General features: G+C 44.8%; 1 protein-coding gene across 1 annotated transcript; it reads right to left on the minus strand.

The window, feature by feature from the left end:
- Nucleotides 1-34,235: 34,235 nt before the first annotated feature.
- On the minus strand, nt 34,236-55,545 carry LOC138820458 (melanocortin-2 receptor accessory protein 2-like). The gene is made up of 4 exons (XM_070012104.1): nt 55,408-55,545; nt 47,599-47,732; nt 42,566-42,665; nt 34,236-35,295 (listed from the first exon to the last, which is right to left on the minus strand). The coding sequence occupies exons 2-4, from the start codon at nt 47,723-47,725 to the stop codon at nt 34,902-34,904; spliced, it is 621 nt and encodes a 206-aa protein (XP_069868205.1). The 5' UTR covers nt 47,726-47,732; nt 55,408-55,545; the 3' UTR covers nt 34,236-34,901.
- Between the last annotated feature and the right edge of the window lie 16,544 nt (nt 55,546-72,089).

Here is a 72,089-nt window from a genome sequence, read left to right on the forward strand (position 1 = left end):
GTTATTGAAACTACAAAGCAGCCATGCTGATGGCTTTGGCTGAAAATAAGTATGTGAAGAGTAATCGAGTGGCTGTGATAACCCAATGAGACAAAAATAAAAGACATCCCTTAGACCAGGTGACTTTCTCTTCCTTCCTTAGGTGATGTCATTGGAGATGTCCCCCTCCTCCCTTAAACACAGAGACATCTCCCTCCTCCCTTAGACCTGGTGACATCATTGGAGACTTCCCCCTCCTCCCTTAGACCTGGTGACATGGTTAGAGACTTCCCCCTCCTCCCCCAGGCCCTGGCTGAGGGAGTGCAGAACACTGCTTACCTTCAGTTACACTGCGGTGGATGTGTTCTTAAGAGTCATTTCACAGCTGGTGATGTTACTCATGTCCTAAAATAAGAGGGAAAAAAACTCCAATTCTGGCTGAAGCCATTGCCTCTATTCAACAGATGATCACCAAGTGAATTCCAATCTCTCCCTCTCACAGGGCCTTTTGGTTCATGGCTGTTGCTCTACCTCCTGAGCCATGCCTCTGGTTCAGCTTTTTGCTAGTTAATTAGAGGTAGAGGGGTATGAACTTTTCACAGTACTCTTAATCTCAGTTTTTGGCAGCTGGAGTTGTTAGAGGCGCCAGCAGGCTGGTCACCGGTGCCACTTCCGCTCCCCCACTTCCTAGAATTTCACATAATAGGGTTACAGCTTTGAGAGCTGCCACATTCCACCCCAAATAAGACACCTATGACTATTAACTGAAAAAATGGTACAGGTACATAAAGTATGACCATTTCCAAATCAAATAATTATGTTATCACTGTACATCAGAGAAATATAAATTATGAAGAAGTACAGTGAGTTTGGATATTCTGTTATTCTCTTCAAAAGATGCCAGGATTTAGGATCTTGATTGTTATACTTTCCTTCTTTTTAAAATTAGCATATATTAATTGCACAAGGTGAGTTACATTTTGACATGGAGGAGAGGGAGGAGGAGAAAGTGGTAGAAGAGGAGAGGAGGAGGAGGAGGCAGAAGAGGAATAGGAGGAGGATGAGAAAAGGTGGAAGGAGGAAATTGTAAATGGAAAACAAAACTATCCTATTTAACAGAAGCTTTAGATATTTATTTCCCATATACTAACTGTATTCTAGAAAAACTGTCAAATGCCATATCAAAGATCAAAAAGAGGTCAACTGGAAAAGTAAAAGTTTTCTACCAGTAACAAAGCATGAAGGATTAAAAACTTTAATAGTTTATGAGTGATGGGAAGCTGCTAGCCCAGGTGAATCATGAAGTAGACCAAAATAAAAATAGTAATTTTGTCTTGTAAAAGTTAATTTCTTAAGCCAGGCATTTAAGGATTACAGTGTGATACCTGTAATCCTAGCTACTCAGGAATCTAAGTAGCTAACCTGGCAAGAAAAATCTAAGACACTCTTATCTCCAATTAATTGCCAAAAAGCTGCATGTGGAGGTATGGATGGTAGAACAACAGCCTGGAGCCAAAACAAAAACAAAAAACTAAGGGATTACACCCAGGCCCTGAATAATATGGGCACATTAAAAAAAAATAATTTCTTGGTGATGGTGATGGTGAAATTCTTGGAACTTTTAAAAATGTCAACTTGCTGTGATTTTTTTCAGACGTAAAATTTGCTTTTCTTTTAAAGAAATACAACATTAGCCTAGAATTCAGTAAAATGGAGTCCAAAAGGGGAATGTAATCAACATACTGACTGTGAGGAGGAATGCTATGCACTTCTTGTAAAGAACTCTAACCAATACAAAACTCTTTTCCTTCCATCAGATATCACAGTACCATTATTAAAAACTACTCTTCATATAAGATTTCTTTGCTTATATTTCTCATTTTTTAATTATGGAAGATGTATCTACCTTTATATTCCATGAAGATTCTTTATTTTTTAATCGAAGACGCTTAATGAAACTTGCCTGCAAGTTGGAGGGACCAAGCTGGGGTCCAGCAGGAACTAACCCTATCCATCATCTCCTTCGTCTGAACTTCCCCTGGCTGGGGGATTGATGCGCCTGATGATTTTGCTCGCCCCTCCGTTTGTACGTGGATGGCAGCCCTGAGGGTGGGGGTGGCGTGGAGAGGCCTTTGCACCCCTCCATGCAGCACAGGCCTTGGGCCTCACTGCCCAGCGCATCTTCTGCTTCTTCGCCTCTCCAGGTCTTCACCAACACTGCACTTCAGCGGGTCACTGGGAAAGAACAGGGACCGGCCATGAGTAGCAGAAACTGACTGCCGAGCAAGAAAGGGACAGCTAGTCTTGGTATAATAGGCACTTACAGACCCCAATAAAAGAAGGAGCAGTGGAGCTGTGTGGAAGGCATGATTGTGTGGGCAGGAAAACAATGTACAATAGAACTAAACACTTTCCAAACAACGAAGTACAAACAGCCAAAAGATGTGGGAACAAGTGTTCAGCACCCTTTGCCATTAAGACAGTGTAAATCAGAAAAACACTGAGATTCCCATCCCTCTGCTCAGACAGGCTGTCACCAGGAAAACAGCTAACACCAAATGCTGGAGAGTGTGCAGGGAAACGAGTCTCCTTCACCACTGGCAGGGAAGCAAATCCATCCTGTCTCAATGGAATCAGTGTAGAGGCTCCGCCAAAAGTTACAAAAGGAATCTCCTATGACCCAGCCATCCCACATCTGGATGTACATACTCAAAGAATCACAGTCCGCTTGCCACAGAAATACCAACTATTCAGATTCTGCACTGAGCGACTTACAGTAACCACCTGGGGACTCCAGCTAGCCAGCCAACAGTGGATGGATAAAGAAAACGATGTTCTCCTCTGCCATGGAGAAGGAAATGGTTTTGTCTGCTGGAAAATAGATAGAACCAGAGCTCAGAGTATTAAGTGTCCACACATGGACAAGCTAGAGATTTTCTTTCGCATATGGAAAAACAAACAAAACAAGATCATGATAGTGAAACAGGAGGTTCTGAGAAGACAGATGAGGGAGAGAATGTGGTGGTGGGAGGTGGTGAAGAGTTTCATGTCTTACACCTATGGAAAAGTCCAGATACAACCCTCTGACGGTACACATGAGCACACACACCCGTTTTTAGTATTGATATGCATGCATGATGATAGTCTCCTTTCTCATATGTATATATTTATATGTATTATGTACATATATGTATATACAATATATACTATATGCCTCTATTTAGAAATTGGACAAGAGAAAAGCCAATATACACTTCAAGAAAATCATTTCATATTGTTTGATTTTCTTGGCATGTGATGTTCAAAATAGATTGTTCTGAAATGATCTGGGATTTGAAACATATACTGGTAAACAATTTAATTGAGACACTGCATATGTACCCAAAAGTGAATACATCATCATTTTACAGCTCAATCAACTGAACTCTTCTACTTCCTTTCAGATTGCTTAAAACTTAAAAGGGAGCTGTTTCTGTGTTTGCAAAGACAGAGCACAGATGGTGCGTGACTCTGTGGGCCTGGCGGAGGTCTACAAGCGTCGCAGTGGGATGGACAGCCCGAAAGAGCCACATGGCACTGCAAAGCCCAGGGCTCAGACCAGCCCCTTCTCAACTCCCTGGGCGGGTGGGCGGTGTCTGTGCACAAGACCCCAGGGAGGGTGTGGCAAAGGCAGAACCTGTGCTCAGTGAGGAAACCGGAAACTGAGGCTCTGAGTCATTCCAAGCCAAGCTTTCCTACCCTGGTATAAGGACCAGCAACCTCTCTCCTACCCAAACCATGTCAAGACGTGCGGACACCGGGCCTTCTGTGCTGAGGCAGAGAAGGAAGGGTTTGCAGAGAACTCTACCCAGCGGCCCCCACACTGGCCGGGCCTGTCGAGGCTGCACCCCAAGAACCCTGCATCTCCGCTCTCCAGCACTATCACCTAGCGAGGGACTGGCAAGCACCCATGCAGTCCTCTACAGGGCTGGGGAAGCGGCAGAGACCGCCCGGACCGCAGGTCCAACGAGGCTCCACCGCACTGTACTGGTCCCGGGCGGAGGCCCTGCGGCTGCTGCCTCTGAGGGCCTCCATTCAGCCAAGCAGCCTCAACCCAGCCGCCCCGCGGCCTGCCCGACCCCATCTCAGGGGCAGGACGCGAAGCGTGGGCGCAGGGAGGAACGGTGTGCGTCCTGACTTTTCCACACAAAATACGGCCTAACAAGCGCGAGGCCTGCAGTTCCAGACCCCGTGTCTCCAAAACGTGACACGATGGGGAGCCGCTAACGCGTGGGGATGTGGACTGCTCCTCGTGAGGGCTTTTTCCATCAATGTCCTCTCTAGCGTCCCCATCCCCCGCCCATCTGACCATAGACTGGCCCTGCCCTACCTAGACACTAGACATACACACAGGGATTAGATGGTGTCTTCTTCCAATCAGGTCCCTTTGTTCAAGCTGACCTGGTGACATCTCTTCTGAGTTTTCTTTTACCAGAGTTATTTGTTATTGGAATGAAGAGTACAGACATGCAAGAGAGGAAGAGAATTTCAATTCATGGAAAATTTTCAAGGTTAGCATAAAAAATGTATGGTTCCTCCATACTGCTTTCCAGAGTGGTTGAACTAGTTTACACTCACACCCACAGAGTAGAAGCGTTCCCTTTTGGCACATCCCCACCAGCATCTGTTTTTGTCAACTTTCCTGATAATGGCCATTCTAACTGGGGAGAGGTAGAATCTCAATGTTGTTTTGATTTGCATTTCTTTTATGGCCAGAGATGTTGAACACTTTTTCATGTGTCTATTGGCCATCCTTAATTATTCTTCTGAGAAGTCTCTCTGTAAATCTTTAGCCCATTCATTGATTGGGTGGTTGAGTTTTTGAGGGTTTATTTTGGGGAGGTTGAATTTTTTGAGCTCTAAGTGTATGTATAGCTAGTGAAGATTTTCTCTGCATTTCTATAGAATTTTGTTGTTCTTGTCACTTGTTTTCTTAGTGTGTTTATTACAATAGAAACATGGTTTGGCCTTTCTAGTTTCAGAGTCTCTCAGAATTGCTGAAATTATCCTTTGTGTCTTAGAGATTATGTGTAGATTCATCTAAATTTACTACTACAAGGCAATCAAATAGGAGTACTTTTAAGATAATACATAAAATATTTAGCAGACATTATATTTTTACTCTTATTGTTGTCTTGGGTTTGCATAGTGAACGTTAGAGCTCTATTTGTATTTCTTCACCATCATTCATCAGGTTGAGATGTATCATTGTATTTTTTGCTTTGAAAATATTTCTATAATAGATAATGATTCAATGCTATAAAATGTTCATTCTCTCATTTTAAGACAAACATTACTTTTTTTCAGTTTCACACTATTTCTCTATTCAGAGTCAAATGTTATTGTTCATGGAGGTGTTGATATTTTACATGTCTCACTATGAATTTTATAGCTTTTCTTCAAGTTTCTATGTTGAGTGCAGAAATGAGTTTGAGTATTTTCAAAGCATTCATCAGTCTTTATGTACTATCAATGATACACCTTAACCTTCACCTTTGTCATTCAAACAGGAACCCTGCCATGCATTCCTGTGGATACACGCTGAATACATAAGCTATCAAACAATGGACAATGAGCTCTCTGGTTCACCCACAGCAACTTGAGCATTCAGAGGTCTTTCCTTATGTTGCTATATAAAAAGTCTCCCTTTTCTTTTACAGACTAGATGCATTTTTTTCATGCTTTTGCTTTTTATTCTAACACTTTTGTAAGTTTGTATGTAGGTCTAAAGAATAATACCAGGATATCTCATTTATCATTAGGGACCAAGTTACTCAAAGTAGTATTATTCTACACAATAGTGTAGCAAATGGAACACTGACAATGGCCATCAGCTGAACAGATTTGTCATTAACCAGTTGGGCAGGTTGTGATTTGTGCAAACAATGTGCCCTGTGCTCAGCCATACTTCCTGTGTTTATTTACATGTGTTTGTACCAATTTCTGGGCAGCCTGTATCTGATGTAACAGGGACACTTTGAGTTTAACATGTACACAGTAAAATTTTCCCCTTATATTTTATATTTTAGTTTTAATTTTCCTGCTCATAATCCTGCCCCTAGTAATGTCCTGCTCAACAGCAGACTCCATAGATGACAGCAATGGAACTGGGAATGCCACATCACCCAGTGACAGTGTGAACCTGGCAAGGTCAGCGTGATGCACAATGCACATGCCTGAGCACTCTGTTGTGAAAACTTACTGCGCCACTGTCAAAAACCACAGAGCACACAATTATGCACAGTGTGTCATACTCAACTATGTAATAACTAGCAATGCTACTGCTTGAAATGGTTTCGATATTATCTGTTTTAATATTATTTTAGAGTGTAATCCTCTTCTTATTTAAAAAGTTGCCATAAACCAGTTGCTATCTGCAATAGCCCTGTCCACCTGTTCACTGAGCTTACATTTTTCTTGCATTTGATTTTTACCTCTCTTTTTATTTTTTCTCCTTGTGAGTCTTAAATGCATAAAAGTGCACCACCAACATTGCCAGCAAGATGACAGAGCTGAGGGGCGAAGGAGCTTCTGCCATCCAGCTCAGAGGCTGGACACAGCAATGTGCACGCAATGAAATCACCTATCTCATTTATCAAGATATATTCTTTTGTTGTGAAGGGATAGATGAGCTGCTTCAAAACAAAAATGAAGTAAAATCATATAGCTGTATCAGGTTTTGAAGTCCATTTTCCTTAGAATTGTTTTTCATGATCTCTAGACCAGTCGGATTTATTACAATTTGCCTGAAGTTACAATTTTTTCCTTTTTCTCCCTTATGACTCCAATTAATAGTTCCCCTTTCTGTCCTTTTTCTGTTATTTAAGCATTCTTTTTCAATTCCACTTTGATTTATTCCACCTCATTGATGTATTTCAGCACTAAATTCAGGCAGAGGTGATGCTCTGAGAAGGTAAATCATAAAAACAGCTTTTAAACTGTTAACTTGACCCATTAATGATAGCTCCCAGGAGTGCTTGCTTTGGGGGAAATCTGTTATTGGTAGAGATAAAAATGGACACAATCTTTTAAGATAAAGAAATGTTTTTCATGTAACCAGAAAACTCAAGACTCATCCAAGATGAAAGCACAGATTCACACATACAATAAGTGTCAATGTTCATAGTGACATTACTTTTAACAAGCAGCAAATGAAGACAAATACACTTCACTCAAGATTGGACAAGCACTTTGAATGTGGACATGCTCACTGGGAAAAGCTTCAATATTTGATACAGGCAGCACATAGACAAATCTCTAAAACACTCTAATTAAAGTGTCCAGGGATAACAGAGAAGATAACAGAGAACCAACTGAGCTCTCTCAGAAGAAGCACTCCAGACATAGTGGAGCTCAGCTTGCAGCCAGCCAAGCACCTTGGAATTTCAAAACAGATGTCTCTAAAATTTCACTGAAAATTCAGGCTGGGCTAGGAGGACAGTCTCAGAAGCTAGCCTCTTGGGGAAGGCCACTGATTCCAAATACAACACAGTACTGCCCACAGCCAAGCTGGCTTCAAGAGATGCTAGCCTGGTCTCTTAATTCGTGAATTACTCTTTGATTAGTTTCCTCCCTTCTGTGGGATTCCTGCAGTTCTCTTTGAGTGTTCTCTGCCTGCTCACGCCATTCCTCCCTTTCTCTTTGAGTATTCTCAAGTTGTTCATGCAAATCCTGTATCAGTTTTTGAGAAGCTTCCTCACGCTTATGATATTCCTGTATAAACTTCTGGGATGCCTCCTCTCTCTCCCTATCACGCTCATACAGAGTCCTTTGTACATTGTCAAACTTCTCATTTATCATGTTTGCTAGTAGTGTTTGTAGAGCTATTTGGGAACTCTCCTCTGGATTATTCTTTATCTGTTCTAATCCCTGATTATCAAGGTTGGGAATTGAGATACCCGAATTTGCCATTTTTCTTGTGTTTTTCCGGCTTACTCGGCCCATTTGAGATAAAGATTGCACCAGTTTTGTGCTAGAACACTATCTTAAGGCAACCATCAACCAAAGTTTGCATTTGTACAGTCAATAGTCTACAGATACAATCTAGTTCAACAGATACATCTATTCAACATCAAACGACTATATGTTAAAGGACTTCGAACCGCAGAAAAGAATTTGGAAAACCAGAAATTATTAGGATTAGGGAGAGATGTGGGTAAAAAATAGGAGTAGATTGGTGTGGGGAGGCACAGGGAGAGTTAACTAAGTCCTAATCACAGTGCAGGAAATGAGTTGGGTAGGATGCAAGTAGAGAGAGAGAGAAAAAGAAGAGACGGAAAGGGGAATAAAGAGAGACCAGAAAAAGAATAGAAACGTAAAAATTAATGTTATTATAGAGGTTAAAAGACCGTCTATTTAGAGTGGAATGTGAATATGTTCAGAGAAGGGGAGGGACATAGAGGAGATGTGAAAAGCTTTAAGGATGGGAACGGGAGAAGAAAAGATCAGGAGTTCAGTAGAGCTAGATAAAAAACAAAAAGATAATTAAGAAAGAAAGAAAAAGAGAAAGAAGACAAGAAAAGAAAGGAAGACTCTTATTCACGTATTCCTAAAATAAAAATTATAAGATGAGAAAAAAAAAAGGTTACTGGAAAACAATTATTTTTTCAGAAGAGGCAAAAATTAAAGATTAATAAAAGTTTTAGAAGGGAAAAAAATTTATATATATATATATATATATATATATATATATATATATATATATATATAAGGTAAAAGTGTGGCTGAAATTAGGAAAGCAACTCCATTTGTAATAGCCCCACAAAAAATAAAATACCTAGGAATTAACTTAACCAAAGAAGTGAAGGACCTCTATGATGAAAACTTTAAAATCTTGAAAAAGGAAATCAACACAGAACTTAAAAAATGGCAAAACCTCCCATGCTCCTGGATTGGCAAGATTAACATCGTGAAAATGGCAATACTTCCCAAGGCTATCTACAAATTCAACGCGATACCTATCAAAATTCCACCCTCATTCTTTAAGGAAATAGAGGAGGCAATCCAAAAATTCATATGGAACAATAAAAGACCCCGAATAGCAAAAACGGTCCTCAACGGAAAGAACACTGCTGGAGGAATATCAATACCAAATTTCAAACTCTACTATAAAGCCATAGTAATCAAAACAGCTTGGTATTGGCATAAGAACAGACCTCAGGACCAATGGAATAGAATTGAAAACCCAGAAATGAACCTACAGACCTATAGCCATCTAATCTTCGATAAGGAAGCTAAAACAATAGAATGGAAGAAAGACAGCCTCTTCAGTAAATGGTGCTGGCAAAATTGGTTAACTACTTGTAGAAAACTAAAGCTAGATCCTTATATATCACCCTGTACCAGAATCAACTCCAAATGGATCAAAGACCTTGAACTCAAAGCAGACACTCTGAAAACATTACAGGATGGAATAGGAGAAACCCTAGGTCTCCTTGGCTCAGGTCGAAATTTTCTGAATAGAGACCCGGAAGCACAACAAATCAAAGAAAGGTTGGACAAATGGGATTGCATAAGATTGCAGAGCTTCTGCAGGGCAAATGACATAGCTGGCAAGATCAATAGAAAGCCCACCGATTGGGAGAAGATCTTTACTAGCCATACAACGGACAAGGGTCTCATATCTAAAATATACTTGGAACTCAAAAAATTAAACCACCCAACAACAAATCCTCAAAGAATCAACTGCCCAATAAATAAGTGGGCGAAAGACTTAAAGAGAAGCTTCTCTGAAGAAGAAACAAGGATGGCCAATAGACACATAAAGAAATGTTCAACATCCCTAGCCATAAAAGAAATGCAAATCAAAACAACATTGAGATATCACCTCACTCCAGTTAGAACAGCAAAAATCAAGAACTCTAACAACAACAGATGCTGGAGGGGATGTGGACAGAAAGGAACCTTACTTAATTGTTGGTGGGAATGTAAACTTGTTCAACCACTTTGGAAAGCAGTATGGAGGTTCCTCAGAAGACTTCACATAGATCTCCCCTATGATCCAGCAATCCCACTTTTGGGCATTTACCCAAATGTTTACAAACAAGACCACACTAAAGCTACCAGCACAACTATGTTTATTGCAGCATTATTTACCATAGCTAAGATATGGAACCAACCCAGATGCCCCTCAGTAGATGAATGGATCAAGAAAATGTGGTATATATACACAATGGGATTCTATGCCTCCATCAGAAAGAATGACATTTCCCCATTTGTTAGGAAATGGAAAGGTTTGGAAAAAATTATATTAAGTGAAATAAGCCAGGCCCAAAGAAGCATAGGTCCCATGGTTTCCCTTATTTGCAATATCTAGTATAGGTATGAGTCAAGCGGAAAAGGTCAGATAATATGATGTTAGGAAAACGAACCCTTAAATATGTATTTTAATGTTTTCGTTTCTTTCATGCATGTGTTTCTAACGCATTTATAAGATTATTTCTTTGTTGCTTTGTATGTCCCTCCCCCACAGTGTAACCCCCGCTTTCACTATATTTGATGTCAGTATAACATGTGGAGGAGATGGGGACAAACAAGTCGTTTAAGGATTCAGGTGGACCTGTTGCAACAATGAGAAGTACAAAATGTCATGTCAAAACCAGCTTTACAATGTCGGTGTGGGGGGGGGAGGGGGGTATAATTGGGTGGGGGGAGGGGGGTAAAATTGGGTGGGGGGAGGGGGGAGGCGGGGAAGGGAAGTGAAGGGTAAACAAAGGAGGAGGCTGCAATGCTTGGTAAGAAATGTATGCATTATCCTGCCCATGTAATTGTAGCCCCCCTGTACAGTATGTTCTCAAATAAAATAAAATACAATTAAAAAAAAAAAAAAAAGAGATGCTAGCCGCAGGTAACAGCCAAGTCTTACTTATTCTAGCATGCAATGCAACTCCCTCCTCCAACTGCAGCCTGAGACTCCATGATTGTAGGCCAAGACTTTAATCTGGCCACTCAACCAAACTAACTAAAGAATTCATCTGAGTGGGAGAATCTAGATAACAGTCACATCCCCATATTAATAAGTTTCTGAATCCACCATGCCTCAAACCCATACACATTAAACAATGAGTATCCCAACGTACAAACACTACAGATTTGTGAAATAAGGAACTCCAATCTCCTCCTACACATAGCCTTCCCCGGCCCCTCCACCCCCGCCTCCCAGAATTTGGCCACAGCCAAAGACAGCTGACCACAGCAAGAGAATCAGAGATTCCGCTGACAAACTGCATAGCAAACATCCAGAGATACAGGGTCCCTCCAATTTTTTTCATTGGTCATAGGGCTGGAACTATGAGCCTAGGCATTGTCCCTGAGCTCTTCAGCTCAAGACAAGTGCTCTACTACTCGAGCCACAGTGCCACATCCAGTTTTCTGGCTGTTAATTAGAGATAAGTCTCACAGACTTTACTGCCCAGGCTGGTTTGAACTTTGATCCTCAGATCTCAGCCTCCTGAGTAGCTAGGATTATAGGCGGGGGCCACCAGTGCCTGGCCCTCCAAAATTTTTTTGTTCCATTTACTTTTAGATATACAGTCTATGGTGATTACTAGGCCTCTTTCTTAGTTGTTTGCATACTAAATTTTGGCTACATTTCTGATTGCTCAATTTTCTATTTCTTTAGTTTCTATGTTATTCTATTATATATATATATATATATATATACATATATATATATAATTTTTTTTTTAATTTTAGGTCTTAGTTTTCTTCCTTCTGTTCCTTTCCTTTTCTTTATTCTTCTATTCTTTTTTTTTTTTTGGTCCGGTCGTGGGGCCTGAACTCTGGGCCTGGACGCTGTCCCTCAGCTCTTCAGCTCAAGGCTAGCGTTCTACCATTAGAGCCACAGCACCACTTCCAGCTTTTTTCCTTTTGCTTATGTGGTGTTGAGGAATCGAACCCAGGGCCTCATGCATGCAAGGCAAGCGCTCTACCACTGAGCCACCTTCCTAGCCCCATATTCTCCTATTCTTATTGGCTCCTCCCTTTTAGTTTTCATTTTCGTTTGTTGGTCAATGTCCTGAACTCTGGGCCTGAGCGTTGTCCCTCAGCTCTTCAGCTCAAGGCTAGTGACCTATCACTTGAGCCACAGCACCATTTACAGCTTTTTTTTCTGCTTATGTGGTGCTGAGGAATTGAACCCAGGGCCTCATGCATGTGAGGTGAGCACTCTACCACTGAGCCAACTTCCCAGCCCTTATCTCTTTCTTTTAATTTCACTTTAATGTGTTTTCCTTCTTATTCCTTTTCTTTAGTTCAGTTATCTATAATTTCAGGACTGAATGGAAAGACCTAAGTGAACCCCAATAGGTAGTAAGGTAGGTCAAGAGAAGGAAGCTAAAGGTTTAGGAAACATTTTAACAGAATTCTAGCAGGGAACTTCCTGAATGTCCAAAAGGATAGGTTCATTAGGACACAGGATCCTTCAGAACCCCAAACAGACCAGACCAAAAAAGAACATCCCACTGACACAGTTAGCCTCACAGGATCAATAGAGACCAAGTAAAGCATCCTTAAAGCCATGGGGGATAAAAGTTAATTATCTATAAAGGAAACCAATCAGAATAACTACAGGATTCTCAGCCAAGACCATGAAAGCAAGGAAAGCCTAGATTGAGGCATGCCACTCCTTAAAAGCAAACAACTACTAAGCAAAAATACTATACCCTACAAAGCACATCTTCATAACCAAGGGACACATAGAAACTGTCCACAACAAATTTGAAACAACTTAACTCCACCAAACCAGCATTACAGAAGACGCTTTAAAATGTACTACATTTAGAAAACCAACAAGATCATAGTACTGGCAGAGAAAGGGCCCCTTACCAGAGAACCAGATAAATACAGGGTCACAGCCCCTAAGAAGGTGGATAAAATGGGAGAGACTACCAAACACTTCCTTACTTGCAATAATTAATGGACTTCACTCTCCATTTAAATGAAATAGATTGATCAAAAAGCAAGATCTGGGTTGGGAAGGTGGCTCAGTGGTAGAGTGCTTGCCTTGAGCTGAAGAGCTGAGGGACAGTGACCAGGCCCCATGACCAAAAACAACAACAACAACAAAAAGCCAAGATCTATTCATTTGTTGTCAAGAGAGACAGCTTGCCCACAAAAACAAACATATTCTGAAACTGAAAGACTTCAATAAAATCTGTCAGGCAAATGGCCCCATAAACAGGCCAGAGTTGCTAATATCAGATAAAACAGACAACAAATTGAAATTAGTAGGAAGACACAAGGAAGGACAATACATACTAATAAGAGGATCTCTGCTATAGGAGGAGCTCTAGTTGGACTTGTTTTTTTTGTTGTTGTTGTTGATTGTGGGGCTTGAACTCTGGCCTTGGGAGCGGTCCCTTAGCTCTTCAGCTCGAGCCACAGTGCCACTTCTGCTATAGGAAGATACTACAAATCTAAATATCGATACACCAGATGCCAGAGTACCCAACTTCATCAAACAAATACTACAAATCTAAAAACACATTGATTGTTGGTGACTTTAACACATCACTATTGCCTCTGCATAGACCAACCAGGCAAAAACTCAACAGAGAAACCTCAGAAGTAAATAAGTGCATTAACCAAATAGACTTAGACATCTACAGAATATTTCACCCAGCAGCATCAGAATATACATTCTTCTCATCAGCACATAGAACATTCTTCCAAAATAGATCCTATTTTTGGCCACAAAGCAAATCTGTGCAAATTCAAAATTGAAATTATGCTTTGCATTCTGTCAGACCATGACTGAATAAAATTACAGCTCAACACAAAAAGCCATCATAGAAAATCCTCTTACTCATGGAGTCTGAACAACTCATTGTTGAATGACTAATGGATCATTGAAGAGATAAGGATGGAAATTCAAACATTTATGGAACTTAACAACAACAAGCACCAAATACTAGCTTCTCTGGGACACAGGAAAGGCAACTCATAGCAACATGTAGGCTCTGAATGCCTACATCAACAAACTGAAGAAATCTCGACAATTTAATGTTACACTTTAAGCAACTTGAAAAAGAGCAACAAGCCAAACCTCAAGCCCTTGACAGAAACAAATAATCAAAATTAAATAAAAATAATTGAATTAGAAACCAAAAAAGAAGTACAGAAAGAATCAACAAAGAGTTGATTCTTTGGAAAAATTAACAAAACTGACAGACCCTTAGTAAAGCTGAACCCCCCCCACCCAATAAGAGAGCACATTGAAATATCTTTCATAATTACATAATTGCAGTATGTACATTTGCTCATGTGATGAATCACATGACTCTCCCACTGCATATGAAATAATGAAGATCGACTTGGTCTATATTCTTGGGGGGAGGGGAAGGCTTTTTAAGTCCTTGGTATGGAGGAGCATCCTAGGGTCCAGCAGCACCTTGAAATCTTGCAGCTTCCAAGCCAAGCATCTCCATCCTTGCTCCTGCCATCATCAACCAGCTCCATCCGTGACTCCCTCCCCACTCTCCTAACCCATCCATCCTCAATCACACACCCCTTCACCCCTTACCCATCTTGGACCCTCCACCGACCCCTCCCCTGCTCCCCGTTCCCCACCTGCAGGCCAGTTAGACGTGGTGGGTCCACGCAGCAGAGAGCGAGGAGCGGATGAGTGCAGCCCCGGGATGGCTGTGCAGGGGCCGACAGACCAAGCTGCCCCACAGTCACTGCCAGTCACTTTCGTGGCTGTAGCGCCACTGCTGCGGCCCGGGCTCCACGCGGGCGGCGGGAGGGGGCGGGGCGGCGGCGACCGGAAGTTCCCCCCAGCCCAGCAGACGTCCTCCGGCCATCTTGTCCACCTCCCAGGAGGGCGACCCCATAGACGAAGCTGACTTCGGAGCGCGAGCTCGCCCGGAAGCCGGGGGTCTGAGGGAGGGGCCGGGTGAGAGCCACTCGGATGAAGGGCACAGTCACTCAAAGGGCAGAGGCGGGCGGCAGAGCTCAGGGCCGGCACCGGGACGCACCGCTTCGGCGCTCTTCCAACTCGTGGAGGAGCAAGACGGTGCTTCCCTGTGTGCCTTCGGGAAGCCTGCCCGCGGAAGCCAGCAAGCCGGCTGACTTCGCCGAGGCGAACCGCACGAGGCAACACACGGCCCGAGGAGCCGGTGAAGAGGGAGAAAACCAGACACTGCCACTACTGCGCCCTCGTCTCTGCAGCTAACCTTCCCGCGTGCTGCCCCGAGGTCGTGAGGCCAGTACGCAAGCGCCGCCGCTCTTCCCCCCCCCCCTGCCAAATCCCGTAGCCAAATCTCGCGAGACATGCCCCCTCCCTATGGAGGTTTCCATGCTGTTGATGCACTCTTCTCCCCCACTGCCAAATCCCGTAGTAAAATCTCGCGAGACATGCCCCCTTCCTATGGAGGTTTCCGTCGATGCACTAGGGTGAAACGCAGAGGGCAGGGAAGACAGAAAAGGAAATGTAGCAAGTTCTCTGAGGTTCGTGAACGTGGTTAGTCCTGGAAAGGGGGGTGTCTGTCGGCAGCAGTCTCGCAGGATTCTTCCCCCTCTGGATTTCCAGGCGATGTTGACAGTGACACAGTGTCCTTTGGAAGGGACGTAGGTTTGGGATGGATTTAACCCTTTTTGGGTGTTGGTCGTGGGGCTTGAACTCGGGGCCTGGGCGCTGTCTATGAACTCTTTTGCTCAAAGCCAGCGCTCCAACACTTGAGCCACAGCTTCACTTCCGGTTTGGGCGGTTTATTGGAGATAAAAGTCTCTTGGATTTTCCTGCTCAGGCTGCCTTCCAACCATGGTCCTCAGATCTCAGCCTCTTGAGTAGCTAGGATTACAGACGTGAGCCACCAGCACCTGGCTTGCTAGCTTTGATTTGTTTTGTGGTTGGTTTGTTTTTTTTTTTTTTAAATAAAAAACCTTGCCTTTCCTGCAATAGAACAGACAACAGGGAACAAACACATCTTGTTTTGCTGTTACTACCTGCACCTAACACCTGCAGCTATTCGAGATTTTTGCTCAAATAAATGAATGAATGAATGAAAGAACACATTTTCAAATGTTCCAGCCTAGTTAAATACACTTTCTTGGAGCCTACATTATAAGCTTAGTGTTTTTTTTTAATGAGATTGATTTCAGCCTGCCAAGGCTGAATTGATTTCAGTCCCCTTTCAAAATCCAGGAGTTGGCCGAGAGCCGGTGGCTCATGCCTGTAATCCTAGCTACTCAGGAGGCTGAGATCTGAAGTTCACGGTTCAAAGCCAGCCCAGGCAGGAAAACCCATGAGACTCTTATCTCCAATAAACCACTAGAAAACCAGAAGTGGTTTGTGGTTCAAGTGGTAGAATGCTCACCTTGAGCTGAAGAGCTGAGGGACAGTGCCCAGGCTCAGAGTTCAAGCCCTATGACCGACCAAAAAGAAAAAAATTAGGAGTTGAAATTTCCCACCCTTGTGATGGCATTAAATGGTAAAGCTTTTTTCTTCTTCTTTTTTTGATACCAGTTGAGGCTTGAACTCAAGGAATGGCCAGGCCCTGAGCATTTTTGCTCACTGCTAGTGTTCTCCCCCTTAAGCCATAGTTCCACTTCCAGCTTTTTTGGTGCTTAGTTGAAGATGAGTCTCATGGACTTTGCTGCCCAGGCTGACTTTGAACTGTGATCCTCAAATCGCAGCCTTCTGAGTAGTAGGATAATAGGCCTGCACCACAAGCCCAAGAGAAGAGGTAATTATGACATATGGTCATTGGGGTCAAAAGACACAGAGAACAGACAAACAGATGGCTCAGCATCAGCACCGGTTTATCTGAGAGAAAACCTGAGGAGCACCACCAGCCACGGCTTAGAGACCCATCATTGCATGCAGGCTAACAGTGGGTTGGAGGGAATGCTGGCCTTGTCTATGGGGGACTGCTATAAAAGCAGCTAATGGGGGGTGGGGGGGACAAATAATAATGTGTGAAATGAGTCACAGGCAGGGGCAGGGAGGGAACCAGGTTGGGGTGTCTGTTCAAGTCCCAAATCTGTTAAAGCCTCAGCAAATTCTGATCCAGCACCAGCCACATGAGTTACTGCAGGTCAGAGAGGAGAGGGGCTGGAGTGGTCATAAATCAAGGGTCTGGCCTGGGGTCACAAGACAAGGACGCCTAGCTATTCAGAACTAACATTTCTTCCTTCTTAAAACTATTATTTTTTCTTTTCTTTTTTTGGTACTGGGGATCGAATTCAGGACTTTGCACTTGCTAGGCAAGCATTTTGCCACTGAGCTATATTCCAGCCCCTTCCTGTATTTTTGTAAAATACTATTGTTTATTGAGAGTAGTAGATTAGAAGCTAGGGTAGAAAAGGCTGTTCTAAGACTTCCTGCAGAGAGGTGTCTTCTTCAGTGAGGTATTGAGATTAAAGGAAGAAATCCCTTAGGTCCCTGTCTGGGAACTGAGCAATCTGCTGGAACTGAAGCCAGTGTGAGGGAAAACATTGTCTACAGGTTTTTGAGTAACTGCCTGTAAATAAATATATATACATATATATACATATATGTATATATACATATATATATATTTATATTATGTAAAATAAAAAAGATTTCAAACTATTGGGACAAGGAAGGGGGTTTTATTATGAGATTAATAATGCATGAGCCAAACGAGTATTTTTTTCTTTTTGTTTTCTTTCCTTTCTGTTTTCTCCCTCTCAGGGGGTGGGTGGGGGAGAGGGGCACAGAAATGGAGGGACAGAGATTCAACAAATGCCACTGTAGTATTCACTAGACACTATGTTGAAAAGGAACTATACAGCTTATGGTTGAAGATGGGAGGGGAAAACTGGGAGAGCAAGGGAAGAGGTGACGTTGTCCAAAAAGAAATACACTCTTTTTCTGACTTACATAATTAACTCCTTTGTACATCACCTTTATAAGAACAGTATTTTTAAATGTTCTCATTACCTGACTTATATACACTAAATCCTCTGTACAGCACCTTCATAATAAAAATAAAAAATAAAACATAATGTGTGGGCCAAACATCATTATTAATAGTGTAAGTAGGGGCCAGCGGTCCCAGGAACTGATTTTTGTTTTCTCAGTCAGGAGGCTTTGTCTCTGAGCCTCTTTGCTGCCTCTAGAACTATCCTCAATAAGAGAAAAAAAAGTCCATGGTACTCATCTCCAATTCACACCAAGAATCCAGCCATGGAGATGTGGCTCAAGCCGAAAAGGGAAAAGCTAACTGGGATCAGTGAAGTTTCAGTATTGCAACAAAAGACAAAAAAAACAAATAATACCATCAACAACAAAATGGTGCCCACAGCTCAGCCTATATTCCTCCCTACTCAGAAGTTTAAGATGGAAAATTGCAGTTCAAAGCCGACAAAACAAAGAAATCCAAAAGAACCATTTCCAATTAACCAGCATAAACACAGGCTGAAGGTGTGGCTCAAGTGGTAGAGTGCCAGTTGTGTGAACCAGCTGAACAAGAGTGAGGTCCAGAGTTCAAATTTCAGTACTGCCCAAAATACTAAAAGTTAAAAATAACAAAACGTAATCAGGGGCTGGATGGAATTTCATTTGTTTCCAAGGTCACTCTCCCTGGTGCTAATTTACATCATTAATGTTTCAAATTTTCAATTGCATCTGTTCACTGCTTACTTAGAGCAACAGAGGTTATATTTGTGCACACAACTTTGTACACTGTGATCCTTTAATAGCTTTTAGTTCTAAAAACTATCTGTGACAAAAACCAGGATTTTCAAAATAAACAAGGTCATCATTTATTCAATTTACTTCCTACCTTCAGTTCTAACATTCGGTATTTGTATGAGTCTTCTCTTTCTTCATCCTTCTCCTCTCCTCCTCTTCCCCCTCCTCCTCCTTTCTGGCATACTAGAGATTCGCCATTTTCTTTATCTTTTGAAGACAACAGTGGTTGGATACAGAGATTTCCTTAGAGATTTCTCATTTAAAATATTATTTAACAGTCTCAACAATCTTCTATAACTGAATGGATTATGCTGCTGGAGTTTCTGAAGGATTATTTTAAGTTGTCAATGTCAGATGTTTCTTTCCATGCCATCAATATCCTTATAATCACTGCATTCCTGGCATTCTATAGGCTTTAATTTAAGTTATCACTTGAATTTAGCACAAAATATTTCATGTGGCTATTGAGACTCATTCTTGACAAGCAGTCCATTTAGAATTTTAACATCCAATAATAAGGAATTTTCTTTTTATATGTATTATTATTATAAAAATACTAGGCTGGGAAAGTGGGTCAGTGAGAAGAGTGTTTGCCTTGCATGCATGAGGCCCTGGATTGATTCCTCAGCACCACGTAAGCGAAAAAAGCCTGAAGTGCTGCTGTGGCTCAAGTGGTAGAGCACTAATCTTCAGCTGAAGAGCTGAGGGGTAGTGCCCAGGCCCAGAGTTTAGGCCCCACAACCGGTTAAAAAAAAAAAAAAAGGAAAGAGGGGTTAGAGTTACATGAGTAAGGTAATGAGTACATTTCCTATTGAGCATTGTTACCTCCTCCTTTGTTTTCCCCTACTATCCCTTCCCGCCCCCCCACCCCACCTCCCACTGAAGTTGTAAAGTTTGTTATCAACATAGTGTCTTGAACATCTCATTGTTACAATGGGTCAACCTGTATCCTTATTTCAGCATTTTATTATTTCCCTTTTCCTCCCCAAATTAAAAACAAATGTATAGGAGCTGGGAAGGTGTCTCAGTGGTAGAGCGCTTGCCTTGCATGCCTGAGGCCCTGGGTTTGATGCCTCAGCACCACATAAGCAAAAAGAAAAAAGCCAGAAGTGGTGCTGTAGCTCAAGTGGTAGAGCGCTAGCCTTGAGCTGAAGAGCTGAGGGACAGCATCCAGGCCCAGAGTTCAGGCCCCACAACCGGACCAAAAAAACACAAAAAACAAATGTATATACAAGGTTGTAGGGCACTGACATTACATACAATGAAAACTGGAGACGGGTTATACCATGGGGGAAGAACATACAAAAGAAACAAAAAATATACATAGTACATTATAAATACATTAAAAAAAACAGCAAGAAAGATAAAACCACTGTGTCCCTATCTTGGGGTTCATTTCAATTAGCATCATCTTATATGGTCATATGTATCTAGCTTTTGACCTTTTCTGCTTGTCCTAGACATATACTAGTTATTGCAAATAAGGGAAACCATGGGACCTATGTTTCTTTGGGCCTGGCTTACTTCACTTAATATAATTTTCTCCAAGTCTTTCCATTTCCTAACAAATGGGGTGATGTCATTCTTTCTAATGGAGATGTAGATTTTCTCAATCCATTCATCTACTGAGGGGCATCTGGGTTAGCTCCATATCTTAGCTATGGTGAATAATGCTGTGATAAACATAGTTGTGCTGGTAGCTTTGTATGGCCTTGTTTGTGATCATTTGGGTAAATGCCCAAAAGTGGAATTGCTGGGTCATAGGGGAGCTCTATGTGAAGTCTTTTGAGGAACCTCCATACTGCTTTCCAAAGTGGTTGAGCAAGTTTACACTCCGACCAACAATGCCGTAGGGTTCCCTTTTGGCCACATCCCCTCCAGCATCTGTTGTTATTAGACTTCTTGATTATAGCCATTCTAACTGGGGTGACATGGAATCTCAATGCTATTTTGATTTGCATTTCTTTTATGGCTAGAGAAATTGAGCATTTCTTCATGTGCCTATTTTCCATTCTTATTTCCTCTTCAGAGAAGTCTCTTTAAGTCTTTAGCCCACTTATTTATTGGGCAGTTGTTTCTTTGAGGATCTGTTGTTGGGGGATTTAGTTTTTTGAGTTCTAAGTATATTTTAGATATGAGACCCTTGTCTGCTAGTGAAGATCTTCTCCCAATCCGTGGGCTTTCTATTGATCTTGCCATGTCCTTTGCCATGCAGAAGCACTGCAGTTTCATGCAATCCCATTTGTCCAACATTTCTTTGATTTGTTGTGTTTCTGGGTCTCTTTTAAGAAAATTTCTGCCTGTTCTTGTAATGTTTTCAGGGTATCTGCTTTTATTTCGAGGTCTTTGATTCCTTTGGAGTTTATTCTGGTACAGGCTGATAGATAAGGATCTAGCTTTAGTTTTCTACAGGTGTTTAACCAATTTTGCCAGCACCATTTACTGAAAAGGCTGTCTTTCTTCCATTCTATTTTTTTCAACTCCCTTATCAAAGATTAGGTGGTTATAGGTCTGTGGGTTCATTTCTGGGTCTTCAGTTCTATTCCATTGTCCTCAGTTCTGTTCTTGAGCCAGTACTAAGCTGTTTTGATTACTATGGATTTGTAGTAGAGTTCAAAGTTTGATATTGATATTCTTCCTGCACTGTTCTTTCTGCTAAGGATTGTTTTTGCTAGTCATGGTCTTGTTCCATATGAACTTTTCATCTATTTCCTTGAAGAATGAGGTTGGAATATTGATAGGTATCGCATTGAATTTGTAGATAGCCTTTGCAGTGCTGCCATTTTCATGATGTTAATCCTCACAATCCAGGAACATGGGAGGTTTTTCCATTTCCGTAGTTCTGCTTTAATTTTCTTTTTCAGGTTTTTAAAGTTTTCATTGTAGAGGTCCTTCACTTCTTCAGTTAAGTTAACTACTAGGTATTTTATTTTTGCTGGGGCTATTACAAAAGGGTTTGCTTTCCTAATTTCATCTGCACTCTTCTATAATGAGAACAGAAATGGCAAAAAGAAAATGGCAAACAGAAAAGCCATTGATTTTTTGAGGGTTAATTTTATACCCTGCTACTTTGCCAAAGTTTTGAATCAGCTCCAGTAACTTGGGAGTGGAGTCCATGGGGTTCTTGAAATACAAGATCATGTCATCTACAAAGATGGAGAATTTTACTTTATCTTTCCCTATTTAGATACCCTTTATGTTTGCATCTTGTCCTATTGCTCTAGCTAAGCACTCTAATACTAAGTTGAAAAGAAGTGGAGAGAGTGGACATCCTTGTCTTGTTCCTGAGTTTAGAGGAAATGGCTTTAGGTTTTTGCCGTTAAGTATAAAACTACCTGTAGGTTTGTCATACACAGCCTTTATTATATTGAGGAATGTTCCATAGATTCCTAATTTTTCAAGAGCTTTCATAAAGGGGTGTTAGATCTTGTCAAATGCTCTTTCTGCATCTATTGCGATAATCATGTGCTTCTTATCTTTCCTCTTGTTGATGTGATAAATTATATTAATTGATTTACTTATATTAAACCAGCTTTGCATCCCTGAAATGAATCCTGTTTGATCATGGTGTATGATTTCTTTGATGAGTTGTTGAAGTCGATTGGCCAAAATTTTGTTGAGAAGTTTTGCATCAATGTTCATCAATGGGTCTATAGTTCTCTTTCTCTGATGAATCCCTGCCTGGTTTTGGGATAGGGGTTATGATGGTTTCATAGAAAGAGTTTAGTAATGAACTTTCACTTTCAATTTCATTGAAGAGTTGGAGGAGTATTGGTGTGAGTTCTGCTTTGAAGGCCTGGTAGAATTCAGCTGTAAATCCATCCGGTCCTGGGCTTTTCTTGGATGGGAGGTCTCTTATTGCTGTTTCTATTGCGATGCTTGATATGGATCTGTTAAGTTGGTTTACGTCATCTTGCTTTTCTTTGGGCATGTCAATATTTGCTAGATATGCATCCATTTCTTCCAGATTCTCAAACTTATTAGCATAAAAGTTTGAGAAGTATTCCTTTACATTGTTCTGAACCTTGGTTGCTTCTATGCTGATGTTTCCATTCTCATCTCTGAGCTTGTTTACTTGTTGTGTTCTCTTCTTTTTCTGATTTGCTAAGGGTCTAACAATTTTGTGAATTTTTTTGAAGAACCAACTCTTTGTTTTCTTGACCCTTTCTATGTTATTTTTGGACTCTAATTCATTTAATTCTGATTTAATTTTAAATATTTCTTTCTGTCTACAGGATTGAGGTTTAGCTTCTTGCTCTTTTTCAAGGAGCTTCAGGTGTCTCATTAAATTGTTGGTTTCAGATCTCTCCAATTTGTTGATGTAGGAACTCAAAGCTATAAAACTTGCCTCTAAGTACTGCCTTTGCTGTGTCCCAGAGGAGCTGGTAATTTGTGTGTTCATATTTGTTAAATATCATGAACACTTGAATTTCCTTTCTAATTTCTTCCATGACCCACTGGTGGTTCAACAGTGTGTTGTTCAGCCTCCATGTGTTACAGGATTTTTTTTTTGGTGGCTTTTGTTGTTGAATTTTAATTTTATTCCTTTGTGTTCTGGGAGAATGCAGGGCATAATTTCAATGTTTCTGATTTTGGACAAATTTGCATTGTGACCTCAAATGTGGTCAGTTTTGGAGAATGTTCCATGTGCTGCTGACAAGAATGTGTATTCTGATCCTACTGGGTGAAATATTCAATAGTTGTCTGTTAAGTCTAGTTGATCTATGCAGTTGTTAGATCTGTGGTTTCTCTGTTGAGTTTTTGCTTGATTGATCTATCCAGTGATGATAGTGGTGTGTTTAAGTTCGCAACAATTAATGTCTTTGGATCTATGTGAGATTTGAGGGAAAATAGTGTTTCTTGGATAAATTTGAATGCTCTTTATTTGGTGAATAGATATTTAGAATTATAATATCCTCCTGAAGGAGAGATCCCTTAATTAGTATGTAGTGACCTTCTTTATCTCTTCTTGCTAATTTTAATTTGAAGTCTATTTTATCTGACATTGAGATTGCAACTCCGCCTGTTTATTGGGGCTATTTGCTTGGTAGATTTTATTCCAGCCTTTCACTTTCAGAATGTTTGTTTTTGTAGGCAAGGTGTGACTCCTGAAGGCAACAGATAGAAGGATCGTGCTTTTTGATCCAACTAGACAGTCTATGTCACTTAATTGGAGAGTTAAGTCTGTTCATGTTGAGAGATAGGACTGAGAGGTATTTGGGAGTTCCTGCCATTTTATCCACCTTCTTGGGGGTTGCAGCAACTGACTCCTTCCTATGGTTCTTGGATTCTCTGTTTGGGGGGCTGTTTCTTGGCCTTTATCATGCTCTTGTTGGGGTTTTTTTTTGGGGGGGGTCCAGTCGTGGGCCTGAACTCTGGGCCTGGGCACTGTCCCTCAGCTCTTCAGTTCAAGGCTAGAGCTCTACCACTTGAACCACAGTGCCACTTCCGGCTTTTTTTATTTCTGCTTATGTGGTGCTGAGGAATTGAACCCAGGGCCTCATGCATGCAAGGCAAGCGCTCTACCACTGAGCCACCTTCCCAGCCCTTCTTGTTGGTTTTTTATGTGTAAGACATCTTTAGTTATCTTTTGTAGGTGGAGATATATTGTTTCAATTTTTCTTTGCTGTGTTTTTATTTGTCCTTCTGTTATGAAGGAGATTTTAGCAAGGTACAGTGTTCTTGGTTGATAGTTGTTTGTACTTAGGGCATGGCATACATTATTCCTGGCTCTTCTTGCTTTAATTGTCTCGGCTGAGAAATTTGAATTTATTCTGATTGTTTTCCTTTCATAGGTGATAATCCTTTCTCTTTGATAGCCTGAAGGATCCTTTTGTTGGTCTCAATTGATCTTGTGCAGATTACAATGTAACAGTGGGATGTCCTGTTCTGGGCTGGTTTATTTGAGGTTCTAAAAGTTTCTTGTATCTGAATGGGCCTATCTTTTTGTATGTTTGGGAAGTTCTCTGCTAGGATCCTGTTAAATAAATTTCCTAGACCTTTAACTTCTGTCTCCAGGCCCTCCTCTACACTCATTAGCCTTCAATTAAGCCTTCTGATGATGTCCTCTAAAAATGTTGAATATATCTATATTTCATATTTCTTGGATTTGTCTTGAATACTTGTCTGTTCTTTCTCTATAATGTGTAGGCTGTCTTCAATCCCAGAGATTCGATCTTCTGTATGGTCTAACCTACTGTCAAGACTCTACTTTGTTTTTTATTTCCTTTCCTTCTAATTGGTCAGATTTGATGGCTTCAAATTCTTTGTTGGAGCTTTGTTTTACATCTTGTATGAACTTCTTTACTTCCTTAATTTGGTTTTCAGTGATCACTCTCAAATCCCTTAATTGGCTGGTTATAGTTTCATTGGACTCCTTTTCCTTCTATTGGGTTTCATTCAGCATTTCCTTTGTGGACCCATGGATTCCTCCAGCTTTCTGTTTGTGGATTCCATGAATGCCTCTATTAATATTTGGTTATTCTCATCATACTCACTCTATTCCCCCATTAATCTGTGATTAGCTTTGTCACATTCACAATTTTCTTGTATTAATCTTTGTTTAGTCTCATCAACTCACGCATTTCTCTATCCCACTCATGCATTTCCCTTTTATGCTCACACAGAGCCCTCTGCAGGCTTTCAACCTTTTCATTCAGCATGTTTACCAGTACTGTTTGTAGAGCATTTTGGGAGCTCTCCTATGAATTATTCATTAACTGCTCTGTTGCCTGATTATCAAGGGTAGGAGTTGAGATACTGGACTTACCATTTTTCTTGCATTTGTATGGATTGTTCTGCCCATTTAGGTATGAAGGCAAAACTAATTCCATACTAAAACACTATTTTAAGGCAGGCTTCAAACCAAGCCCTGTAGTTGCACAGATTGATGCAGTAAAAATGAGTACACATACAATCTAGTTCAACATCAAATAACTAGGGATCATTGGACTAAGAAAATCAAAGAAGGAGTCAGCAGATGAGAAATTAATATGTTTAGGGAGAACTGTGAGGAGAAAGTAAGATTAGAAGAATGTAGGGAGGGAAACAGAGAGAGGGAATATATATAACCAAGACCTGAATTCAGAAAGAGGATGGGGATAGAAGGAAAGGAGAAGATAAAGATGAAGAAAAAGGAAAAAGGAAAATAAAAAACTTTAAATGATACAAGTTGACCCATTGCAACAATGAAATGTACAAGATGCTATGGTTGAAAAATGAACTTTACAATTTGGGGAGGAGTGTAGTTGGGGAGGTGGGAGGACAGGGATGGTAGGGGAAAAACAAAGGAGGAGCCAACAATGCTGGATAAGAAGTGTACTTACGGGGCTGGGAAGGTGGCTCAGTGGTAGAGCGCTTGCCTTGCATGCTCGAGGCCCTGGGTTCGATTCCTCAGCACCACATAAGCAAAAAGAAAAAAGCCAGGAGTGGCACTGTGGCTCAAGTGGTAGAGCGCTAGCCTTGAGCTGAAGAGCTGAGAGACAGCGCCCAGGCCCAGAGTTCAGGCCCCACGACCGGACCCAAAAAAAAAAAAAAAAAGAAGTGTACTTATTACCTTGCTCACATAACTGTAACCCCTCTGTACAATATTTTCACAATAAAAAACTTATTTTAAAAAATTTTAAATGCAACACTTAAAAATTATATAAGCATAAAGAAATAATGCTACAATTAAATGAGTTAAAGCTGATAGTTTGTGAATTGAGTAATCTATATCTGAATTAAGTATGCACACAATGAAGGTTAAGATCTAATCATCGAAGACGGGTATATATATCTGGGGATGAACAGAACAGCAATTAAGTAAAGCAAAAAAAAAAAAAAAAAATAAAGGACCAAAAGGGGAAAGAATATAAAGAGAATACAAACAAGAAAGACTAAACATGGTCTTGACTTTGTATCAAGCCATTACCATCATAGGCATCAATGGTGACCAAAAGGCTGTGATCTAAATTCTAGATTAACCAATAAAATTAATTCAATCACTCAGGCTCCTCTACTAAAAGTGGGGGGGGATGAGTTGCACCAGTCCTGGGACTTGAATTCAGAGCCTGGGCACTATCCTTTAGCTTTTTTGTTCAAGGCTAGTGCTTTACCACCATGAGCCACAGCTCTAGTTCTGACCTTTTTAGTGGTTTATTGGAGATAAGAGTCTCAGATTTTCCTGCCCCACTGGCTTTGATCCAGAACCCTTAGATCTTAGCCTCTTCAGTAGCTAGGATTATAGGCTAAACCACTTCTTTCCTCATCTCTCCGCCTTCTGTCAGCAGCAGTCCTGAACTGTGACTTGCCACTAGGGCATAGCTCAGAGAGGCCCACTGAGCCCTGAAACACACTCTAAAGGACCAAGGGACATTGGTGCTCAACTTTTGCAGAGAGCAGATTGAGAGGAACCACCATACCCCAAGTAGAAATGTTCAGAGCCTTTCCCGCTAGGCCCATAGTCTAAGAAGGAAAGACCAGTTGCTCTCTTTCATTAGTTGTCTCAGCGTGTGGCAAGGATCTTTTCATTCTGTAATGCTTTCCCAAGTGGCAGCAAGGCTCTAATTGACTCATTTCCAATTCCCACGGACTGTAACTAAACACTTTTAAAGGTGACAAGAGGAACTGTGGGAATGGTGTGATCGTATGGATAATGGATAATGCCTTAAACACTAGAAATACATGGGAGAAAGTGGACAACAAATTAAAAGTGCTACCACGTCTTTTTTTTTTTTTATGGACTGGTGTAAGGAATCTAACTGGTTGGATTTTCATGTAAGAGTTTTCTTTATCATCAACTATTTAGAAATGCACTCATTTTCTTTAGGATCTTCCTTCTGTTTCTCTGGGTTCTTTTGCTGATAAACAAGAACTAATGTCATTCAGAGCTAGGAAACCCACATGAACGGTGGTGCTAGCATGTTGGCTATATTTATTTTTAGAGGGAGTTGACAGCACTTCCTAAAAATGATGGCTTCATCATGCAAGGCACCGGGCAAGCGTGTGTGTCATGTCTGTTGCATTCATCCTCAAGACCAAGGCCTCTGCCCATCCCCGCCCCTCCGACACCACAATACTCCAGCACAGAAACTTCCCACCGATCTTCGGCTGCTGCTGTCAGTGGCCATCCTGGTTTAGGCCCCGGTCTTCCATCCATGTTGCTAGACAGCAGTGGGGAATAAGAAAATCTCGCTCAAGTTCCCAGGCAGCCAGAAGCACCATGTTTCCACATTGTGGCTACTCGTACTGGGGCTTGAACCCAAGGCCTTGAGCTCTCATTTTGCGTTTTCACTGAAGGCTGGTCCTCTGCCACTTGAGCCACAGCTCACCATTAGGTGGGCATCAAAGTCTCACAGATTTTCTTGCCCTGGATCCGAACCTTGATCCTCAGATCTCAGTCTCCTGAGTAATTGCCACCAGTGCCTGGCTGTCCTCATTTGTCGCTTCAACGTTTTTCTGCCTGTAAATTTGGACTTTCTAAGTTGTACCACTTCCTCTGTTTTTCTGGTTTCCCGTTTTGTTTGGGTTTTGTGTGCATCTGAAGATGGATCCTTTCCAGCCACAATCGTGGTGTCATTTGCACCTGTGCGGGAGCAGGCTCGGGTGACAGCCACATGGCGGGTGAGTGGGGGTGGGAGGGTCACCATGCTGAGTGATCCTGATGCTTCCCAGGGACATCAGCCCACCGACGCGCCCCCGGCGCCCACCACTGGGACCAGCCCGGCTTGGAGATATTGGAGCCATCGGTCACCTCCATCCTCCTTTTCCTCCTCTTCCTCTCATCCCCATTTTAACACAAGTTGTACAAGAAGGAAAGAGAGGGGGAAGGGAGGGAAAAAAGGAGGGAGGATTCTCTCAGTATCAGTCTCTAACAGAGCTGCAGCCTCATCATAAAGTAACTGGTTGTGCGCCATGAATTTATTTAAAAGAATTTCACAAACAATGGTGTCATGGGGCTGGGAAGGTGGCTCAGTGGTAGAGCGCTTGCTTTGCATGCCTGAGGCCCTGGGTTTGATTCCTCAGCACCACATAAGCAAAAAGAAAAAAGCCGGAAGTGGCACTGTGGCTCAAGTGGTAGAGCGCTAGCCTTGAGCTGAAGAGCTGAGGGACAGCACCCAGGCCCAGAGTTCAGGCCCCACGACCGGACTCCCCCCCCAAAAAAATTGGTGACATTTTACCCACCAAACAGCAGATTTGGTGCTAAAAAAAAAAAAAGTGAAACAAGTTATTGCTCACATGTATCATTTGTGATTTACTGCCTGTATTAACATCTTAAAAATATTTTCCTATTGGGGCTTGGGTGGCTCATGCCTGTAATCCTAGCTACTCAGGAGGCTGAGATCTGAGGATCCTGGTTTGAAGCCTGCCAGGCAGGAAAGCCTGTGAGATTCTTATCTCCAATTAACCACCAGAAAACTGGAAGTGGAGCTGTCACTCAAATGCCAACCCTAAGCAAAAACTGCCAAAAGATAGCTTGAGTAATGGTATGCACACACACACACACACACACACACACACACACACACACACACACACACACACACACACACGACTTGAGGATTAAACAAAGTTTTGACTTATCACAAGACTAAATATGAAAATCATCACATTTCACATTTTAGCACCTACATAACCTGACTCAATTTTGAAGAGAAGAGCAAATATATATATATATATATTTTTTTTTTTTTACAACAATGACTTGAGAAATTATATGTCAAGTCAATCTCTCTTCCCTCAACTCTACAATAGCAGAAGCTTTGAGTACGAGGGTGAGAGCAATACTGGTTTGAACTCAGGAGCTTCCTGCTTTTCCTGTTCACTTACTTGTTAGACTAGGCTCTACCATGGCAGCCAGGCCTCCAGCCCTGCTTTTTGCTGGCTATTTTAGAGATGAAGACTCTTCAGCTTTTCTGCCCCATTTGGCTTTGAACCATAGTCCTCCAGATTCAGCCTTGTAAGTAGCTAGGATTATATATGTGAGACCTTAGTACCTGGCTAGAAGTTCTGTTTTTAATTATATGCTAAACCTATGAACATTTGAAATAAAACAGTCTATACATGTCACCATTTGTCTAGTCATGTAGAAGGCTTACGGTTCAATCAGGATTGTAATTAATGACTTCTTAATTTTCCTTTATTACTAGCTTGACAGTGGCCCATCTTAGTGTTGTTTCAATGACTTAAGTAGGATATGCTACTTCTGTGTTTTTTCTAATAACATCTTAGAAATGTAACCCATAATTTCAATGACCTTTATTATACAGAAAAGGGTGATTCAAAAATCTAGGAGTATTTTCTAGTTTTAACATTAGCTTACTCTTTGCTTCTACCTAGTGGACAACTGCTAGTATAAGAAGTTTTTAAATCACCTGAGTAAAAATGTGGGCTCTTTGGTTTCCACAGCATATGGGTTTTGTTTCTTTTGTCTGGGTATTTCAAAATCATTGTGGGTTTTGTTCCCAATGTAAGGAATTAAGTGAAGACTTTAAAACCTATACTAATGTGAATATACTGGCCTGTAATAAGAAGCATGCTTGGCCACATTACCAAGTCTTCGTTTGTATATTTATAAACTGGCAGTCATTTCATTGACACTTCTACTGCACCAATGAGTGTAGCTGTTTAGCTAAACTGGAAGTCACCCAGCTCCCAACAGTGGCTCCTATCCATGGAACATGATTTATTCTAGTTAGCCTCAAAAAGAATAACAATAAAAACATAGATTCTCAAAGTGCACTGGTGGCTCATGCCTATTCAAGAAGCTCAGATCTAAGGATCATGGTTCAAAAGCCAACCCAAGCAGGAAAGTTCTTGAGACTCTTATCTCCAGTGAACCACCAAAAGTAGAGCTATGGCTCAAGTGGTAGAGTGCTAACCTTTAAAAAAAAAAATTGCTGAGGGGCAGCACTCAGGCTGTTAGTTCAAGATCTAGTACTAGCACATACACACAAAATCACTTAAATTCTCCAAATCACACAAACTCACCAAATTTAATATTCTTTCCATAATATGCACAATGAACATGTCTTATAAAAGAACAGTTATGGTATAATATCCCCGATTCAAAAGGGACTCCAAGACACCAGTTAAGGCAGCTAGAAACTTTATTACTGCCACGTGGGGTCCCCTTCCTACTACTGGGAAAGTAGGACAGCCCCAAGCTCAGGGTAGAATGGGTTTTTGTTTTTATGCTTTTTGTGTTTTGTTGGGGTTTTGTTTGTTTGTGGTTTTTTGTTTTTTGGCGTTTTTTTTGTTGATTGTGAGGCTTGAACTCTGGGCCTGGGTGCTGTCCCTCAGTTCTTCAGCTCAAGGCTAGCGCTCTACCACTTGAGCCACAGCGCCACTTCTGGCTTTTTTCTTTTTGCTTATGTGGTGCTAGGGAATCGAACCCAGGGCCTCATGCATGCAAGGCAAGCGCTCTACCACTGAGCCACCTTCCCAGCCCCTTAAGAGTTTTGTAATTGCTAATATTCTCCAATATTAACAACTCATAATAAGTCAAGGGAATTAGGCAAGTTGCATTGCTGTAACAAAATACCACAGTTAAACAACAATAAGATTGTCAATGTAGGGTTTAGAGAACATTTTCCACCTTCTCACCACATCCTAGCCTTGAACTGTGTGTGTGTGTGTATATGTGTAGGTGTGTGAGAGAGAGAAAGAGGGGGGAGATCTGATTTTGGCATTCATTCATTTTGGCATTAATTGATTTATTTTTTGTGCCAATACTGGGGCTTGAACTCAAGATGTGGGCACTATCCTTAAGCTTTTTTTGCTCAAGGCTGGTGCTCTACCACTGAAGCCACAGCTCCACTTCTGGCTTTTTGCTGATTAGTTGGAGATAAGAATCACATTCCCACCTGGGATGGCTTCAAACTGAGATCCTCAGATCTCAGCCTCCTGAGTAGCTAGCTGACTCCAGGGCCTAGGCTTAAAGGAAATTTTGATTTGCATGACATCTTGAAGTGTTTTCTTTTTATCTGTAGGGATGTATCCTTCTTTCTCACACTGGCAAACTCTTCCCTGGCGAGGGAAGAGGAGAAAACTCTGCCTTAACCACTCTTTATAAAGAGGAAACTAGGCTGGGAAGGTGGTTTAGTGGTAGGGTGCTTGCCTTGCATGCATGAGGCCCTGGGTATGATTCCTCAGCACCACTTAAGCAGAAAAAGCCGGAAGTGGTGCTGTAGCTCAAGTGGTACAGCACTAGCCTTGAACTGAAGAGGTGAGGGACAGCACCCAGGCCCCAGAGTACAGGCCCCACAACTGACAAATAAATAAATAAATAAATGAATAAATAAATGAATAGATAGATAAATAAATAAGGGAACTATTTTCTAATTCTCTAGGAGTGTGTGCAAATTACATTACTGAAATCTCTAGGACAGCATGTACTTGGAGGCTGCTGATGCAGAGGTGCAGAAGACCCAAAGATTCGCCCATGATGATTTTGTTGTCTTGTCAGTGATCAAATGGGAATTTTCCCACAGATAGAATGAGTCCCATGCCTGCACCCTCAGCCCTGCCTTCCTCCAGGCTGTGTTCTGCTGGACAATCAAACAGCAGGGTAAGCACATTAGTTTCAAAATAGGCCACTGAGCCACTGAGCAGAACACATGACAAGATAAATCATTTAGTCTTGGTCTTTAGAATCACCTGACTAAGAAAACAAGCAGACATTATTCTCGAACTGCCACAGGCAACAGAAAGTCTATGAGGAGGAAAGACATGGAAAGTAAATTCCTGACAAAGAGGCGGTGCCTCATGATCTCACCTGCAGCCCTCATGGCTGTCTTCCACCTAGGGGAAATATTAACAAGGTATGCAATGTCTGAATTATATTCTCCATTGTTACCCCCCAAATATATTACTAGAATGGTCGCTATGGACATAAGTGGAAACAGAGGCACAATGGTGTAGACACAGTTTCTGATGAAACAAAACTAGCTGGGTTTTCGTGCTTTGGTATTAACAAAAGGGAATGCACAGCCAGGCTGGTGCAAGTGGCTCACACCTACAATCCTAGCTACTCAGGAGGCTGAGAGCTGAGGATTGAGGCTCAAATCCAGCCAGGACAGGAAAGTCCATGAGACTCTTATCTCTAGTTAAGCACCAAAACAGCTGGAAGAAGAGCTGTAACTCAAGCGGTAAACTGCTAGCCTTGGGTAAAAAAGCTCAAGGACAGCACTCAGGCCATGAGTTCAAGCCCCAGGACCAGCACAAAAGAGAATGCCCCCAATATTATTCTGTGCCTTTTTAAAAATGGAGTTGTAGTAAGTAGGCTTACTGATTTTCTCTATGCTTTTCTCTATATGTAAAAGTGTATTCAGCTCAGACAGGCAAGTCTGTGAGACTCTTATTGCCAACAAACCAGAAATAAAAAACTGGAGGTGTGGCTCAAATGGTAGAGGGCCAGCCTTAACAGAAGATGCCAAGCAAGGGCGTGAAACAAAAACAGCACAAAACAGTAATACTTTCCCGTGAAGAATTATGTCTCACTTAGCCACACTCTGTGTGGTGATTAAAGACGTAAAACCAGGGAAGAAAGCGAGCCCAGGACTCACTTAAGTAGCCAGGCTACTTAAGACCATGACAGCTGCAGAAGGTGACCTCGTGTCAACATGGCGCTTCCCAGAGGTGCAATTCCAGTGCGTGTCATTTCCTGTCACGTCTGCTCATGATCGAAGTCTCGTGACAGAACCACTCTCCTGGGACCCAGCTACTCAGGAGGCTGAGCTCTGAGGATCGCAGTTCAAAGTCAACCGTGGCAAAAAAAAAAAAAAAAAAAAAAAAAGTCCACTAGATTCATCTCCAATGAACTACCAGAAAGCCGGAAGTGGTGCTGTGGCGCAGGTGGTAGAGCGCCAGCCTGGAGCCAAAGAGCACAGGGACAGCGCCAAAGCCCTGAGTTCAAATCCCAGGACCAGCACAGCAAAGAAAAAGAACGTGAATCTGTTCAAGTGGTTTTGATTACCGAATGTGCCTCAGGCTCTTTTCTGCGGCTGGTGTTGGACCGGCAGATCGCTACCTTGAGGGGCTGCAGGGCCGCGAATCCTGGCGGGAGAATTCCTAAGTGGAGCACCAGGAGTGCTCTGATCACTGCGACCCCAGAGGGGACACATTTAGGTGCCGTTCACCCCCAGGATGTGAGGAGGCACCAGAGACCTTCGATCACTTTTTAAATAAATAAACAGGACACAGAAGCATGTGAAGATAGACCAGAGAAGAGCCCCGGTGCGATTCAATAGCTTTATTCAGCGGCTAGCCTGGCGGGCGCAGAGCGCATGCGCACAGCAAGCCCTGGCGAGGGCGGCCCTCGAAGGCAGCAGCGCACAGGCCGTCCTGCGCGGGGCGTGAGGCCTGCCTGGAGTGGGCCCCGCGGTGCCCACGCGTGACCCAGGCCACCGTGAGCCCCGCCAGGTGCACGTGCAGCCACTGACCCTCCCGGCTAGCGCCGCTGCGGAGCCAGCAGACGCCGTACATCTGCAGGGAATGTTACAGCAGTGTGCGCACAGGCGCGCATGCACACACGCGCGCATATGCTGGGGACAACGCCAGGGGCCTGGCCGCGCTTCCTGGAGACGCGCGCGCGCGCGCCCGGGCCTGTGCGAGGACCAGGGCGGGGGCACGCACGGCTGCGGCTGCGTAGCCGGTGTGAGCATGGCGGGGCTCCAGGCCAGAGGACGTCCTGGCATAGGTGTAGCCCGCCTCCGGGCGGGAGGGAAGGGGACGAGGCCGCCACCGCGCCCACAAAGTCGGTCCCCCTGGCCCGAGCGCAAAGCTGGTCATGAATACCAGCACCTGGCACGTGATCTCCTCCCGACGCCGGACCGGGCTGCGCAAAAATGAGGGGGGGAGGGGGGGGGAGGGAGGGAGGGAGAGACACACGGAGAGACGGAGACGGAGAGAGAGGCTTGCTAAAGGCAGAACACATGGTGGCGGCGGCGGCTGGAGGCCGCCAGGAATACATGGCTAGATTGTCCTTTAACAGCAGGAAAAAATAGTATAAATACCGCGATCCCCCAAAGACCCGGAAACAAACAGCAAGACTTCTTCATCCCGATCCTGTCTATCTGCCTGTCTGTCTCTCTGTCGGCTTGTCTGTCTCTCTGTCTCACTGTCTGTCTCTGTCTGTCGGTCTGTCTGTCTCTCTCTTTCACACACTCACACAGCTTGGTGGATAGAGATCTCACACTACACGGAGACAGAGCCCACATTTTCAAGCAGACGCCGCGCGTGCGTCTCAGTCCAGGCCCCTGCGGGAGGCCTCGGACACGGGCTTGTTTTCCAGAACGATCGGTGGCTCGGAGATCAGGAGGTCGTCCTCGGCGAAGGAAGAGCTGTGGTCCGTGTTCACGAAGTTGGGGAGGTCGAACTCCACGAGGTGGGGCGGCGCGCGGGCGGGCGGCCCGTCTCCCCGGGCGGCCTCGGGCGGCCGGCGGGTGTTGTCCGGGGCCGGGGTCCCCGGGCCGGCCGCGGCCCCGCCCGCCCCGTCCAGCTCGCTGATGTAGCAGTGGAACACGGAGCGGGACTCCTCCGGGCCCGGGCGCGCAAACACTTTCTCCGGCTCCAGAGGCTTCCCGAAGTCGGACACGAAGCTGTTCATTCTGAACCTCTTCTCCGAAGACTCCGCGTTGCTGCACCGAACACGGAGATAAAAGATGCTTTAGATGCTGGCCCTCCTTCCGCTGGGCCCCGCCCCTCCGCCCCGGGGCCCCGCCCCTCCGCCCTTGGGGCCTGCCCTTCCATCCCTGGGGCCCAGGCAAAGCACTTCCCAAAGGGTACAAGGAAACCCAAGGCCAAGATGGGGGTGTTGGGATCATCGCAAAGATAGAACCTGCCACTCTTCTTCAGCACAATGAATGAGCAAGTAACTCTCAGGCCCAGAAGTGTGGCACTCCCTCCTCCACTGTCAACCTTTCAGACTCAGAGAGAGTGGTTCCTGGATCTAAGACGCAGTGGCTCACATCTGTCATCCCAGCCACTCAGGAGGCTGAGATCTGAGGATCACGATTTGAAGCCAGCCAGACAGGAAAGTTCATGAGACTCTCGTCTCCAATAAACTACTCCGAAGAAGCTGGATGTGGTGTTGTGTGTGGCTCAAGTGATTGAGCACCAGCCTTAAACAAAAAAGCTAAGAGACAGCACCCATGCTCCGAGTTCATGTCCCAGGACTGGAACAACAACAACAACAAAAAAGCATCCAGACTGGAGCTTAGCTGAAGAAGTAGGCTGCCAAGCACGCCAGCTTGCCGCCCTTTGCAAAAGAAAAGCACCTCATGGAAAGAAAAGGAGCAAAAAAAATTGTTCCCGAAGTACAAGAAGCACAGTGCACGCTTTCACAGGCAGAGCAGACCTCCCAAAAGCAGGCTTTGGAATCTGTGTGCAATGAATGCATAATCTCAATGATTGTATTCTTAAATCTTTTCTTAAATCTTAAATCTTTTCTTTCCTACCTGAACACTTGCTACAAATTTCACGCTTTTTTTTTTTTTTTTTGCCAGTCCTGGAGCTTGAACTCAGGGCCTGGGCACTGTCTCTGAGCCTCTCTGTGCTCAAGGCTAGCACTCTACCATGAGCCACAGCACCACTTCTGGCTTTTTCTGTTTATGAGGTATTGAGAAATTGAACCCAGGGTTTCATACATTCTGGGCAAGCATACTACCACTAAACCACATTCCTAGACTTGGTACAAATTTCTAATGATCACCTTCTTATGGATGAGGGGCCTTGGAGGTCATGCAAGTCTGATTCATTTCACCAACATCACCATTATCAAGAATTGGACCAGGTGTGATGAAGCACATCTGTAATCCCAGGACTCAGGAAGGAGCTTAAGGAAGGAAGGCCGGGAGTTCAAGGCCACCCTGGGATATGTGGTAAGATCCGGACTCAGGAACATCACATACACACACACACACACACACACACACACACACACACACACACACACACACACACACACCACATTTGCTGACTTCTGAAATCCAGTGAATTTGTTTGTGAATTGGGCTTGCTAGCAGCAAGTAGAAGAGAAGAAAGGAAGTGTGAGGCTGCACCTGACCAAGACACAGGGTGTGCATATAAAGGACAAGGAAGGCAAACTAATTGATGCTGATGAAAGATGCGGGCCTGGGGGTGGGGGGAGCTTCAGGCTTCCAAGAGGAAGCACTTTTCTGCGGTTACCAAGGTAATGACCCTAAGCAACGCATCTGCTACCAAAGGACCTCAGCTAGCTGGATTGGGAAAAAAAATAAGTATGTTATTTGATATTTAGTAAAACCTATGTGCTGCTCTTCTTTCCTAAAGTATCTGGGTAAATCTTTTCCTCAATGTAAACACTGCAATGTTATTGCTGACTCATAGAAATTTGGATATATTTAGTGTACAAGGTATTGTGAAGGTGTTCTGTGTGTGTGTGTGTGCACACGCACCCATGCTGGGGCTTGAACTCAGGGCCTGGGTGCTGTCCCTGAGTTGTTTTGCTCAAGGCTAGCATTCTATCACTTGATCCACAGCTCTACTTCTAGCTTTTGGTGATTAATCAGGGATAAGAGTCTCACACACTTTTTTCTCCAGAGATGGCAGTAAACTGCAATCCTCAAATCTCAGCCTCCTTAGTAGCTGGGATTACAGATGTGAGCCACAGCACTAGCTGGACATGTTCTCTTGATCTGAGTTAGTGTTTTCCTTTTTGTAAAGATCTCTTTATATGAGCTACAGGAGCTCAGGTGCCGTGGGGGAGATTTCTTGTCATTTGTTGGTGAGAGAGGCCTCGAGGAAGACAGAAAGATGAAGGTATCCCGTCTGTTTGTTTGTTTGGCTTGAAGTCAGGGCCTCATGCTCTCACTTGGCTTTTTTCACTCAAGGCTGACACTCTACCACTTGAGCCACAGCTCTACTTCAGGCTTGTTTTTTCTTGGTTAGTTGTTGCTAAGAGTCTTGGGGACTTTTCTACGTGGGCTGGCTTTACACCGCAATCCTCAGATCTCAGGCTTCTAGGTCGGTAGGATTACAAAGCATGAGCCACTGGTGCCCAGCTCTGACCCTGTGCTCTTGTCACCTGGTCCTTCCAGGGTGCTCCCTTGCCAGTGCTCCTGCCATCCCTACAGGCCAGATACCTAGAAGCTCTGTGCCCACTTCCAAGCCTCTGTGTGGCTATCTTTCCACCCATCTGTCAAAGTCAAGCTTTTCTGTTCTGTGACGCCCCATGCGACCCTCCCAGAGGAAGGAGTCTGTCTGTCCTCTTGCCCCTCGCCCAGGCGCCCCCTTTCCTGTCTGGATCTGGATTAGTCACTCAAGTCCTTTTCCTCTCTCTAACCGAGGGGTGCAGTCTTCACCAAAAGGCCTTGCCAGACGCAGACTGCCCGCGTTCTCTGCAAACCACCACACACTAAGCATCTATCTGCAACCTGCCCAGCACCATGAGCACCAGGTGGCACCAACCATCCCCACATTTGTTTTTCTGGGGCAGACAGGCTGCCAGTGTCCAGGGACCTGGATCCCCCAGCTCCCTCTGCAGAGGGACAGCATAGCAATGTTCTGGTCATTTCCCAGGAACTTTCTAGATTGAGAGGATGGAGACAATGTGTGCAGGTGGCATCTCCAGCAGCCATTGCCCCAAGGCGTTTAAAGATGTGCAAGCTAAGCAGAGACCTATGAGTGACTATTTCTGTACAAAAACAGCCACTACAAATAGATAGAGCCCTAGCCTGTGTGGAGAGACGCGTGCCATGGAGAAAGATGTCTTCAGCAAGCCTGGCTGAGCCAGGGCTGTGGGAATCCTGACTGACTAGGAAAGAGGTGAGCTAAGATGGACAGAGAAGATTCTGTCTCCTTCCAATGATCTATGGCACAGCCCTAGAAAAGGCAGAGCTGGGCACTCAATAAACATCTTCTAACTGATAGAGAATGAAAGACAACAGCCAGGTACCCATGGCTCACATCTCTCATCCTAGCTACTCATGAGTCTGAGATCAGAGGATTATGGTTCAAAGCCATCCCAGGCAGGAAAGGCCATAAGACTCTTATCTCCAATTAACCACCGGTGGCTCAGAGTTGTAGAGTGCTAGCCTTGAGCAAAAAAGCTCAGGGGCAGCACCCAGGCCCTGTGTTCAAGCCCCATGACCTACCAGAGAGAGACAGAGAGAGAGAGAAAGTGGAGAAGAAGAAGACGAGGAGGAGGAGGAAGAGGAGGAGGAGGAAGAGGAGGAGGAGGAGGAGGAATAATCATGAGTGGCCAGATGTCCTGCCACATCTGGCCTTGGCCAGCTGGCCCTGGCCATGGTCATCAGAGACTTTGAGCCATGACATTTTCCTGCTCAGAGATCTGGCGGCTCATGCCCATCCTTCCCTGAGCACCATAGTCAGGAACCTTACAACTCAAGGCACAAAGTGATTCTCCTCCTCCACGGTCACGAGCATTCTGCCCTTGCCCCTCCATGAAAGAAGGTTAAAATATTCAGCATAAGGAAACATCCCGAGCCTCTCCCATGGCTCTCCCTGTGAGGCAGCAGCATGATGATGGAGCCCTAGTGCGGGTAAGATGGCTCTTCACCCTCACTGCCCACAAAGCATCCACAGGGTGGCAGGTGCTTCATGGCCTTGACCACTTTGGGGAAAGGTGCTACTGGCTTTGTAACAAGTCTCTCCTGCCCTGCCATCTGCCTTCCTTGTGATGGCTGACACTGCACACAGATCTACTCTCCTCCTGCACATGAACCTATTCTCTCTCCTGGCACAGGGTGACTGGGTGAATGTGGCTAGCTGTGGGAAGCCACTTCCTGCTGAAGAAGCCGAGGCAAAGGCAGGCTGAGGTCCCATGCATCCTTGGGTCCTTTGGCCATGTCTCAGGCAGCCTAGGGGCTGAGGAGCGGAGGCTGCATCGGTCTAGCTGTCTCTTGCCAACTCTGCCAACATAGAGATGAGCGAGAGCCAGATGGTGCTATGCAGAGACTTGGGGAGCTTCTGATTTATAACCTGCCAGCCCAGCTCGGACACCTTCTTCCCAACATGGAATCTCACACTGGGCACAGAGGCGTTTCAAGCATGGTCCTTGGGGATGAGCCAATATTTTATTTAAAATGTTCTGACTTCATCTTGTTAGAGGAGCTCTGGGTTACCTGGCCCCTGTTCTATGGCTGAGCACTGTTTGGAATTGCCACGGAAGAGAGAAATCCCCTTGGGATAAAAGTGAATGGACAAATGCAAGTCCAAAACTGCAAGTCTCAAGGTCTCCATGACACCTGAGAGGAGTGGACAGTCACGGTCTCCCCTCTCACCCCTGGCCCCGAGCTCACTGGATGATAGTGCCTGTGTGTGTGTGTGTGTGTGTGTGTGTGTGTGTGTGTGTGTGTGTGTGTGTGTGTGTATACATATGTGTATGTGCATGTGTAATGAGAGATTTATTTTAAGGAACTACATATGTCATTGTGCAGGCTAGCAAGTCCAAAATCTACAGAGGAGGCTGATAGGCTAGAGACACAGAGAAGAGATGTATTTCCTGTCAGTTCTGGTCTTCTGGAAGATTCTGTTTGAGGAGATAGGTCTTAAGTCTATTGAGGCCTTCAATGGAAGAGATAAGACACCCACATTATAGAACGTAATACACTTCATTTAAAGTACACTAGTTTATGCTAATTTAAGATCTTTGAAGAATGATCTTAAAAAAAATTACCTTCACCGGACTGGAGGACAACTCAAGTAGTAGAGCACCTGCTTAGCAAGCTGGAAGCCCTAGGGCTGGGAAGGTGGCTCAGTGGTAGAGCGCTTGCCTTGCATGCATGAGGCCCTGGGTTCGATTCCTCAGCACCACATAAGCAAAAAGAAAAAAGCCGGAAGTGGCACTGTGGCTCAAGTGGTAGAGCGCTAGCCTTGAGCTGAAGAGCTGAGGGACAGCGGCCAGGCCCAGAGTTCAGGCCCCACAACTGGACCAAAAAAAACCAAAAAACAAAAAAGCAAAAGCAAGCTGGAAGCCCTGACACTGACATTAAAAAAGATAAAGAAGAAGAAGAACCTTCACAGAAGCATCCAGAATTTTTGACCAAATATCTAAATGCCACAGCCTAGACACGTTTCGACTCAGAAAGCCATGCTCTATTAGTGCAAAGGTGTTTTGATTCATGAAATCATGCGCCTCAATGGTCCTGCAAAAAAAAAATAATCCAAGGAAGAGGGAGATCATCGAGTGTTACTATTCTCTGACCATTCCACTCTCTTCATTGCTCTTGCAAATCACTTCAAATTCCCCAATTCCTTAAACCCACACAGTGAGAAGCAAAGGTGTATATGGCTGTTTGGAGGACATGGGGTGGGGGGAAGGAAGGGTATTTCTTTTTTTTGGTCAGTCATGGGGCTTAAACTCTGGGCCTGGCTGCTGACCCTCAGCTCTTCAACTCAAGGCTAGCACTCTACCACTGGAGCCACAGCGCCACTTCAGTTTTCTGGTGGTTTTTTGGAGATAAGAGTCTCACAGCCTTTCCTGCCCAGGCTGGCTTTGAACTGAGATCCTCAGATCTCAGCCTTCTGAGTAGTTAGGATGATAGGCATGAGCCACCGGCGCCCTGCTGAGGAAGGGTATTTCTATGGCTTCTGAAGTGCTTCTCAGCCACCGTCCCCCTGTGCCTTGGGAAGTGGTTCTTTTCCTACAGGTGGGAAAGGCCCCTGTGTAATGAGCCTTGGAAACTGCCTTTACCAAAAGCACTTCTAGTTACCAACTCGAGTAGTTATCAGTTGCTCAGTAGAACCAACTAATAAGTTCTTTGACACATTATTTTCCTGTTTGCATTTAATGAAGTATATTTTTTAAACCATCCCTCTGAAGTGTTTTCTGCAGGCATGGCAGCTCAAGCCTGTAATCCTAGCTACTTGGGAAGCAGAGATTGGAGAATCAGTTTCAGGCCAGCATGAAGTTCAGGCCAGCCAAAGGATGCTTAGGAAACTCCATCTCAACCCGTGGCTTGGAGTGTTGGCGTGTGCCTGTCATCCTAGAGGAGGCCCATGTAGAAGATTACAGTCCAAGCTGGCCCACATATAATAATAAACCCCAATAACAAACAATGGAAAAGGGGACTGAAGGTGTGGCTTAAGTGTCAGAGAGCCTGCTTAGCAAGCACAAGGCCCGAGTTCAACGCCCCCTCCCCCAGTACAGACTGGAGAGAAGAGGGTATTTTCTGATATTTTTGATCTGATGTTAGCTCACTTCACAAATCCATGAAAAAAAATCTCCTTCCTAAGTCCAAAGCCTAATGTTGATGCTTTTCATCTTGTTAGGAGCATTAAATAAGAGATTTCCTTTTATCCTGTTATCAAGGAAATTCAAGCTCAACTCAGCAATGCATCTGGGTAAGTAGTTTAGCTGAGTGCTTACTGACAGCTATTCCTCAGCTCATTTTGCATTGTCTTTTTTCCTCTACTTTGAATCTGGCAAGCTGTGTACATCCTTTTCAAAATAAAGAGAAAATGCATCCTGATTAATCACCATTTCAATATAGAAATCAGCCCAGGTCAACATGAACATTGTAGAAAAGGACCAGGAAGCTCAATTTCACCAGGGAAGCAAGAGGCAAAAAGCCAGGAGGAGCCAGGCACCATACGTGCACCTGTCAGACCAGCTATAGAGCAAGCATAAATCGAGGGACTGCGGTCCAGCAGGCTGGCCTAAGTAAAACACATGAGACTATCCCAGACATAGCCTCAAAGCTTCAAGGGTTATGACCGTGGATCTAGTGTAGAGCGCCTGCCTAGCAAGAGCCATAACATTATCCCCACTCCTGGCACCTGGGTCCCAGCCACAAACCACACACTGCCAAGTCTCTCCATGCATAGGCAACAACCAGCCCTGGTACCAGGTGCTGTTTCTTTAGGTCACTATGGAGCATGAGACATTTAGGTGCAGCCCAGACTTACTCTTGGTGTGGGGCGCCCGTCTTGGTCAGCAAAGTGAGCACAAAAAACATGAAAATCACAAAGACTGCAAGGCCAACCCAGAACCCGATCACGATGGAATCTGCAAAGCAAACAATAGTGGTATCAGTGTATCACCAGTGGCACACACAAGGTCCTGGGGGCTTGAACTCAGGGCCTGAGCACTGTCTCTGAGCTTCTTTTGCTCAAGGATAGCTCTCTACAATTTGAACCACAACACTCCTTCAAGTTTTTTTCTGAGTGGTTTAATGGCAATAAAAGTCTCATGGACTTTCCTGGCCCATCTGGCTCAGGTCTCAGTCTCCTGAGTAGCTAGGATTACAAATATGAGCCACCTGTGCCCTGCTCCAATGAAATATTTTTATTCCACTATTAAAGTATGACTGATGGATAATTTATTTTCCAGTAAGATTTTTAGGTCCTATCTACTCTAACACCATTAATCAACACTACAAGCATCCTTGATTCTATCATTTTAATATAACTCATTACAATTGAGCAGAAATTACTTCAAAGACTCTTTGAATTTACTTGTCCAATTATTTGATAAATTAAGATCTGTGTAGGTAAGGTTGAAATCATTAGTGGATCAAATGGTACAGTCTGATAGACATTTTTATTGTTATTGCAGAGTTGATATGCAGAAGGGCTACAGTTTCATGAATCAGGTAGTGAGTAATGAGTACATTTCTTTTTGAACCATGTCTCCTCTTCCCTTACTCTCTCCCAGTTTTTCCCTTCTATCCCCACCCACAAGATATCCAGTTCATTTTCCACAGTGTCTCGTGAGCACCACTGTTGTATTTATTCATCCTGTCATACCTTTTCTGATAAAGATTAAGAAGTTTATGTAAGGTCAAGCACCAGTGGCTCACTCCTGTAATCCTACCTACTCAGGAGGCTGAGATCAGATGATCACAGTTTGAAGCCACCCCAGGAAGAAAAGTCCCTGTGAGATCTTATCTCCAATTAACCACTCAAAAACTGGAAGTGGCACTGTGGCTCAAAGTGGTAGGCACTAGCCTTGAGCAAAAGAGCTCATAGACAGCACCCAGGCCCTGAGTTCAAGCACCAGTTATGGCCCTAAATAAATAAATAAAGCTTGTATATTAATTGGGCTTACATGTAAAACATGATTTTAATTAAATTATGTCTATGTTATACAATTTGCTTTTTTAAAAAAGGAGAATTAGCCATTTGCTCTGCATAATTCTTATTTTTATGCTGCACATCCTGCTGCAGTTAACATTGTCAAACGCTCTGGATGCAAACTTTAATGTACTGTTCCAACATCTAACTATAAGTGCTAAAGGAATAGCAACTTCTTCAGATGTTGCTTTGTAAAATAATGGCAATGAGACATAAAGGAAGACATAAGGACAAGTACCAAAAACACATGTCCTCAAGTGTAACTAACGTGGAATGATGGACTCTCCCAGGTCTGCCTGACTGTGAAGAAATGTTGACGAGTTAGTAACTGTCGAGACACTGTGCCTGATCAGCTGCTTCAGAGGAAAGCAAATCCGAGAGGAGACAGAGGAGGGCTGCCAGTGATGCAGCCCAGGGCCTTCCTTCTCTGGTCTTGTGCCTTGGGGAGCTGACACAAAGCAGCAGAAGTGGGGGGCCTGGGAGGCCCACAGCCTTCCCAGAAATAATGTGGCAGAATGGGAGACAGAGTTGTAAGACCGGAGATCCCCAACCCAATGCCATTTCCGAGTGTTGCCCTGCTGATGTGACAACCGTGTTTCCCATGACAGCCGGCCTTACCTAGCTCTTATTCATCATCCCTTTCAAATAGAATTCTGCTTCCTCTGATTATTTGCAGGAGCTTCCCCTTACCCTAGTCCTGAGCACGTGACAGACCCCAGGTTACTTTCCCACCCGGAACTTCTCCCAGGAACACTAGAGCACTCTCTCCACCCAAGAACATCTAACTTCCTCTCCAGGTTTGCTCTTTGCCATTCCTCCAAAGAATCCAGAAAAGAGTATGACCGATGACCTCTCCCACAGGGTCAGGACAGCAGAGCCGGCAGGGTCCTCACCCAGCAACCACAGTGATGGATGGGTATCCCTCAGCCGGGCCTCTTGGCCCTGATCTCTCACTGTGGGCCAACTGACCTCTCCCCCCCGACCTCTCCCTCCGTGGCTGCACCTGCCCTGTGGACAGCTTCTGGCTGACCACCCATGAGGGACATCCTCAGGTTAGCGTATGAGTGAAGTGTGAGGTTTGCCTGCCACTGGTAGCTCAGAATAAGCCGGCTTCCTGTTTTACCCCCACTAAACTGTGAGTGTCTGGTCAGCCACTCTGGGCTTTTGTTCTTTGAGAACAAACCCACTGTCTCCCCCAAGCCAAGCCCTTCCTTGAGGCTTACGGCTTTCCTTCCCTTTGTAGGAAGTCCTTCAGAGATCTCTCCATGTCTACTAGTTCCAGCCTCATGCACTTTCCTGCCCAGACTGGCTTTAAACCCATAATCTTCATATCTCAGCCTCTTGAGTAGCTAGGATTACAGGTGTGAGCCCCTGGCACCCCACCCACAACAATAGTTGACTTAATCTTTTTACTTTCCTGAATATGGTGGGATTTTGCTTCCATTACACAGCTCTAGCTCATGCAAGTGAGTCCAGGATGTGAAGTGTCTTTCACAGATCTCTTACAGCAGAACACACAGTAGCTTCTCACTTGAACAGTTTTCTGTCTTTGTGATGTGCATACTAAAACAAATTTCCACTACTGGTATATTCAGTGAAATAAGTATCTAATGTGTCACAGCTCTAAGTTTCATAGAGATTTATTTCAAGTTGCAGTCATGTTTACAATATACTAAGGGCAAAAAAGATCTTCTACAGTTGTTTCTAGAAATGCATCAACAAAATTACAGCAGTAGGACTATCTTCAGGCCTCCTCAAAACTAAGGAAAAGAGACAGAGGCAAGCTGGCATGAAGCTGGGGCGAACAGAAGCACACTGGCATGGAGCTGGGGCACAGATCCTGTCAGAGGGCACAATGCAATGGTTCACCCAGGCATTTTGATTTCTGCCATAATTTATAACAAACGAGTGTCCTTATTGAAGGTCATCCCTGAAAAAAAACACAGACTGCCAATCTATGTGAATTTAGGACAGTGATTTCGCTCCCAGCACAATGATTTCACTCCCACACTTCCATCAAATAATTAATGACAGCCTGTCCTAACAAGTTCATCTCCTTTTTCCTCCATAAATACGGAGAAAATGTTACCCAAAGACTGAGAAAAATCATTTAATTATTACTTGAGGCACAAAAGATATATGAAAGGCAATGACTTTTTTTCTCAAGGGGGAAAAAAATCCTAGCTAGCCTTCCTTGCAGCGCATGGGTATAATGGGTCATTGATGCACACAGGTCATAAGTGAGGGAGGGAAAGCTTTTCCTTTGCTCCATTGTGCCTCTCTTTGTAATCTCCCTTGGGCTTCCTGATGTGTCACATTCGTTTGGATCATTTAAGCTACCCACAGCCTGTAATTCTAGCTACCCACAGCCTGTACTTCTAGCTACCCACAGCCTGTAATTCTAGCTACCCACAGCCTGTACTTCTAGCTGTTTGGAAGGCAGAGGGTTGAAGGATCGTGCTTAGTGGCCAGCCGGAGTACAGAAGTTCTCAAGACTCCATCTCAGCCAACGACTGGGCACAGTGGCGCCTCCTGCTGTCTCAGCAATGAGAGAGTGACTGCTGGGTTGTGTGTGCCCCTGCAGGCCCCAGTGACATGAGAAACACAGATAGGAGGATCACCTCTCAGGCTGGCCCTGGGCATTAAAAAAAAAAAAAGGGAGAGACTGGACATCAGAAACAACCAATGGGAAAAGGGACTGCAGGCAGGCTTGGCTCAGGTTGAGAGAGCATGCACCCAGCAAGCACGAAGCTCAGAGTTCAGTCTCCAGCACGGACAAAAACCAACAAACCTAACAAGTGGCCATGATGACACAGATCTATAATTCCAGTGTGTGGGAGGCTGAGGTAGGAGGGAGGCAAGTTGGAGGCCAGCCTGGGTCACTATCAGAAAAAATAGAATAAAGGAAAGGAACTTAAACTCTTTGATATATATATATATATATATATATATATATATATATATACATATATATATATATATATATATACACACACACATATATATATATGCATTTCTTAAGCAGACAGGACCTGGGAGAGGGCAGCAGACCCAGCCCATCACCCCAGCTCTGCTCTATACAATGCTCTATACACTTCTGCTGGCAGCCAGCACTACGTTTTATTTTTTATCTTATTTTTAACTTTTTCATAATTATAAAGGTGATGGACAGAGAGGTTACAGTCACATAAGTCAGATGAAAAGCGTATTTCTTTTTGAACAGTGTTACGCCTTCCTTCACTCCCTCCCAGATTTTAGCTCCCATTCCCACCCACAAGTTGTATAGTTCATTTTCCACATGGTATCTAGTGAGTATCACTGCTGCATGTGTTCACCCTTTGTCCCTCCAGTTTTGATGAGAGTCCCTTCCATGGCTGTGCACTTCTTGTCTTTGTGTCAGATCGTTAACCATCTGCATAATACAAAACACACTGGAGTTCAGAACAGAGGCTGGCTGATCCCAGTGAAGACACACACTGCGTTTCACAGGTCTAGAAAACCAAGTGTGTGTGAACAATACCATTGCTGTCGCAATGGTATTGGGCTGTCGCAAAAGAAAAGTCCCCACATAATAACCTCCAGAGTCCATTTTGCATATATTTCTGATAGTCCAAACAGTTAGACTTTGGGGTACCTGGAATCATTCATGCCAAAAAAAAAGAGGCTTGATCTGAGTTTTACATCTCTGCATGAATCAGAATGAGGTCCCCAGAGTGAGCAATCACTCCATGTGTGGAATGGGTGTTTTGTGGGTAGAAGACAATTATGTAAGAAGGTGGAATTTTCAGGAAACATAACCCATGGGTATTTCACAGGTAAAGACAAATACACCACATGCTTACAGTGGAGAGTTACATGAGACTTACATTTATGAGCCTTCAGTCCTTCAAAGGAAACTGGCCCGATTTCGTAATATTCATACTCCCAGGTGTAATCAGAATGTGATGCCAGCGGCTGGGAGGTTCTGTTAGAAGTTAACCTCTGGGAGGACATCTCCACTCTGCACAGGACAAAAGAGCAGGTTTGGAACTCATGAACAGACTGGTGATCTCCCATTTACCCTGGTGATGCTGGACCCCACTTAGGAGTCCAGGAGCCAAAACCTGAGTGACTCCTCTCATCCTCCTGGGGGGGGGGGGGGGGTGGAAGGGGTGGGACCTTACTAGCTCCCATACCTCCTGCCAGGGGGCGCCATTCACTTCTTTTTCCCACTCTACTTTTCTAGAATATATCTGAAACCAGGCATTGATGTCTTTTTTTGTGAACTTCACAGAAGGCCTGGCACATAATCAATGTTCAATAAGTGAGGAGAGCAGGCAGAAGGCAAGCTTACAGATTCAGCCTCCTAATCTCTATTGGTGCAAATATACAAAAAGACTGTGAGCATTCCATAAACAAGTCCTATCTGTTTCAAGCACCAGCCAGCTCAATGTGCATCTCTTGAGCATCTACTATGCAACAGTAAAGATGTGCAGCTTTCGCCAGATACCTAAAATCCTAACCAATCAGGAAACTGAAATCTGAGGATCATAGTTCAAAGCCAGCCTGAGCAGGAAAATCCCATAAGACTCCTATCTCCAGTTAACTACAGAAAGCCAGAAGTGCAGATGTGGCTCAAGTGGTAGAGTGCTAGCTCTGAGAGGAAAAAGCTCAGGGACAGCACCTAGGCTGTGGTTCAAGCCCCAGAACTGGCATAATACACAGCTTTCGTTTATTTACTTATTTATGGGGTTGAGTGAAGAAGGAGAAGCCACTGGAGACACATATGGGAGATGACATGCAAAGGCGACACCTTGGGTGCTCTTGCCCTGGGGTGAACCCAAGTCCCCAAGCATCTTCTTTGCCAACTGACAAAGATGATAAGACATGTTGCTAGGCCTGTGTCCTACACCTGTGCACAAGCGTGCCCACAGTGAGGCCGGCGCAGACGCCAGAGCCACACACCAGATCCCCGTCACCTCACCTAGAAAACCTTCTCGAGAGTTCCCCTCTCCCCACCTTACCTTCATCACAGCCACCACAGCCATCATCAGGGCCACAGGACAACACCAGCAGCACCCCTGTGCCCCCTACTCGCAGGCTCTCCTCCACCGCAGACCCGGCCCCCCTGAACAAGCCTCTGTCCCCATAGTGTGGTGATGTTCCAAGGATAGGGTGCTCAAACCCAGAGACACCTGCCAGCATCAGGAACTGTGTGTGACTCCCCGTTCCTTCCTCAAAGGTAGGAAGGAACCAAACTTCGTGTGGACACATTGGGCTTCACTCTGGGCATTCCGCTCTGCTTGCACCTGCTCACAACCAGTGCCACACTCAGCCCCAGCTGTGGTGTTATTCAACAAGAGAAGCCAGTTTCCCCAGGAAGGAGTGCCACACCCATCTTTGCCCTTCCTGAGGCAGCAAGGCCACCAGCACCTGGCTGGCCCCGCCCATTCCTCAGGCCTCCTGCTTTCTTCTGGTCTTACTCTTATCAACCCCTGTGGCCCAGTCTCCTCCCCTCAGCCAGGGTTCTTTGGAACAAATAAATGGTTCTTGCCACTGCTCTGCTTAATCCTTTCAATGGCTTCCCATTGCTTCAAGTGCAAAACCCCGAAAACGTCTGGTGCGGCTGGAATCATGTATATCAATCAATCGTGCTCCCCCCCCCCCCCGCCCCCCCTCCCCCCGCCGGCCCCAAGGTCTGTGAGTGTCAAGCTGTGCCTGTAGCATGAGGGGCTATCTGGAGACAGTTCAGCCCTTAGGGGTCGGAGCTTAGTAAAAGAAAGCAGTCAGCGGGGCCAGCCCTTGAGGTGGGCCTGGGACCCCTTCCTTCCTCTTCTGTAGTTCCTGGCCACCATGAAGCCAGAAGGTTGGCTCCACCACACACACTTCCTACCATCTTGTTCTGCCCAAAGTAGAGACCAAGGGACTATAGACTCAAACCTCCGAAACCATGTGCCAAAATAAATGTTTCCTTTCTTAGAAGTTGATTGTCTCTGGTGTTTTGTTACAATGATGGAAAGCTAACACCAAGAGGAGGCTAACAGATGGGATCTTGCCTTCTCCTTTTCCCCAAAGCCATTCGACCTCAAGCATTATCCTACTATAATACACTCATTGCAGTTCTTCAAATAATGCATGTTCTCTGCTGCTCACATGCAGGCCAATGTCTGGCACAAGTGCTTTTCCATCACCCCCACCTTCTCCTCCCTTCTTCCCCTGGATTCTCCTATCCTCTTGATCAGGGCAACATCGGCAAATCCAACTCAGTGCCTGCGAGAAAGAATGCTTGCAATTCTAAATGGCTAAAGAAACACCCAAAGGACTGCAGGTGGCAGAGGAGACTATATGACATCCAAATATCAGCATGGGTAGATATTTATTGCAAATACCTGCTCATTGTTTCTGTCTTCCCTGACTTCTGGCTTCTTCCCATTCCAACAGCAGGCCGAGTATGAGGCAGAGACTGGTTGGCCCCAAAGCCTCCAGTATTTACATCCTGGCATTCATGTGTTCTACCAGTTCAGAAATACAGTAGCAGCTGGGTTCCAGTGGCTTAAACACCTGTAATCCTAGCTGCTCAGGAGGCTGAGATCTAAAGGACCTGGTTCAAAGCGAAACCAGGGCTGAAAAGTTGTGAGACCCTTATCTCCAAGTAACCATCAAAAAGCTGGAGGTGGAGCTGTGGCTCAAATGGTAGAGCGCCAGCCTTAAACAAAAAAGCTAAGGCAGAGTGACCCTGAGTTCAAGTCTCAATCCTGGCACAAAGAAAAAGAAATACAGTAATACTCCTTTTTCTTTTTAAAAGAGAAAGAAAATAATATGAAGCCTGTGTTGATTATTAGGAATGAACATCATAGTTCATCATGTAAGCAGAGCGGAGGAAAGCACTAGGCTTTGTTTACAACAAAGGTATATAAAACAAACACAATGACATGGAATGTTGTCTCTCTCCCTGGAGTGGGCACACCACTACCTGGCCTGCTGTTCTGACTAGCAAGCAAGGGCACACACCTCCCCTACAGCAGCATCCCTGTTCTGACCCCCCAGCCTCTCCTCCTGACACCCAGCTCCCCACACCCCTCCTGAGCGGGTTTTTCCTCGCTGAATACAGGATGAGCAATTCTCCCCACCTCCATGTGTGGAGTGAAGGATGCTCCTCACCTGCCCTGGATGAGCTATGATGGGAGATTTTCCTTTGAGTCTCCATCTTTATATCCATTTAAGCCACAAGCATCAGGAGAGGTGTTTTTCACATTACTGCCAACTCAGGCATAGACCTAGCACTTTAAGAAAATCCAAGAGATGCCCAGAAATGCTGAAAGATGAGCACATACTCTCTCTCTTTCTCTCTCTCTTTCTCTCTCTCTTGCTCTCTCTTTCTCTCTCTACACACACACACAAACACACACACACACACACACACACACACACACACACACACACACACACACACATGGACAGACGGACAAAAGAACACAGGAACCAGGTCAGGAAGTTGCTGACCAATATCACAAACACAAGGGCCATGATGAGCAGCTTGCACAGAAGCAAACCCAGTTGCATTCTGCTTTGAGATCACAATTCCCAATTTCAGGGCTGGAGAGGAGGTCTTGGGTTCAGTCCCCACCAGTGAAAAAGAGAGAAACAAAACATCAGAACAAAATTTCCAGTTGCACTGATTCATCCTCCTTTGTTTTTGATCCTCAAGCTCTAGAATAAGGCATGCCACCCAGGAGCAACAATCATTTTGGGGAGGTTTTTTGGTGCCAGTTTTAGGGCTTGAACTTGGGGCTAACAGAATGTCCCAAAACAAGACAGGACTTAGATTTTACTTAGATAGACATAGACACATGGAATTGAGGCCCATTTAACAGGCCAGTGGGCACCCTTTCTCCACCAACACAGGCCTTGGGAGGACCAGCAGTTTGACCCTTCAATTTCACTTTTCCTCCTATGCCCTATGCTCTCATAGTCATAATAGAAAACCCATGTTGCAGGCCCGTGTTCTTGGCTGTGTGGTCCTCCCAGTTCAGCCCACACGATGCTCATGACCTACACATGACATCAGGTGCTAGAGCAGGTAAACTGGCCTTGAGCTTTGGAGGGCTGTTTGGAGAGGGTGTCAGCTGACCTGTTCTTCAAGCTGCATAGGCAAGGAGCTCTGGAATTTTGCTCACAGCTGGATTTCTAGCCAACACGTATCTCATGGTTGGTGTCATCCAGAACTGATGTGTTGGAACTTAATATCCAATGGGATCGTATTCAGTGCCGGGGCTTTCAGGAGTGTTTAGTCCCTGAAGGCTCACCCCTCAGCCATGTGCTTAGTGCCTCAATGGGAGTCAGAGCCACCTGAGTTGGCTCCACCAGGGCCGGCACGAGCTCTCCCCATGAGACTCTGACCTCCAGCCACACACCGAATCTGCTGCTGCTTCCATCTTGGACATCTCAGTTTTCAGAATTGTGAGCAATGAATTTCTCTCATCCCTGTATTCCCTAAGCTAAGGCATTTTGTCTTGGTGTCATGAACAGCCTGAGACACTGCACATGCCTAGGATCATAGCAGACATGCAAGACAGGCTTGGGAATTCTGATGTGAAAGAAGCACAAAATTATCCTGTCTTTTTCCACCCTGAACCTGAGAGCAGTGGTCTACATCATTTTTTTTTTTTGGTCGGTAGTGGGTCTTGAACTCTGGGCCTAGGCACTGTCCCCGAGCTCTTCAGCTCAAGGCTAGGGCTCCCACTTGAGCCACAGAGCCATTTCTGGTTTCTGGTGGTTCATTGGAGATAAGAGTCTCACAGACTTTCCTACCCGGGCTGGCTTTGAACTGCCATCCTCAGATCTCAGCCTCCTGAGTACTAGGATTACAAATGTGAGCCACCAGCGCCCAGCATTTTTATTCATTTTTTTAAATTATCTTTAAGTAGTTGTACAAAGGAGTTGCCATTTAACAAAGCAGTTTATGAATACAATATATCCCCATCAATGTCACCTTTTCAACAATCTCACCCTTCCCTTTTCAACCCACCCCTTCCCTCACTCTACTTAATCTTGTAGGATATACATTGGATTCTTGTCTGCATTTCCCCCTCTTCTCTCCTTCATTCATTTACTCCTTTCCCTTTGGCCTCACCCCACCCCTTTCAAGGGTTCACTTTCCAGTGTTTTACTTTGTTGATCTTTGCCTTTTCCCTTTTAAGGAATTGTACTATCTGATTTCTCCCTTGCATTTACTGTATTTCAACTAATACAAGTTGTATACCACCCAACGCATTTACTTGTAAGTTTACAAACTAAATCTAGTCTGCCAGGGAATGGGGCTAAAAATTGCTTGTACTTGCAGAGAATTTCTAGAGCAGAGGCGAAGCATGGCCTGGGAGCTGGTGGTGGCTGCAGGCACACTGGCCCAGCTGGGTGAAGAACACGGGACTCAGCCTCTGCACAGCAGGGGAACTGGCTTTCCAAACTTCTGTAATAGGAGAGCCCAGTTGCACTGAGCCACGTTTAGAGAGTGCTTCTAACTGTAGCATCCATGTTACATTCCAAGGAAGAATGCAGTGGCCAAGCACAGCACATGTGTTAGACAGTTGGAAATAAGATTTAAGGTCAGCAGGTTCAACGGTGACTGTGGGATTAAAACAGGGTGGGGACAGATAGGACACAGTAGGGCCTGCTCAGCAGCCAGCTTCAACTCCTGCCTCATCCTCATCCCTGTTTTCCTTCAAAACACTTCAAGCTTGTTGAGGGTGTGAATGGAATTCCAAGCTCAGATACAGGCAGGATTTCTGGATCCTGTGCTTGTTTGTTTTGACTCAGCCTTTGGTAAAAGTCTACTTAAGATGACTAGTGCCAAGTCAAAGGACCGACTATGGAAAAAGCAGCTCTCCTGAGGGAGACCTCGCAGCTGGGAAGGCTGGGAAGGCTGTTAGCAAACATCAGAAACCATGGGTGCAGAGGGTCAGGAAGCCCGGGGCATCATGGGAGTGGAAAAGCTTGCCTCTGCTGTGGAAGTCTGCACAGAAGCTGGTCAAAACCTTACACAGGACTGCTTCCCAGACTCTCCTTTCTGTAAACACCTTCATTGACCCTGTCATAAGCCCAGGGCATTTCAGGAGAACCCATTACAAGTCATTATTGTAAAGATTTCAGGTCCTTCTCAGGAACTAAGAACCTTCATCTCATTAAGCTGTGGAAGCCAGCTGGGAAATGGGGCTGCCAACTCTTCTATGGTCAATAAAGATTGCAATTCAAAGCCAGCCGGGGCGGGAAAGTCCATGAGATTCCTACCTCCAATAAAATTCCAACAACAACAACAACAAAAAGGCCAGAAGCAGATCTGTGGCTCAAGTGGGAAAGCACTAGCCTTGAGAGGAAAAAGAAAGAAAGAAATCAACAACAACAACTCAGGGACAGCACCAGGCCCTGAGTTCAAGCCCCAGGAAGGACAAAAAACGAACAACGACCATGAATAATTAGCATTTGTAAAATGACACCAGCAGCCACCTTGCTGCTGGAACCAGAGGTGCATTTAGGAGGCCTGAGCACGACTCTGTCACCCTGAAGACATTAGAAAGAGTCCAGTGGTGAACTCTGATTGGCCGGGGAAGGGGGAGCAACAGACCCTGGGAGAAGGAAAGTTGCCCTGTCCGGATGTGCACCTGCCGTCACCCTCAGTAATAATAGCCTGGATGGCCCCCTCGGGCACGAGGTGAGCAGAGGCAGCAGGCTAAGCAGTGCACGCGTGTGAGTGCGTGCACACACACCCAGGAGCAGTTCGCAAAACAACGCATCCTCGTGTTTTCTTTTCCACTAAACTGGAACCATCACCCTAGGGTGTCATGACCCCCACAGAACAAACCCTGGTGGGGGCCCGGCCGGCCGAAGTCCAGGCGCTGGCCAGCACAGGCAGATGGTGCGGGTGCTGGTCTCTGCAAACGCTTTGCTGGGGGGAAACAGGAGTTGTCTTGGTACAGAACGGGCTCTGGCCTGTGGCTGGGGCTCCATGCCCCCGGGGGTTCCGACCCCAGCCCTCAGGTTGGCTCTGGGCTGAGCCATCTCTACTGGCCTGCCACCTTCTCTGGTCCCCGCCACCCCCCCCCCCGCCCCCGGACCCTGGCCGCCACCGCTGCCGTGTTGCTCTGCTGTCCGGTGGGATCGAGTGTGTCCCTGTGTCCGCGGGGACCGCCCGGCTCCGAGCCGCGTCCACCGCTGCCCGGCAGATGCCTCGATTGCTCCCGGGGAAGAACTGCAGGGCGCAGAGGCCCTGCCCGCTCTGGCGGGAGGCTGCGGCCGCCCTAGGCTCATCCTGAGACGCAGGCGGGGCTTGGCAGGGCGGCGGGGGCCCCTTCGGCGGCCCCATCCCGCAGGCCCCGGCCCTGGCCCGGGAAAGTTTTCTCCTGGCGGACTGGAGGGAGGGAGGCATCCCCTGGGCGCTGGGCCCGGCGCGGGCACCGCGGCCCCGATCGCCGCCCTCGGGGGGCGGGAGGGGCGCCTCTGTGGGCCGCAGGCGAGGTTCGCAACGTGAATGCATTCCCCAGTGTCCCCACACTTCCCCTGCACCCCTCTAAACCCTGCCCGCCTTCTCTCACCCAATTCTCCAATACCCGATCTCCCCCAAAATCCACCCCACCCCAACCCCCGCTGCCTGGACCCGAGCCGCAGGCATCACACCCCGCGCCCGTCCCTCCCGGAGTTACCTGCCGGCGCGTCCTGGCCACGCTGGGCCCGGTGTCCTCCCCTTGGACCGCGGTGCGTGGGCTCCGCGCGGCGGGCTCGGCGCGTCCCAGCGCGGTGCAGGAGGCGCGCTCCCGACCTGCGGGGCCGCGGCGCCGCTCCTGCGGAAATCGGGGACCCCCCCTCCAGTCTCCCTCCTCCTCCCTCGCACACTCTCTGTAGAAGGAGATGCGCCTGGCCAAACCCTCACCAGCACTCGCCAGGCCTGAGCGAGCCTCAGACTTCACGAGATCCTCTGCACTTCCCAGCTCTGCGGGGGGGGGGGGGGGGGGGCTTGGCTAACTTGGGGTACCAAGGGCTCCTGGCTTGAGCAAGAAGGAAAGGCCCAAGGCTGGCTCTCTATCACTTGAACCACAGCTCCACATCCAGGTATATGGGTTTTTTGCTTGCTTGCTTGCTTGCATTTGCTGAAAGACAAGACTCTCATGGACTTTCTTCTCAGGCTGCCAATGCTCAGACCTCAGCCTCCTGAGTTTGTAGGATTATAGTTCACTTTCAATATAGTGTCTAGTGAGTACCACTGCTGCATTGTCCACCCTATGTCCCTCCATTTTTAATGGGCACAGTTTTTAAAGGGTGGTCAGAGAGGCAGCATCTCTGGTAAGGAGTGGAGAGCAAGCCAGGCAGGTGCTGCTGAGCACCAGGTGCTGAGATGTTCTCTCATCTAGCACACGGTCATCAATTCTTAACCACAGGTACCCCAGCAGGCAGGTGCATCACCATTTCCAAAGATGGCGACCAATTCCAGGAAGGAATTGCCCAAGGTGACATTAGTAAATAGAGGAAAGGGCTAATCTCAAAGCTCAGAAGTAGGGGTGCTCATCTCCATGCTCAGGAAGCCTGAACCCCACACCCCTAGCTTACCCCACACCAGCCTGCAGTGAGGAGGGAGGGCACCCAGCACAGTGCACAGTCTGGAGAGCAGGAATTTCGTGTGCAGGTATCACAAAAAGATTCCTGGAAATGACAGAGATTCAATGACGTAAGTCATTTTATTAACACACGTCAAATGAAATATTTTGAAAACCATCTTCATAGCATATGCCTGTCTGTTCCTCTGCTCAATTCTCAGGCAATTTAATTCTAAGTGACATTATTTGGCTATCTGTGATGAGAAGTGCTAGCAGCTCCCTAGTCTTCTAAACTAACACTTCCCTGATAAATTCCCCCTGCAAAATGTAACTAGCTTTGGAAATGGGGCCTTAGAAGGAGTGCTGGAGGTTAAATGAGATTTTATGGGTGGGCCCTAATCCAACTTGACATGTTCGTGGAAGAAAAAGAAGACATTAATAGAGAAAAGCACAACACAGTCACAGGACAGCATTCCACAAGCCAAGGACAGAGCCCAGCACACAGCTTTGGCCTATGGTCCTCAGAAGAAATGATGCATTGATTTTGGACTTCTAGATTCCAGAAGGAGATAAATTTCTACCATTTAAATCCCCCATCCTGTGGTATTTTGTCCAAGTGGTTCAAACCAAAGACCACCAACTCAAAATTGAAACACAAAGACTTGATGGAATTCAAGATGGCAACTGCAGAGAAATCAATTCCCAGGGAAGGGCCACTCTAAGCACATGTGCTATGCTGCAGCCCACTCAGATGCCCCTGAGGCCACGTCCTGGGAATACACAGGAGTGGGAATCTCAACACACCTTGGGCTTCAACTGCAGAAAAGTGAGGTAGAGTGGATGGACAGATGTGGTCTCTGTAACAGGAAATGAGAAAAGAGGAGAGGAGAAAATAGGAGGGGAGGAGACCTGACATCAGAGGAAACAAGTAGAGAATTAGGAAGTAGACAAGAGAAGTGGAGAAGTAGATAGTGACTGGAGCAGAAGGTCATGTGCTTAGGAGTCAAAGTCAGCTTGGCACCAGTTGCTCACACCTATAATTCTAGCTACTCGTGAGACTGAGATGTAAGGATCATAGTTCAGAACCAGCTCAGGCACACAAATCCTTGACTCTTCTCTCCAGTAAGTCAGCAAAAGCCCAGAACTAGAAACATGGCTCAAGTAGTAGAGAGCCAGCCGTGAGTGCAAAAGCCAAGCAATCTAGAAAAGCCCTGAGTTCAAGCTCCCTGCACGCACACGCACACACACACACACACACACACACACACACACACACACACACACACACACACACAGAGTGATGTGAATCAAGAAGGCCATGATGGAAGGTCTTTCAACACTGGCAATCTATTGTAGAGTTGTAACAAGAGCTTTACTTGATTACTTGTGTGTTATCTGATTCCTTTTCATAGGAACTGCACCGGCTCAATTCAGCACCAAGGACAGCTCCCGCACACCCTGGGTTCCAAAGTCTTTATTCACTGGTTTCAGATAAGAGACTCCGATATGTTTACTGGTTGAGAACAAGGACCCAAAAAGAAGAAAAATATTTGAAGACAAGGTTGAGAGGGAAAATAACTGATGAAATAAAATACTAGAGAAAATAATAAGAGAATAAAGCAAGAGAATGCTAAAAGCAGGGGGGAAGCGGGGGAGGGGAGGCTTTGAGGGAAAAATGTACTTACTTTCCCTTTACCCATTCAATAGTGAGATTCTTAGCTTGTCCAGCCAGGGTCCTTGTGGAATGGGGAACTTCTTGGACTGAGGAGGTATACACACACACTCCAAATGTCACCCAAGGGAAAAGGAGACCCCTCCCACCAAGGCCACAGTGTTCTCCTTCAGCTCTCAATGCTCAGAAGGCCTGGTCCGCTCAGGCATGATGTAGACAGGCTGCCAGCCAGGTGCAAGGCACAAATCTCTCTCCCTCATCTTTTAACAGAGGTTTCTCTCCACTCAATTTAGTCTTAGGTAATTTGAAGGCTATCCCTTAGTGTATTTTTTTCTCCTTCTTATGATGTTGGTTTAAGTTAGATTTCACTTGCTTGTCTTGGTTTTGCACCATTGCTTTCTTGCAAATTAGTGCAATTGTTCCTGAACAGATCCACAGCCTTCACTTGCAGGTTCCTAGGTCATAGGTCAGGCAGGCATGTCCCTCATTGGGCTCCTCCTATTCCCCACCCCATTGCTTCTCCTCCAGGGCTCAAGTGTTCACTCAGAGCTTCAGGTCCTCTTGTTCTCCCAATGGAACAGTGCAGATATCCACTCACAAGGATGGCATCAGGCAGGCAAAACATCTGCTGAGCTTCCCACATGCTTCAGTTCCTCCTTGGTGATCAGTTGGCTGGACAGCATCAAACCACTTGCAAATGTCAACTCAAAAGCACTTCACTCACAGAGAGACAGACAGAGGACCCACATACAGAGAGACAGACAGAGACTAGAGTCTCATGGAGTCACGAAGTCCTGGCTTTGACATGCACATCTTTCTCTCAAGATAGTGTTGGTGTGAATTTCTGTTTTCTGTGCTTCAGTTTATCAGCTCTGGCTTCATCTCTCTGGCTGCAAATGGATAAGGGAGTCTGGCTTGTTATTCTTTAAATTATATTCCAGACATGATAAGGCATGTTGGTATTATTCTAAAATGGAAAAAGATCCAGAAGTGACGCTGTGGCTCAAGTGGTAGAGCACCTGCCTTGAGCTGAAGAGCTGAGAGACAGCACCCAACCCCAGAGCTCAAGCCCCACGACCAACAATAAATAAATAAATAAATAAATAAAATGGAAAAAGATGTTCAGGCCAGCTGCCATTGCTGCTCACAGCTATGTGGGTGCTGGACCACATGTATTCATTCTGCACATGGCCCTGTCTGCCCCCCCACCCCAGCTGCGCAGCCACGAGGCCTGGCTTCTCCACCAAGCTCCACCATCCAGTGGCAGCTGCCTTTCCCTCCTGGTCCAGCCAAGTGTCTGACATCATGAGCACATGCAGCTCTAGAGGAAATCCCCAAAATGTCTCCCACCCACTGCTCATGGAGACACTAAGATGGTCTGAAGGCCTCTGAGCCCATGTCCTTCCAGAACATTCTACACCCTCTTGTTAGCCTTCATTCCTGGTCACCATTCAGCAGCAGGTAGAAAAGCCCTCAAGGCCTTGCCTGTCAGAGCTGGCCTGACCTCTCAGCCACAGTTCTGCCCTCTGGTAACCTCCTTGGGCCTGCCTTGATTGGTCAAATTAACACACACACACACACACACACACACACACACACACACACACACACACACACACACACACACACACACACACACACACACACGCTTGAATCCATTGCCCTAGTAATTGACATAGAAGCCAGTAATACTCAGAGCTCTCCTCTAGGGCAAGCCAAGTGCTATGCAAATGGATGTTTTACAAATTTATGTTATGCAAATGATTGCTATGCAAATGTAACAGCTGGGAGTCACTTCCTGTCCTGTTCCTGCAGAACCTAATTCCCCAGGGAGAGACAGCAGGCCTAGTGCTGACAGAATGTTCCTATTCCTTTCCCACCTCAAGTTATCCCATCATAATGCATGCTTCTATTCTGTAGAAACAGAATGTGAAGAGGATGGCTTGTGAAGCATTTGTCAGCTTATATGTCTGGGTGTTTGTGTATACAAATCTCAGAAAGAAATATTGTAACAAAGTAGTAAAACAAACAACAACAAATATTTTATTACTTTATTTTATTTTGTGGGGCTGGTACTAAGGCTTGAACTCAGGGCCTCATGCTATTGCTTGGCTTTTTCACTCAAGGCTAGCACTGTACCATTTGAGCCATAGCTTCACTCCTGGCTCTTTCAGTGATTTGCTGGAGATAAGAGTCTCACAGACTTTCTTGCCTAGGCTGGCTTTGAACAGTCATCCTCAGATCTCTGCCTCCTAAGTAGCAACCAGCACTGGCTAGTTCTTAATTATTTTAAAGATGATGCCAACACTTTATTGAAAACTAAAGGGAAGAAAAGGAAGTCACATGTTTTTTAAATGCTCTTGTTTTTACTTTTATACTTAGCAGCTACAGCTGTTTGCATAGTATCTACACAGTACTTGCGTAGAAACTATACATTCAAATATTGAGTTGATATAATTGCACTGCATTGTAGGCATTTTTGTTTTATTATATAAGCTCAATTTTTTAGTTATCTTTATTATTTTGAGATAGGATGTCACTGTGTAGCCTATGTTTTCCTCAAGCTTGAGATCTTCCTGCCTCAGCCTCCTGAGTGCTGGGATGACAGACTATACACCACCACAGTGGTCAAGCGGTAGTACTTCGTTGAGCATTTCATTCAATAGCTTATTATTGGTAGGTACTCTGGGAGACTCTGGGCTCTTTTCTACTGTACGTATTGCTACAACGATACTTATCTTTTTCTTACACAATGGCAGCTATTACAAAACACAAAGCATGTATGTTCTCTATACCTCAATGTTAATTGTATCTTTGCGGGCATTTTCAAGTCTACTGGTAGATGAGGCCATGAGTGTGTGTCTTTATAAGCCAGGGTCTGCTAAGAGTGACAATAGACATATACAATAAAGGAGTTTTTGCTTCAAATCATACATTTCTGCTTATCTTATTGAGAAGAAACATAGTCTGTGTTTCAAGTTTTTTAATATTTTATTGTAAAAATACTGAACAGAGGGGTTACAATTTGTGTTTCAAGTTTTTGAGCAAGAAATAGTAGACTTCATCTAGACATGAGACATGTGATGGCGGGGAGGGGAGAAGGCCCGAGCTGCTCTATGGCCTCAGGGGCAGGTGAAGGGAAGTCCTGCCAGGTGGCAAGAACATGCTGCCCAGGGCTATCATCTGAGCAGGACAGACAAGCACAAGGCAGGTCCAGAGCATTCAGGTGACTGCAAGGATGGCTATTAGACTTTAAGACCCCTTGCCACTTGCCAGGGGCAGTGGCTCAAGCCTTTGGAAGACAGAGATGGGAGGATTGTGGCTCAAGGCTAGTAAGAGCTACAAGAAATCTTTTGAGACTCCATCTCAACCAATGATGAGCTGGTGGCATCTGTCTGTTGCCCCCGCTGGGGGAGGCACAGTGGCTGGGCATGGTGACTTGAGCCTGGCATCCCTAGCAGCACAAGTAAAAAGAGCCCAGCCCACACGGGCCTGGAAATAAAGACCTTTTGAGACCTTGCCTCAAGAATTAGCCAAAACAAAAGGGGGCTGGAGGCATGGCACAAGAAATAGAGTGCCTGCCTGGCAAGCCAGAGACCCTGAGTATAATCCAAAACACAAAGAACAACTCCCTCAGAAGGACTGGGTTTGGTGGCACATGCTTTAATCTCAGCCATTCAAGGGCTGGGGATCAAGAGGACCCCACAGTTTGAGGCCAGCCAAGGCAAATGTTAGTGAGACGTCATCTTAATGAATAGCTGACCATAGTGGTTTCAAATGTGTAATCTCAGCTACACAGGGGACCACAGGTAAGAGGATCGTGATTCAAGGCTGGTCCTTGGCAAAAATGAGAGTCTAAAAAAATGAGCAAAGCCAAAAGGGCTGGAGGCCTGGCTCAAGTAGTAGAATACCTGTCTAGCAAGTGAGGCCCTGGGTTCAAACCCAAAAGACATTGAAAAAAATAGAACATTCCTCCCCCAAGATTATGAGATGCAGTGACTCACTTGGGAGGCTATACAAAACAAAAATGAGTGTCTTTCTTTTGGAAAACAGGAATCAATTAACATAATTTTGAATAATTTAAAGTGAAAAGGCAAGTTCTTTCTTCATGGCATGCATTCACTCAGTAAATAGGTGCCTTGCACTGATCACAGCGCAGGCTTCTGTTTGAAGACAGGGATGGAGGAGGAAACAAAGCAGACAAAACCCCTGCCTTTGTGGCACTGACAAGCACCTAACATGTTTTCCCAAATGTTTCACAGGTGTCTTCTCATTGGTCCCCACGAGGCTTGGGGAGGGAAGCCCGGGATGCTGAGGCTTAGAGAGGCTCAGTGATTGGCCCAGGAGATGGAGAGAGAGAGGAGGCCCAGCCCTGCTGCCTGGCCTGCAGCCCTTGCGCCTGAGCAGCCTGTTCCAGAGGTGTAGAGCAGGCAACTCGCGCTGACTCCACTACGTTTGACATTCTTTTTCGGTGCGGATATTGGGGCTTGAACCCAGGGCCTCTCTCTGGATATTGAAAAAAAAAACAAAAAAACACCGATTGTATTTCTTCCTCCCTTCCTCCTTCCTTCCTTCCTCCCTTTCTCTCTCCCTCCTTCCTTCCTCCTTTCCTCCCTTCCTCCTTTCCTTCCTTTCCTAACCTTCTTCCATGGGCCAAGCCCACAACTGACAGGAAGAGGTTTAGGAAGCAACTTTTAATGCGTGACAATAAACACGCATGGGACTCGATGGAACAAAGACAGGGCCTAGTAATACTGAAGTGAAGATTAATCCAGAATTTCTCAAACGGATGAGAAACCAGTAATTCCTCAGTCATTTGTGGAACACCTGTTCAGGACAGCCACTGCAGGAACCGGAAGAGCCGCCTTAGGAACCGGAAGTGCCGCCGTAGAACAGGAAAAGCCTTATTAACTGTCATGATCCCAGGCCCAGCCTGGGATGAAGCAGGGATGGAGAAAAACACAATGCCTGCTGTACAGCACTCAAAAGCTTTGAGAAAACTCCCCCGGCCCACCCCAGTTACAAATGCAATTACAAGTTACGTAGCATTATGAATTATACTCCCAACTTGGCTTTGTCAGGTGCTGAGATCCCTGCAGTGGAAGCCATGTTCACAGGAACTCTGCATTCAGCCAGTTTCTCATGGCCAGCTTTTGCAGTGCTCATGATTTTGGATACAAGGCAATTGAACTCCAACTTCCCAACTTACCTCTGCTGGGTCATGTCATTCATATTCTAGAAGCAAGGCATGAAGGAAAACTTCATTTTAATGGACACACAAGGGTTTTTTTTTTTAATTTAATTTAATTTTATTTGTGAACATACTGTACAGAGGAGTTACAATTACATGGGCAGGATAATGCATACATTTCTTACCAAGCATTGCAGCCTCCTCCTTTGTTTACCCTTCACATCCCTTCCCAGCCTCCCCACTCCCCCCCACACACAAGGGTTTTAATTCACAGTGTGGAAGAAATACACAGAAGTAGGGAAAAGATATTCCATTGGTGCTTCTTTTCCAACCTCTGTGTTTATACAGAATCAGGGTTTGGTAAGGAAACACCTGAAGCTATATAACTAGTTCCATATCCTTGGACTAAGTTAGGGTGTGGGATTTGTAAGACTTTGTAAGACATGCTTTATTCAGACCCCCAGTTGAAGTAAAAACAGAGCAGGCTCACCCATTACTCCCATCCCTTTCTTCTCCAGCTGCAGCCCCTTGCACACATCTGCATTTATGGCCTTATATGTTTTACTAACCTGAGTGGTTCTAAGCAGGCTATGCATTCCCCTTGGGGCTCCATAAAATATCTTTAGAACTGAGTTCCATGCCCTTACAACAAAACCCACCATTCTGATGCTGTGATTCAAAGCATTTATTTGTATGTGCTCTGAATGAGCCACAACGATGTAACAGTGAAGAGATTCCCAGAGCATGGTCTGTTGTCAGCAGAGGAAGATCTTTTCATAGCAATCATAAAAACTTTGAATAAAGCTTTGCTGGTGAAATTTCTGGTTCCTGTAGTGACTTCACTTGTCCAAAGCCACACAGCCTACAGTGCTATGTAGGTAAGTGGTCATTTTGTTTAATCTGATTAACAGTAAATGAGACTAAACACTGGGAAAGGTCTCAGACCATTGTCTCATTTCCTGTCCTCCAGAAAAACAAGTTCCCAATTCTGTGACTCTCTGGAGGAATAAAGGAAAAAAGAAAATTACCAATAAGGTTTTAGCCTTTAACTTTCATTCTTTTACCACATCAGATTCTAAGAACTTTAATACATAAATCACAACAAACTGAAGGAAATTCTGCCCCAGGTTCAAGTTGATTAAAAACCAATCTAATTTTTTTGTTTCTGAAAAGAACATGATTATAAGTTTTATGTGTATTTGTATTCTTCCCTTTCTGAGGCCAAGAGTGGAAAAAATAAAAGTTGGGTAAAGAAATGCAGGGAAAAAAATTAAAAATAAGAACCAATTAGGTACAGATGGATATCTGCAAGGTGGGAGAGGAGGCTTTCAGTCTAAGACTTACCAGACAAAAATTTAAAAAACGCCAGGCGCCAGTGACTTCTACCTATAATCCTAGCTACTGAGGAGGCTGAGATCTGAGGATCACAGTTCAAAGCCAGCTTGAACAGAAAAGTACGTAAGACTCTTATCTCCAATTAACCACTAGAAAACCGGAAGTGGTACTCTGGCTCAAGCTGTAGAGTGCTTGCCTTGAGCTGAAGAGTGCAAGGATAGCGCTCAAGCCCACAGTTCAAGCCCCACAACGGACAAAAATTAAAAAAAAAAAAAAACAGAAAAATAAGTAAAGCACAAAGGTCTGGAGGAATGGCACATGTGGTGGAATGTTAGACTAGCAAGTGAATTTCTTTCACACTAAACCTCCAGGAACTCTTTCCCTAAGATTGTTAAAACAAACAAAACTTATATAAAGGCTGGGTTACACATGATTTGGTTTTTACATGATGCTTTTTCTTATGAATTCTTGCATTAGAGAGGAAAATCTGTTAATAGCAAGAGGGCAAATTTTACAAGGGAGTTATAAGCCTTTCTCTGAGCAAAACCAAAATCTATCCATCCATCCATCCATCTATCCTTCCTTCCTTCCTTCTTTCCTCTCCCTTCCCCCTTCCCTCACTTTTATTTTAGTTCCTGGCTTCAGAGGTTTCAGTCCAGAGTTCTTGTCTGCAATGACTCTGGGCCCCTGGTGAGACAGAGCGTCATGGCAGTCAGGGCATGTGGCACAAGCTGCTCACACAGGCAGGGAGCAGCAAGAGGAAGGAACACACCAGAGATCTTCACAGGCTTCTGAAGGTCTTCACAGGCCCCACTTTCTGCAGATAGGCCCTTCCGAATTTTCCACCTCCTCCCCAAATAGCACCAACCACCTGGGGCTAAGCGCTCAGCACATGACACCATGTCACATCACAGCACTGTTGGGAGATAAGTGGGGGGTAGGTGGGTGGGTTTTTGTATGCCAAGGACCATTAGGATATCTATAATACCATGCAAGAGCAGCTGAAAAGAAATATATGTGTCTGTCCCATCATGTTCCAAATGATTTTTTAATGCCTTGGTATGTCTGGAGGGCCTGGGGCTACCCACCTCTGCCAGGAAATCCCTAAATTGACAGGGAAGAATGGGAGAGGACAAAGCAACAGAGAGACAGGCTTCTGGGAACCTGAAGAGCATTAGAAAGATAGATCTAGAAATAGATACAAAATTGGAAGAACAAAAGCAAGCTGAAATAGACATAGTAAGGTCGTGAGAGTGAAAGAGAAATGTATTTCCTTCATAGGCTGACCACAATTAGAAATAAACCACCAAGTACCCAGCATGTAATTGGACTTACCAACAAAGGAAAGAAAAGAACTTACTACGGAGATTGAAGGGACAGAAACAAAATAGTCAATATTATATGCCTCCAGCAAACAAAAACTGTAAATGGTATACTCTTGGAAATATAAAAGAGTCATAGATTGAAATAGGAAAATGAAAAAAGAATACCACAATTTATACTATTCCTCAGGGAAAGGTATCACTTAAGGCTGTAAATTGAAGTGACATAGCAGAAGGTATAAATTACAAAAGGAAAAATATTTAGAAAATTGTTGAGTAAAACTGGGAGCTGTGAGATTTAAGGGAAAAATATGGAAATATCTTTGCCCATGGTAGGGAAAATAGATGTCTCTAAAACAAAGTACTATGTAGCCATAGTTACAGAGATAACCACAAAATGATGAGCCTCCTAAACATCAGATAACTCTTCCCCAATGTAAAACACAAAAGCACATTACAATGTGAAATACTGTTTTAAAACTATAGAAATAGCAAATATAAATAGTATAATGAAAATAAGACCTTAGGCGGCTGGCAAATCAACAAGACAAATCGCCCTGTGACATGTATTTTTAAAAGAATTGCAAACTAGTAAAAAGGAAAATACTACTCCAAGCTATGTCTAAAATAAGAAACAAAATAAGAACAATTTCGAATGATTAAAAAGCAAAGAGTTGTTGTAGTATATGAGATAAATACAAACTAAAGGCTATAAGAATCCTGGCTGTGATCTCAGAATAGTTGGAGAACTATCAGAAGAACATTAAATGAGACCAGGAAGGAGACTTTTTAATCCTGAAACTCAACCACCATATAGTAGTTACAAATACTTGTTTAAGCACAAAATATCATAGTTTAGAAAGTGCAAGAACTAACAAAAGGGGCAACAAAAATCATGTTTCTAATAAGAGAGCTTTCTTCTTGGTCCTTTAATCCATAAAATACCAACTGGCAAAAAATAAACAATGATATAGGAAAAGACCTAAGCAACAAATAATAATAATAGAACAAATAATAATAGTAATAATAAAAGATGCAATGACAGATACTCTACATCCAGAAAGTAGAGAGCACATTTTTCTATCTATTAGTTGTACAAAGAAGCTGCCACTTGAAAGCAGCTTATGAATACAGGCATCTTGATCAGCGTCACCCCTTTCAAGAATACATTTTTAAGCATCTATGGGACTATCCCCCCAAAGTGACTGTACAAAGCCACAAAGGCAATCCCAGTAAATTCCTTGGTATTCATTTTGCCAGCCAAGAAGACGATAGCTTTCCCTCACTGTGGAAAGCCTATGAGATAAAACTTAAAAAGGAGGAAAGGTTTATTCTAGCTCACGGTTTCAGTCTATGGTCTAGGAGCCCAGTAGTTTGGGCTTGTGGCTGCTCAGCATGTCATATCATGGTGCGTGGTGGAGGGGCCTGCTCACCTCAGAGTGGCCAGGAAACAAATCAAGAGACAAGAAAGGATCAAGGTGGAGATGGAGTCTCATAGACTTCTCCGCCTGAGCTGGCATGGAACCGTGATCCTCTGGATCTCAGCCATCTGCGTCGCTAGGATTACAGGCATGAGCCAAGGGTCCTAGGTTATGCCAAAATAAATTTTTTTAATGTTTTTAAAATTTAAAGACTCAAGTGAATCCTTACCCTTTCCCTCAAAAAATAAAATAGTAGTTCTTTTGGTTAATCTAAAGAGTCTTTGGTTTTTCTTGACTGGCATGCATGTAAAACCAAAGGGAGACTCATCCAGAGACAAATTCTACCACAGCATGCATAGTGACTGCTATAATTTAGATCTTGTATGTCCACCTCCCCTCCCCCCCAAAAAAAATGGGCTGCCAGATTTGTCCCCAGACTCTAGAACAAGGGTAGAGAACCATTTTTCTGCATATTTATAACATCTTATTGGGGCAAAATTCAGTACAGACAGACAGATAGGCTGCAAGCAGCGGACCAGAAACATGTGTGTCTGTTCTGTCATATTCCAGATGATTCTATGAGCCTTCTGTTGGACTGCTTGCTGGCACTACTGAGTGGTGGGGGAATTCTTAGGATGTAGGGCCTGATGGAAATTAAGTCATTGAGGGGGGCCTTTAAAGAGGTGCTGGTGCCCTATGCTTTCCTCTCGTTTCTTGGCTTTGCAGATGCTATAATGTGAGCATCTCTGTCTGCTTCACATTCTCACCGTGACACATTGCCTTGCCTAGGGTCCACAGCCAACAGGTAAACTTGGGCAGAAATTTCTGAAGCCATCTCTCAAACCAACCTTTCCTGTCCATACATGGTTACAATCAGATACTTTGTCACGGAGTCAGAATAACCAACAAAAGGTCTATATCATTCTATTCATTGTGTCCAAAGTCTTTTCAATGTTTCAACAAATTAATAGATGTTGATGGCAGTAATGACAGACCTTCAGATTTAGGAGAAAGTTTAAAAGGTTCAGTTAAGATGTTTACAAGCAGGTTGTGTATTCAGTGTCGAATTCTCTAGTGGGTTATGCCTGAGTGCTGCAAAAAATGTGGCTGGAAATGCAGAAGACCACAGGCTCGCCTCCTTTCCAGCTTCTTCACATGAATAGGTCACCTGTGATGATTCATTTAATCAACAAGACTATTTTCAAAATGAAACATTCCACTGGGAATGCGGAATGAGGAAGTAAATCATCATTTCAATGTTATTCATAGATTACAGATACTACTAGTAAAGGTAAGAGGAAATCTTGCACTAGAAGAGAATAGGGGGAAATATCGGAGTCGAAGAGATGCAGCCTTGCTGTCCCTTTTTAGCTTATGGCACGGAACAGTGTGTCCAGCTCTTGTTCCTGCAGGAATCCGGGGAAATGCTCTACTTCTAAAGCCAAGAGAACCTGTGTTTCCAATCCACACACATAGGAAGGCATGACCCTAATAAGTTTTGTTTGCGAAGCACCGGGAAAGCCGCCAGCATCTGGGGCACAATGCCCACTCACTGTCTCTACAGAGAGGCTTGGAAAATGGATGTGAGGAGCCCTGGGCTGCCTGAGTCCTGCCCCACACCTCATCATTCTAGGAATGGAGCTGTGGGGAGGAAGGGGGGGGAGGGAGAGGTGCCTCACTATGAGGAGGGTAAAGGGCCCCTGAGCCCTGGCACATGAACCAGCTTCCTCCCCCACCAAGTCTCCTACAAAGCCCATGTCTCCGTGCCTGAGAAAGAGGTAGACACTGGTCATCACGCTCAGCACCCGTCTCATTCCACAACTGGAGTGTGTTTGATTTGATTAAAACCCCAAAGGAGACTGGACAAAGTTCACCATCAGTAGAGCTAACAGGAAAGACTAACCCCAGCCGCCACAGACCACACACCCTGCAGGACTTCCCTCCAGTAAGGGATTCGAGGTCGGGAAGTTCCTTGGAGTCCGTCCTGGTCAGGCTCCTTAGAAATGCTTGCAGTAGAGTTGCATCTGCTGCACTGTTACAATGGCAACAGGAGCAGCTTCGCCCATAGAGCTGTCAGTGTTTCCCTTGGAAATCACCAGAGTCCCCAGTGGGCTGTCTCTGTAGTAAAGCCCGCCCTCCCCCTCTCCCTGCCTCCCACAATCCTGGCTGATGAAACTGGTTGCCATGGAAACAAAGGTACCAGCAGCAAGTGGCAGGAAATCACTTCCCAGCGTGATATTTTCCCCTTCTGAAAAATAATGCCACACTCCATCAGGCAAAATAACAGAAAAGCGGCTACTCGTGGTCACCCAAGAATTCACAGATACTGAACCTACTAAGCCATCTTGCCATACCACCCTGGCTTCTGACCTCTACCAAACAGAACTCCTTGATTCATCCCATCCATTCTCTTTGAATTGATGTGATAATGATACAGCCCTTTTCCAGTTCTTCATAGCTGTTCACAGGCTGCCAAGAGCCAGGTCAGCCAAAACAACCTTACCAACCCAGCTCGGCTTGTTCACACTCCAAATGTAATTACAGACAATATCAGCCAGGTCCATCAGTAAAGCTGACCACAACACCTTCCCCTCCACAGACTCTCCAGCCCACGATGGGGAGCGGCACTCCTGAACTGATGCATGCTCATAACTCTGGGGAATCTTTGGACTTCTCCATCCACTCTGCTCTCTGAGATGAACACAGAGGTAGCCAAGAGCTGTGGAGATGTTAAACAATACTCCTTTCACAGTGCTGCTGTGCTGATTATACAAAACATATGTAAAGTACATGTTTGTGGCCAAGCACTCCATAATCTTATTGTTTTACTTCTAGCTTTTCCTAACTGACAGGCCTATGAAGAGCTTGGCCTCTTTTTCAAATCCTGATGCAACTGGTCAGTGCCAGATTGCTATTGTTTTAGTCTTATTTGTTTGTCTGTACCTGCCCTTCTTTTCTTGACAGCTGGTACAGGAAATGATGGAAAGGATGAGCTTGCAAACTACTGTCTGCAGCTTCACCATGACAGCCAGAGCAGCAGGTGAGCCATGCAGAAGATGAAGATCTCAGATGGCATCGCTGAGACAACAAGGGACATGCCCAGATCTGCTTCTAGGCTTTTTACTGTGCCACTCTGGGGCTTGAACTCAGGGCCTTGTATTCTCCTTTATCATTTTTCACTCAAGGTTGGCACTCTACCATTTGTGCCATACCTCCAGCTTCTAGCTTTTTTTGGTTGGTTGTGGGACTTGAACTCAGGGCCTAGGTGCTGTCCATGAGCTTTATTGCTCAAGGCTAGTGCACTATCCCTTTTGGGCCATGGTGCCACTTCTGGTTTTCTGAGGGTTAATTGGAGATAGAGTCTCATGAACTTTCCTGCCCAGGCTGGCTTCGAACCACAGTCCTCAGAACTCAGCTTCTTGAGTAGCTGGGATTACAGGGGTGAGCCACCAGCCCCAGCAGTTCTCCCCTCTGTTCATGCTTGCCTTCAATTTTCTTCACACCAGAAATGCCCCAGCACTCAGCAAGTCTGGCAAATACAATCTTTCCCCATGGAACACAAAACCACACCAAGCAACCATAGCTTATAAATGTATTATCTACCGTACATGTATTATCTACACATACTCGACTAGTTACTTCTAATCACAAGACAAAGAACCTCAGGAAGAAGAGACCAATTTCAGTCCCTCCACTGGCATCCAATGCTGCAGAGTGGTTCCCTCTAATTCATCTCCTCCATCAAGTCCTAGCAGAAGCAGAGCCACAGACGTTCCTCTGGGCTACTCCTGGGGTAGGACAGTGGGCAGGGTTGCCCAAGGGACTGGCTGGGAGCCCTTTGTCCCAGAGTCTTGGGGCAGAGCGGGAGGGTGCTTTATTTAAAATGCAGTTTCTTGGATTTCATGACCTAATCTCTGGAATTCAGATAGATGCTGAGTATGCACAAGACGATAGTTGTGTGTTCTCAAATTTGAGGCCCAGATATGTAGGGAGTTTTGGAGTTTTCCCAATGTCCTAGACCCTTAGGCTCTTGTTGAACAGACTCTAGGCCCCATCCCAGAGATGCAGGCTCAGTATGGCTGAGGCAGGCCCTGGAATCTGTATATTTAATAAACACCCCAGGTGATTATTGTGTCAGAGCACCTTAGATAGATGACTGAATAAAACAACTCAGCTCCATTCTATAAAAAGCTGACAATGTGCTGAGCTCTCACACTAACGCTAGCTGTGCTCGTGTTGTACAATATCAGCCCACCAGGAAGAAAGGCACAACCAGCCTAGTCACTGGAACTATCCACTGGCAAATGCAGTCATTCTAGGCTCTGGATGCTAACCACTGATTTTTAAATGCTTTTCAAGTTAATGGCATTCTCTTACCAGCCCAAAAGAGGGTGAATAAAATATATGAGATTTGTTGATCTTTTTCTTTCTTTTTTTGCCAGTCCTGGGCCTTGAACTCAGAGACTGGGCATCCCTGATCTTCTTTTGCTCAAGGCCAGCACTCTACTACTTGAGCCACAGTGCCACTTCAGCCTTTTCTGTTTGTGGTACTGAGGAAATGAACCCAGGCCTCCAGGTGTTTTGCAAGAGGATTGTTCCTTCACTGCAACTTAGTGGCAGAACATTACCCTCATGAGCACCTTAGAGAAAATTAAATTCATCTACACACCAGGTACGGTCATTTCACATGAAATAGAAAGGTTTACAATGAATCCTATTAGAAGCAATTTGAAGCTTCTGCTACTAATGAGACCACCTCAAACATGTAATATTTATCTGAGTATCTTGAACAGCTTCTAGCCACAGATTAGGGCTGTCTGCAGAAGACAAGCTTCATCAGCCATCCTAAGAGA

This window comes from Dipodomys merriami, unplaced genomic scaffold (assembly GCF_024711535.1).
Source record: "Dipodomys merriami isolate MVZ:Mamm:240054 unplaced genomic scaffold, mDipMer1.0.p SCAF_89, whole genome shotgun sequence".
NCBI lineage: Eukaryota > Metazoa > Chordata > Mammalia > Rodentia > Heteromyidae > Dipodomys > Dipodomys merriami.

Bases quoted from the DNA above. Each gene is read 5' to 3' on its own strand.
- LOC138820458 (XM_070012104.1), bottom strand. From the start codon at position 47,725: ATGTCCTCCCAGAGGTTAACTTCTAACAGAACCTCCCAGCCGCTGGCA. The intron at 42,666-47,598 runs GTAAGTCTCATG...TTTGCTTTGCAG, and splicing joins AGGACTGAAGGCTCATAAAT to ATTCCATCGTGATCGGGTTC. The intron at 35,296-42,565 runs GTAAGTCTGGGC...TGTTCGGTGCAG, and splicing joins ACGGGCGCCCCACACCAAGA to CAACGCGGAGTCTTCGGAGA.